The sequence below is a fragment of the Coptis chinensis genome, chromosome 2, assembly GCF_015680905.1.
Source record: "Coptis chinensis isolate HL-2020 chromosome 2, ASM1568090v1, whole genome shotgun sequence".
In the NCBI taxonomy this organism is placed as follows: domain Eukaryota; kingdom Viridiplantae; phylum Streptophyta; class Magnoliopsida; order Ranunculales; family Ranunculaceae; genus Coptis; species Coptis chinensis.
The window spans coordinates 50,750,155-50,822,243 of record NC_141457.1 but is presented as its reverse complement, the minus strand read 5'-3'; the positions used below and the strand labels follow the sequence as shown (position 1 = coordinate 50,822,243).

General features: G+C 37.6%; 3 protein-coding genes and 2 long non-coding RNA genes across 12 annotated transcripts; 4 read left to right on the top strand and 1 right to left on the bottom strand.

The window, feature by feature from the left end:
- The first annotated feature begins 33,940 nt into the window (after positions 1-33,940).
- On the top strand, positions 33,941-36,772 carry SEC15B (exocyst complex component sec15B). The gene has a single exon (XM_086589044.1). The coding sequence runs from the start codon at positions 34,139-34,141 to the stop codon at positions 36,551-36,553; it is 2,415 nt and encodes an 804-aa protein (XP_086445170.1). The 5' UTR covers positions 33,941-34,138; the 3' UTR covers positions 36,554-36,772.
- A 759-nt stretch (positions 36,773-37,531) lies between these two features.
- LOC147516437 (uncharacterized) lies at positions 37,532-46,483 on the top strand. 2 transcript variants are annotated; one of them, XR_015211037.1, is made up of 4 exons: positions 37,532-39,588; positions 39,690-39,805; positions 40,423-41,140; positions 45,992-46,483. It is a non-coding gene; the product is annotated as an uncharacterized LOC147516437 (long non-coding RNA). The 2 variants fall into 2 exon arrangements; XR_015211036.1 differs by having other exon boundaries at positions 37,532-39,805.
- Positions 46,484-47,291: 808 nt separating this feature from the next.
- On the top strand, positions 47,292-47,980 carry LOC147516436 (uncharacterized protein At5g01610-like). The gene has a single exon (XM_086589043.1). It carries the CDS (start codon positions 47,384-47,386, stop codon positions 47,897-47,899), a length of 516 nt encoding a protein of 171 aa, XP_086445169.1. The 5' UTR covers positions 47,292-47,383; the 3' UTR covers positions 47,900-47,980.
- A 3,006-nt stretch (positions 47,981-50,986) lies between these two features.
- U1A (spliceosomal protein U1A) lies at positions 50,987-59,482 on the top strand. Its single transcript, XM_086589042.1, has 5 exons — positions 50,987-51,170; positions 51,252-51,424; positions 51,545-51,638; positions 53,973-54,064; positions 58,973-59,482. The coding sequence occupies exons 1-5, from the start codon at positions 51,092-51,094 to the stop codon at positions 59,249-59,251; spliced, it is 717 nt and encodes a 238-aa protein (XP_086445168.1). The 5' UTR covers positions 50,987-51,091; the 3' UTR covers positions 59,252-59,482.
- Positions 59,483-60,921: 1,439 nt separating this feature from the next.
- LOC147516434 (uncharacterized) lies at positions 60,922-64,624 on the bottom strand. 7 transcript variants are annotated; one of them, XR_015211035.1, is made up of 3 exons: positions 62,576-63,012; positions 62,464-62,497; positions 60,922-62,346 (listed from the first exon to the last, which is right to left on the bottom strand). It is a non-coding gene; the product is annotated as an uncharacterized LOC147516434 (long non-coding RNA). The 7 variants fall into 7 exon arrangements; XR_015211032.1 differs by having other exon boundaries at positions 60,922-62,497; positions 62,576-62,613; positions 62,746-63,012; XR_015211033.1 differs by having other exon boundaries at positions 60,922-62,497; positions 62,591-62,613; positions 62,746-63,012.
- Between the last annotated feature and the right edge of the window lie 7,465 nt (positions 64,625-72,089).

Genomic DNA, 72,089 nt, shown 5'->3' with positions numbered 1-72,089 from the left:
GTTCCCTGATAGTCATATGCCCAAAATTCTTTCCTTTGGAAAGTCAGACTCCAACATTTTCATCCCTACACTAGTCGATACACATATTATTGATGAGGGCCGGGATAGATGACTTTCTCAAAGATGTAGAGGACTACCATAGTAATGTGGATATGACCAATCTAGATGAGGAATTTGATGAGTTTCTTCGAGTAGGTGACAATTCACCCTATAAAGAACTAACTTGCACAACATCTACCTCGACACCCCTCCTTCCACCCTTTCAAAGGAATCTCGAGTTTGCACTCGATCCTTTTGTTTCTCCTGTGCTTCATAATTTTTAAATCCTCCTAGAAAATGAGATACTTGAGGAAGGACAAACTATTTGACACCTTCATCTTCAGAATTGAGACAGTCCTACACACACACACAATGAATGAAGTTCGGTACTAAAACCACATCCTCATTGGTATGCAGCCGCGTCTTTCTACAACTTATCCATATCCACCATATTCTCCACAACCATTCACTTTTCCACACTTAATTACTAAAACACCCACTCATTCAAAAAATTAAAAAGAAGGTGCATGATAGGTTACACAATAGGGTAATCCGACTTCGTTTGGATTCCACTAGGTTGCGTCGTAGAAAATCTTGGTGCTTGATTGTGTTTGGATATGTTTTTGTGATATTTATTTATGGGATGATCCACAACTATTTCGGGTTGTTGATATATGATCAACCGCATGTTCATAAATATGTTTTAGATAAAGTCTCGAGTATCTGACTATAAACGACTCAAATTCTGTATTTGGTGCACTTCCTTTCACTTTAATATATTGGTGAGTGCACCATTAAGGTAACCGGGCCCTCCCTATGGAGTGTGTGGCTGTAAGTACCGGATCCTAAGTCCACGGTTCACATAGTTCACGTTTTCCACTCTTGCATGTTTTTCTCGCATTTTTTAGTCATGTTTTTCTATGGTGTGAATTATGTCTTTATTGCTTATTGTTTTTCCTTTATAAAAAAAAAATAAAAATAATAAAATAAAATAAAATAAATAAATAAATAAATAAATAAATAAATAAATAAATAATAAATAAATAAATAAAAAATAAAAATAAACATAGTAATCTAGAAAGTCTCGGGAATTTGACTGTAAAAGACCCACTACTAAAAACAAATTTTCTAAGCTTCGTTGTAAAAAATTTGTTTGGGGGTGGGGTGTTCGTGTTTCCGTACTAAAATGTTTTATGTCCCATTAGAGTTGCTTAGGCCGTTTAATTGTATTACGATTTGGATTGAAATAATCTATTAATTTAGAGTTCATTCGATTCGCGATAACTTACGCCATGCACGCATTCTTCGAGGCGTTTTCCACTATCTCGTATGTCACCTGAAGTCGGAATAGAGTGTTTTATGGATCATTGGATAGGAAATTCTCTCCTGATCATTTTTCCATATCTCATTCGCAAAAAATCGGATTTTGAATTGAAGCGAAAAAATTTTGAAAAAAAAAAAAAAAAAAAAAAAAAAAAAAAAATCAAAATTTCGATTTTGGGCTTGGGCCCAACCCGCGCTCGCGCCCTTACATTCTCAGCAACAGTTCATCGTTTTTTTCATCTTCCACCGCCATTGACAAAGCTTCAAAACCCTAACAAAAATAAAAATTAAAAAGAAAACCAAAATAACTCACGCCAACCATCAAAGATCCAATTCAAATCTCCTCTAAAACTAAAACCAAACCACCTCCACCAATTTAACCCAACAAAAACCACCGAAAAAATCAAAAATTGGTGCTGCCACGCCACCACATCACCACCACCATCGTTTTTTATCACTAAGGTCTTTCCTCATTATTCCTACACCCTCTACAAACCCCAAACCGTATTCAAACTTCAAATGGCTCAACAACGCCGAATTATACCGGAGCAAGTTTTCACTGCCGACCACTTCGCGCCGTTTTACGGTGACGAAATGGCTAGTAGAGACTGGAATAGTCTTCGGTACTTTCGACCAAGCCTTCTACCACGAAGACTTGGTCCGACGGTTCTACAACACCGGGGAGTTGGAGGGGAGTAGGATTTTTGTGTTGGAAGGAAGAAGAGGAGGAGTTGACTCATCGGATCGTTGGTCGAGATTCTAGGCATTCCGCCTAGAATCCATCCGAGGCCACTTTACAGAGCCCCAGCTTTGACGGGTAGAGCCATTGATGGGCGGATCATCATCAATGGGAGCTACAATGCAAACTCCCATTGTGTTCGCCAGCATCCCTCGGGACCAACCAACCGCTCTGACCAGGTGGATTGGTCGGAATGTCCTAGGGAAGCGACAAGGTCGATGACATCGGTCCGACCTGCCTCCACGTCTTATGGGTACTCCAGAGCGAAGCACGATTTCAGTATCCCGGAGTTTTTGCCGAAAGCATGATCGGGGGTCGGAAAGTCTTTGGCACCTCTTCCCGTGGTTAATCACCAAGATCATCCGAAGATGAAAGCAGACTCCGGTGGCCCGAGAGGATTTACATTACCCCGCACCGTAACACGCGGCGATCTATATAGGAGTGTGTCCAACAAGTTTGGAGGAGGGCTGAGGATAGAGAGAAGAAGAAGAAGAGGATGGTGGAGCTGGGAATGAAGAGGAGGTCGGGGACATCGGGATGCCTCCGGGATGAGGAAGACTTGACCGCTTTTGACGCAGATGCCTTCCGAGAGGTGTTGGTTCGATGCGTAACGCATGGCTATGCTTCATAGGGCATCGCGCTCACTAAACACTATCTGTCTGACCTCCGAGGACGACAGGCGACTATTCATCACAACTTCGAGATCCGCACCCGCAGAGAGGATGAGAGATGGGAACAAAGCAGGGTGAGATGGAGGCCCGCCAGCTTTTAGAGTGGACATGCTTGCACGCTTCCCACCTCATACAGATCGCTTCGAGGACACAGCCTACGAGGCATGAGCGCCGCCGACGAAGGACGACTGCTGGCTGGACCTTCGAAGCCCAGGAGCCACCACTAGAGAGTGTGCCCCCGCCACCCATCGGGCGTTGTTTAGAGAGTGTGAGGATTGATAGTGGTTGTTGTTTTATTTACTTTTTGTTGTTTTATTGTAATGTAACTTTTATTTCCGTAATTTGAATTTTGTAGTGGTAATTCTCGAATGAAATTTTAATATAAGGGCTTATTTTCATTATGCATGGTTGTTTCATATTGACCCCACCTTCCCAACTTGTTTGGGGGTGGTTTTATCAATTCAAGCACTATTTTTTTTGTATAACCCTCGTGATTAGAATTAATTGTGGAGTCAAGGTGAAAATATGGATGTTTAGGCAGAAATATGATTAAGTATCATTGTAGGATGAAATCTAGATTAAATAGGTACATTCTATCATAAAATCAACCTAAAAGATCTTGGGTTTGAATTAGAATCCGGATATGAGTTGTTTCCGTTTTGAAGTTTGGAAATTTTAGGATTTCCGGAACCGCCAGAATTAGTTTTGGCAACTTTCCGATCCATTTTAGCAACTTTAAACCTATATAAACTTGATACAAACTATCCTCACAACTCACACTACACCTAAACTCCATCACTCACCCTTCACACCCGCGATTCCCACGCTTCGACTTCATTTTGCAAAACTACAACTCGGCCTTCAAGCCACGACGCGTCGCTCAAACACCGGAATTCCAAAATACAAAGAGCGCCACTCGGCCTAGTTAGTGGCGCTTCGGCGCCTGACTTCCGTGGACCAGAAATTTTCCAGTTTTTCGTGGCGTAGTATCCGGATCATTCGCGCAGCTATTCCAAAGCGTAATTTTGAGATGACATCTCCAACATTGATACCGGAACAGTCTCTTTCGAAGATTTGTTCCAAAGCACTACTTACGGTGCTTGGTTTGTGAGGTGATCACATACGTTGGCTGGGAACCTCTTATGGTAAGACCGGTGAACTTTATTCTCCAAAGACTTGCATCTTATTTTTATAATAACCGCATTTTCTTTGAGAGACCGGATGGAGAACAAGTGTTCTCCATCAATATTGACGATGAACCAATGGAAATTACGTGTTCTTGCTAGCATTTGTTCTTAGACTTGCTATGCCCATTTGAGATACAAGACCCATGGTGCTATTGGGTCGATAATATGCATGTCTACACTTATGAGTTTTGCACGAGGCTTATGGGGCGGGCATTTTCCAGATTGAGGACCAAGGGGACTATAACGCGTTCCTTGGTAGCCCGGTCCATGAACATAGAAACTGTTATGTTTTGGATTATGCTAAACATTTTAGGGGGAATGGCTTTTTCTTCCGTGAATGACGCCACTTGCAGCGTTTTTCCTTGCTTTAGCCACGGACGCCGGGTTCTATGACCTTCCTTAACTTTGATGTCTAGTTTAGCACGAGCCCATACCATGAGGCATAAGTACCTTCTTATGCCTATTCTAATTTCCACGTATTATGCTATGTTTCTTTCCCTGTTTTTGTACACGTTTTCACAGATTGGATTACGGTAGACACGCGGTCGACCCACCAATAGTATTATTCGATCTTTCCGCGTAATGACTTGGCAAGGGTGGCGGATACAACCTCACCAGTTGCACCCTACACCCCATCGGACCAAGTGGCACTTAATAGGTTAGCAAACATAGATGATAAATGGCGTGAAGCCCGGCAAATTATCATAGCATGGCAGGGCGGCGAAGGAGCCTCACTTCTTTATAGAAGTAGAGGATGATGGCGAAGATGAATTAATAACAAATGGTGGATGTAAGTTTTAGTTTACGTTAGTGTCCGCTTATGTCCCAAGCAATTTAATTCGATAACCCCATAATGGGTAGAACTTCGTATAGAGTTGTGTCAGTTTTATTTCCTATATTAGTACGTTAACCTCCTTGTTTTACAGGATGTTCACGATTTTCACGCTTAAATTCAATGGTATTTTTCCTACCCTATTTATTTAAATGCTTTGAGGACAAAGCATGCTTCTTTGTTGGGGGCATAGAAACTTCGTGTAATTAAGACATCTGTTAGGATATAGATAGATATAATATGTATTTGTTTTCTAGTTAAAATTTCAAAATTTAAAAATATAAATAAATAAGTTATGCTTATACACTTAGGAATATTGGTATTGTTTCTTTCTCCATGCTCTTAACAATCTAGAAGTCTCAATGAGGCGATTGTGCGTTAGAATAATTGTTAGAAACTTAGGTTAATATATAGATAATAATCTTTACATCTATCTATAAATATATGACATGAGTATCTATGATTGTTAGCGAGAAGTTTTTCAAATCTAGGCTAGAGTACTTATTCTACAAATCCCGTGAGAATATAGCCTAAAGCCTTATATGAGCTTAAACATTTGAGAAATGACACAAGGGAGAAGTAAAATCGGATAGAGAAATCACACGTCCACTTGCTTGATCACTAAACCATATCCTAAGCGAGAATTTAGGCCCTCTTTGGATCGATATAGCCGTAAATTCAAACCTATGAATTATTTTCCGCTAGTAAGCCTAATCGAGCCTTTCATTAGCCCTTCCATAAACCACAATTCCTTTACCCCATTACAAAAACAAAAAAAAAAAATAAAATAAAAAAAAAAAAAAAAAAAAAAAATCAACCTACCCAATTTAGAATAAGTCTGAGAATAGAATGATGAAGAAAGAAGAAGAGAAAAACCTGTGTAAACAAAAATTAGTTAGTGCTTCAGAAAATAAAGAAAATAAGTTTCCATCCAAAGAAAAGAAAAATAAAAATAAAAATAAAATAAAAACTCCAAAAATAGAATAAAAGGGAGTCAAAAGCCAAAGAAAAGAAAAAAAAAATATGGCTAAGGATGGAAACAAAGTGTAAAAGCAAAAGTAAATAACAAGGTTTTCTCTAGTTACATAATATGAAGACTCTATTATCTCAGACTTGTCCTTTTGAATATCCATTTCCTTCCTTCTTAAAACCATCTCCTAATCCCCGTAACACCTAATAAAGACCTCTAGCTCAATTAGGAATAGGTTAGTGTGATAGTAAGTGGCAGATGTGTTTGATCGACTCCGGCTTCACGTGTGTCATTGAGATTGTAAGGTAAAGTGTGCCCACCGTATTAATCGGAGTAGCTTAAACTTGAGTGGAAAAATCGAGTGTTGTTTCTTGACTATTATCGTTGAGAACCTACTTTAAGGACGCTTATTCCGAAGTTCTCGAAAACAAACCCGCTAAACATTTTATAGTACTACTCATTGTGTATATGTTTATTGTAGATGATGGATTATTATGCATATATTAACTTAGGTTTCTGACTTGGTTATTCTTATTCAATTGCTAGAAAGATGTATAGATAGTTGAGCATGAATAAAGGGAACAATAGTTTTATTTTCTTAGTCGTTGTAGTATAGATGAAGTTTGTGAGTACCTTCATCGAAAACTCTCACGAGGCTATAACTCGTCCACTAGGGAATTCCTAGTGGTTTAAGGCCTTGTTGCATATGGTCAATGCAATCGCGACTCAGTAAACGAGAGTAGTTAGAACTCCATTTTGGTCACTTATTCTAATTTTCATCTTTGCTTGAGGACAAGCAAAATGTTGTTTGGGGTGGTTTGATAAGAGCCCAAAACTGTAGTTTTAACCCCTTAATAATCATACTTGTTAGACCAATTATGTGAATAATAAGTAAGAGTTAATACTGATTACGTGTTTTTATGCATTTCAGGCTTCAAAGTCCATTATGTGCAGAAATGTGCCACTTTAGCGAGATAAATGAGCAAAAGTCAGCAGAACTTCCGAATGCCATATCTTTGGACTCAGACCTCGGATTAAGGCCTACCTTATGTCAAAACGACCGGCTCGGAAAGAGCTTCGCAATGGTCCAAGCCTTGACCCAATCAGAAGAGCAAAAGTGGACGAAAGGTCTGTGGAAGCCAACTATAGCTGAAGAGGCCTTTTTGGACTGAAAGAATTAGGTTTTGGGCCTGATTCTCTGGCCCAAAAGATGGCTCCAAGCCCATGCACGATTTTTGGATCTGGATGTATAAAAACAAAAGCTTGACTCAGTGTTAATGGCAGTCAGGGGCAGTTAGGTTAGGTAGATAGTTAGACCTAGAGTAGTTAGCCTCCATTAATTAGTTTTAGAACTTAGTTTAATTAGTTTCAATTCATTGTAGTAGATTAAACCTTTGAATCTTGTTCTTCATTTGATTAGATCAATAAAGTAGTATTTTTTATCAATTTCGATTTTGTCATTTCCATTTCTAGATCTAATTTCAATTCTTGTTCTTATTTCATTTTAGTCATTAATTTAGATTTCATTATTGTTTAAATTAGTAAATTTCAATGCTTTATATTATGTTTAGATTTAATTTAAATGGAAATGATCATGAATGATTCAAGGCTAAACCTCCATTAGAGGGGGTTGAGAAACCTTGATGAAAGCTTGATTCCAATTATCGGAGATTGTCGTAATTTCCTTTCCACTCTCTAAACGCGTTAGTTCACCATGAGAATGGGTTTAATCGTTCACATGCTAATTATTAATTGGTAGAAATGCCATGTGTAATTAGGGATTAGGGAAGAACCGATTGTTCTGCATAGCAGTTCAATTCGATTACGACGACTCGTTCGCTAGTGGATTAAGTTGAAGTTAAGGTGGAATCAATCCCCTCTAACTCCTTATCATCGAATCAACGTAGCATTCCCTTAGTTGTCTGATAATCGACTAGTTGCATTTCGTGGGTAGTTGCATCGTAGTCTAGTTTGTAATTCGTAAATCTCTCATTGACTTAAGAACGATTTCTTAGACTTAGAAAACAATCCATGCTAGGGAACTAGGAGTGGAACGAACTTCCTACTCCACTTAGTGCAATTCGCATTGAGAGTAGAAGCTTTGATAATTAAGAGTAAAAGTCTAGTTTTAGTTTACTTACGGATTGAATTCATCGTTCATTTCGTAGGTAGACTATTCATTTTACAGTTATCAGGTTGCATAGTGCGAGATGCATGGTACTCATGTAATGTAAAAGATGACATTTGTACTCGAAATGTTGATGAAATTTTATTCATATTGACTGATACATCTGGAGAAAAACTTATTGATAAAATCGCTTGAGGATAGTTGTATTCCAAGGTCAGGGAAGCATATCACCGAGCTGAGTTTTGATCCAGTATGCTCCATTTCCAACGGTTTTGTCAACGATGTAGGGGCCTTCCCATATTGGGTCGAGCTTGGCTGGAGCTAGAGTCTTTTTGAGGACTAGGTCGCCAGCTTGGAAAGATCTTGGGACGACCTTCTTGTTGTAAGATCATTGGATTGTTTGGTGGTACCAAGCTAGGGATATTGTAGCTGTTTCCCTTCGCTCTTCTAGGAGATCGACTTCTTTTGCCAAGATGGTGTCATTTTCTCCTGATTCGACGATGTCAGAACGTGTGGTTGTGATTGTGAATTCTGATGGTATGACTGCCTCTGTTCCAAAGCAAAGTGTGAAAGGAGATTCATTGGTACTTGCTCTGGCTGTTGTTCTGTATGCCCATAGAATGTTCTCGAGTTGCTCCGGCCATTAGCTTTTCTTCCTCTCCAACTTCTTTTAGAGATTTACCCTGATTGCTTTGTTAGTAGCCTCTGCTTGACCATTGTTTTGTGCATATCTAGGTGTAGAAAATACTTGAATGATGCGCCATTTTTGCAGAAATGCCTTGACTTGTGAGCCAGCAAATTGAGTTCCGTTGTCTATGACAAGGGTGTGGGGGAGACCAAATCTTGTGATGATATTGGTCCATATAAAGTTGATGATGTGGATTTCTTTGACTTAGACTAGTGGGATTGCTTCCACCCATTTGGTGAAGTAATCTATGGCTGCTAGGACGTATTTGAGTCATGTTTTCTTTTGTGGGATGAATGGTCCCATGATGTCTAGCCCCCACATATGAAAGGGCCATGGGCTAGCTATGTTGATCAACTCTTATGCTGGACTCAGATGGTTGTGTCTAAATATTTGACATTGGTGGCATTTGATAACATATGTCTTTGCCTCAATGTGCATGCTTGGCCAATAATACCCTTGGGCGATTGCTTTGTGAGCCAGAGATCTTGCTCCTGCATGGTTTCCACATTCGCCTTTGTGAATCTCGTCAAAGATGAGTTGGCCTTCGCGTGGAGTTATGCACCTTAGGTGAGGTCCTCCTACGAATTTGCGGAACAATCGTCCATTGATTACGGTGTATCTGAGAGCTCAAAACTTTATGGCATGACCATTTTTTGCTTCTGCTGGGAGCTCCTCATGTAGGATGAATTGCAAAAATGGGCCCATCCAAGATTGAGTGATCTCTTCTTCAGATGATGGCTGAAAGTCTATGAGGCTATTGACACTTTTTTGATGGTATGCGGGCCTCTCCAGGATGTCAATGTAGACTGTGGTTGGACATGTTTCTTGTGTCTTCGAGGCTAAGAAAGGCAGGCTGCCTGCATGTCTGTTGTCCTCTCGAGGAATATGTTCCAAGGAGAATGTTTTGAACGAGTTGATGATGTCATTAATGACCTGAGCGTATTTGGCCAGGTTTGCTCCGTTTGTTACATACTCTTTGGTGATCTACTTGACGATTAGCTGTGAGCTTTGAGCTTCTGAACTTGTAGCTGTTATGCCATACAGAGGCCTATGATTAATGCTTCACACTCCGCTTCATTGTTGGATGTTGCGAAGTCGATCTTAATTGACTTTTGTAGCTGTGTTCCTTCTGGTGAAGTTAACACAGCCCCTAGTCCACTACCGCTGTTGTTGCATGCTCCATCTATGTAGAAGTGTCATGTGTCTGGGGTGGTTGGTTAATGAAATAAATTGATTGGCTCGAGTTCCCAGTTGACATCTTCGATGGGGAAGTCTACCAAGAAATTAGCAACGACCTGTCCTTTGTGAGACGTTTTGGGAACGAAGTTAATGTGGTCCTCTCTGAGTTCTTCAGCCCATTTGGCCATGCAGACTGTTTTGTTGCTAGAACTTAAGGCCTGTTTGATTGGTACATCTGTGATGACTTTGATGCTGTGAGCTTGGAAGTAAGGTCAGAACTTTCGAGCTGAGTATAGCAAAGACAATATCGTTTTCTCTATTGGAGAGTAATGCTTTTCTGAATCTGCTAACGTCTTGCTGGTGAAGTAGACTGGCTTTTTGATTCCTTCTTGTTCGCAAAAGAGAACCAAGCTGATAGCGAAGTCGGTAGTTGCAAGGTAAAGCCCCAGTGTCTCTCCTTCAGTTGGTTTGGACAGGATGGGCGGAGTTGACAGGTAAGCTTTCAGGTCGTTAAAAGCTTTGTGGCATTCGTCTGTCCATGTGAATATTGCGCCCTTCTTTAGTATTTGCAGGAATGGTCTATAATTGTCAGATGCACGTGAGATGAATCTGTTCTGGGTTTGCTTCGATGTGTCTTTGTGAAACGAGGTATCCTAGGAATTTCCCTGAAGCTACTCCAAATACATATTTTGCTGGGTTGAGCTTCATTTTGTTTTGGCGCAGTCATTCAAAGGCTTCCTATAGGTGAGAAATGTGATCTTTAGCCTTCGCTTTTGACTTCCATATCGCCTATGTAGACTTCCATAGTGTCGTCCAGCAAGTCTTTGAACATCTTTGTGACTAGTCTTTGGTAAGTCGCGCCTGCGTTCTTCAAGCGGTATGGTAGGACATTGTAGCAGAACGTTCCCTGTTTGGTTATAAAGGACGTCTTTTCCTGGTCTTCCTCTACAAGTGGTATTTGATTGTATCCACTGTATGCGTCAATGAACAATAGGAGTTTGTGACCGCAAATTTGATCTACTAGTATATCAATTCTTGGCAGGGGGAAGCTGTCTTTGGGGTAGTGATTGTTGACGTTGGTAAAGTCTATGCAGAGTCATACCTAGTCGTTCTTCTTGGGAACGGCTACGATGTTAGCTAGCCAGGTCGGGTATTCGCTTCTCTGATGAATCTAACAGTTTTGAGCTTTTCTATCTCTTCATTGATGGCTTTTTAAAATTTGAGTGCTAGCTTCCTTGGTCATTATTTGATGGGCTTTACATTTGGATTGACATTCAATTTGTGGCAAGCGACCTGAGGGTCGATTCCTGGCATATCGAAATACGACCAAGCAAAAACATCTTTATTGAGAGATAAAACTTTGACAAGTTGCTCCTTGAGCTTGGGGTCTAAATCAGCCCCGACATAGACAAACTTTGGGTCATCATCCATTGCCTTGATTGACTTTTTCTCCTGGTTCTATTTGTGCTTGTTTCCCTTTGAGCTTGTCTGCTGCTGCTGATGGAGGGCTGGAAGCTTGAGGATCTTGCTTCTTTGGGACATCCTTACCTTCGACTACCTAAGGCTTGGGTGTGGTTATTATGCTGGCATGATTGCATCGGTGAGCTTCTAGTTGGTTGCTTCTGAGCTCCATGATGCCTCGGGGTCTGGGGAATCGCAGGACCTGGTGTAGGGTTGATGGAATTGCTTGGATCTTGTGAATCCATCGGTATCCTAGAATGGCAGTGTAGGACGACTTGACATCGATCACACTGAAGCGTGTTGAAGTTTTGACCATGTCCTCTTTTTCTCCAATAGAGACTAGTAGGATGACGTCTCTAATGGCATCTGTGCGATCTCCGTTGAACCCGTAGAGCGGTGCATTTGATTCTATCATCACCGAGTCTGGCAGGTACATGTCCTTCTATGTTTGATAGAAGAGTATGTCGTAAGAGCTGCCTGGATCGATGAGGACTCTTTTGACTGTCCACCCATTGATTTGACGTGCACTACCAGGGCATCATTGTGGGGTAGGCACACCTTGTCTAGATCGTCCTCCGTGAATACTATGGAGTCGATTGATCGAGTAGAGTCGGTAGAGTGATAACTTCGACTTTGTGGGAGAGGTGGTAGATTTCTTGTAAGCGCCTACCCGCTTCACGCTTTTCCGACCGAGGTTTCATCATTGGAAGTTATGCATGCGTAATCATGTTGATTACCTTTTCCTCGCCGTGGTCGGCGGGGGTGCCGTCTCTGCCAGGCCTCTACCGACCTGGAGATTTAGATCGTCGGACTGTTTTGCTTCTACTTCTGTTATTGGTAGGTCGTTCATGGCTACGGCTCCTACTTCTGTGGCGTTTGGCATCCAGCTTATGCCTGAGGTCACTTTCTGGCAGGAACTCTTTCAATTTGCCCTCCTCGACTAAGTCTTGGAGGTAGTGCTTAAGGCTCTAACATTCATTAGTGTCATGGTGGTGGAGCTTGTGAAAATGGCAGTATGGACATTCTGGTATGGCGATCACTTTGTTAATGTTGGGTTTGAAGTATGGTGTTGTATATATCTTTTTCAGGATCTTGCTTGGCGTCCTGGAGAAGTTGGAGAATTCCCTTTATGTGTAGGAGGACTTGTGGGAGCTGGAGCCCTTGTTGTTGTTGTTGTTACTGCTGCTGCCCGAGTAGTGATTGTTTTCTTTGGGTTCTCGCTTGCCGCTTACTGCGATAACTTCTTTGCCCTTGCACTAGGCCAGCCACTCTTCGTACTTGATGTACTGGTCAATTCTTTGATACATGTCATCTAAGCATTCTGGCTTGTTGCGCATCAGAGATCCTGCTAGGTCGGAGTTATCTAGGAGAGTGTTGGTGAATGCAGAAGTTACAAAGCTGTCCTTTAAGCCTGACTCCATTGAGAGGAGCTCTTTTTTGAAACATCCTAGGAAAACGTGGATCGTCTCGCCATGTGCTTACTTTAGTTGAAATAAGGAGTCCAGGTCGGCTTGTTTCTTCTTGTTTTGGACGAACTCTGTTGCGAACATCTCAGCTAGCTTGTCAAGTTGCTGATTGAGTCAGGAGTGAGCGTGTAGAACCATTGTAAAGCTCCATCCTTCAGGCTGGCTGGAAAGAGCTTGCACTTCAGGTAGTCATACTCTAGAGCACTGTAAAGTGTGAGAGTCTGGCTAAAACAAGCTACGTGCTGGCCTGGACACGAGTTACCATCATACATCAGGAACTTTGGTTGAATGAACTTTGAAGGAGGTTGCTTGTCCCTGATTTCAGTTGTGAATGGCAGCGCCTTGTACGCCTGGAGTATTTTCTGAGAGATCTGGATCGTGCTTGTCTTGTCATTCGACTTCTCCAGCCTTTGTGTGAAGTCTTCTAACCTTTGATTGGTGGTGGTGGTGAAGGCTGTGATGGTGTTGTTCTCCACTGCGTCTGGAGTGTCGTTGTTGGCGTTGGAGGTGGCCTGCTCGCGCATCATTTGGTTTTCTTGTTGTAACGTGATGAAGGCCTCCTGGAGTGTCTTCATCTAATCTGCTAACATTTGAAGTGAGGGGTCCATGGTGGTTTTTTTGACTAGTTTCGTGGGCTTGAGAAAAGAGTGTGTGTTCTTTTCTTAAGGAAACGAACCAGCAGATGGCGCCAATGTAGAAGTTTGGTGTTTAGGGGACAACGACCTGATGATTTGTTTGATAGGGAATGGATGCACTCTTCTTGGGATAAAAGTTGCCTACATATCAAGTTTCTTGGGGTAAACTTGAATCAAGCCTTACGTAGTTCATCTCTCTCTACTTATAGATGTTTGAGCTGACCTTCCTTATTTGCTCCAGGCCATTATGAAGTGTAGATCCACATTGTGTGCTATCTTGATGATTCGCCATTACTCTGATGTTACAAAGTTAATGTCTCCTTGATTAGTGTGTTGACTGAGCTCTAGGATTGCGCTAGTTGATTCACTTCCATATATGGCTGTAACTGCTGCTTGGAACGACCTGGGTGTTGGGTCATTGGTACACTCTAATGGATTGGTACGAGCTGATGGAGTACGACCTGGTGTGTGGACATGTGTACTGTAGTGCAGAACGGAGGGTACTTACACCTATGTTAGTATTTATTCTCAACTCCTCAAGCTTAATAGCTACTCTAACGCTTAATTATATACACCCAAAAAAATATATATACACAATAAAGGTTTAGTTCATGGCACAAATGTTAAAATTGCAAGCGGCATGCAGTGATGACCTATACAAAAGGGCACCTTCATTCTTCACTTGTTCCCTAATATCAGTTGAGAATCTCAACTACTATATTCATCCAGTAGTCGACATCCAGAGCGTATTATTATATTATATCATGAACCAATAGAATGCAACAATACTATATCATGAACCAATAGAATGCAGCAATACAGAAAAACCATCTCTTTAGCTATGAGCCCTAAATCATCCAAGATAAGAAATAAAACAATTGCACTTCTAACATACCCAAATTGAGTGACCTTCTGTGACCAAGAGAGATCATTATAACCCCATGCAATAACACAAGTATCTATCGAACAACAAAAAGCTTCACTAAATTTGGGGGGTCAATCCTTGATGTTCATGTAGCAAAATGTCTCGACTAGCTAGTCAAAGTTTCAAACATTTTTTATACACTTAGAAACTTGAATGAAATAAAACAACTACCTACATGATTAATCCCAATGCAACACAACTCAGGAACATGGTAAGTGATATTCAGTATTTTAGGGTTTTGTTCTTTTGAGTCCAAAGTCCGTAAAATATCTGATTAGTCAAGTTACCTTACTTGTGTGGGTTGGTAGCATATGTCGAGTAAGGGATCGTCTAAACCTTAGGACTAGGCAAGGTTCACAACTGGATTTACAGCTTTAAGGGATTAGTGAGTAGGATTTTAGTTTATTTCTTATGTTGCTCAATTAAAACTTAGAATGCAAGTTAACGTAAAATTATAAATATTGCTTTCTAAGTAAACTAAATAGAGAGAGAGATATAGGAAGAGGGTTAATCATAATCATGCAAGGTCAGTTACAAAAGTTTAGAGTACCTTATCACTACAACTCTAATCCATCTCGAGTTCATAGACAAACCCGAAACGGTGTCGAGTATCGATCCCTAGTGAGATGTACTCATCTCTGAGTTCATCTCACTAGCATGAGGAGTTGAATTAACATTCCATCTCTGGAATATCACTTCAACTCTTGGTTTGATTTTACATCAACTGGACAAACCAGAGGGCTATTGGCCACCATAGGGTCTCGCACAAGACTTGACTTAATGTTAACTGGGTCTCTCGCAAGACTGGCCGGTCTGGAGTATCAACACTCCAAACTTGGTCAAACTCAGTCATTTTGGGACCGGATGTATAATCTAAACCTATTTCCTAAGTAATGATTCTAGAATACTAAATTGCAGCCTAATCCTCATATGAGCATCATTAACCCTCCTCTTGGGAGGGTTTTAGCTCATGGTCCTTGGATGGATTGATTAACTTACATGTATGAAATGAAAAGTGAAAATAAGTAAAGGAAGAACTGAAATTTGACTTGAAGAAAATAAATTTTATTTGAAGTTCAAGACTTCCTGTACCAACCTAATACGAGCTTCAAAGAAAGGAAATACTAAGCATGAAAATGTAAAAACCAAAATGAAATGCAAGAATGACCCCCTCCTTTCTCCAACATTCAAATATATATCCCATGTGAATCTCACGTGAAGCCTTCCCATATTTATGAGTTTGTATTTTCCTTTTATAAAATTCCAAACTTTGTTTCACAAAGTTTGTCTTTTTTTCTTTTCAAACATCAAATCATGCATTTAATTTATTGTTTTGTCTTTTCTTGCAAGGTCTCACAAAAGTGTCCATCGCTTGCCACTTGTCTATGCATGATGACTCATCATTTCTTATAGGCCCACAGAGTGGGTCAACGTGTTGTGTCCAGTGGCGGCCCGGATTTTGGCATTTTTACAACTTTCTGTCTTTGCGTAGAGCTCGTCGCCCTGGTCATTTTGGCAGTTCACTTGCCAAAATTGGCGTCCAGGTTTGAAAGATGTGAGCTTTAGAAGTTTGCTGCTTCTTTACACATGGTCCCGTTCTGCACTGGTTTTGTCCCTTTGGAATCTTCGGCTCTAGTCAGGTTTTGTTGGGCTTCACTGAGATGAGTGGGAAGACTTCGAGTATGCACAGTATTCCTATACTTTGATGCAGATTTTATCATCATATTCACGTTAACTGCGAAAATCTACAAAAGTACGAAAATATAATTATTTCATGATTATTAAACACATAATTAACCAAAATGTTATGTCTCTCGGGGTTTAGTATTACAGTTTTGGGTGCTTATCACACCACCCCCAAACAACACTTTGCTTGTCCTCAAGCAAAAAAGAGACATTAAAATGAGGGTTAACGAATATTACACCCCCCCCCCCCCCACTAGATGAGCCAATTAGGATTCCCCCTCCCCCACTAGATGGGAAATTAGGGTCTCCCCCCTAAAATACACACAAATAAAACATTGTCAACTCAAGTTGACTTTTTTTTTTGTGTGTACTTAGGGGGGAGACCCTAATTTCCCCATCTAGTCAGTGGTTAATACTAGTTAACCCTTAAAACAATAAGTGGCAAAAAATGTGTTGTTCTAAACTAAGTCTCATTTCGCAGAGTGCGGTTGCATTGACCGTATACAACAAGGCCTTAAACCACTAGGAATTCCCTAGTGGACGAGTTATAGCCTTGTGAGAGTTTTTCAGAGAAGATACTCACAAACTTCATCTAGACTACAACGACTTAGTAACAAAGGCTTGTTCCTTTAATTAATCTCAAATATCTATACATCTCACTAGCGAGGGAAACAAGGATTAATTCTTTTGAAATTCAAGTTAATATACTTACAATAATCAAAACATCTACATATGAACATGCATGCAATAATCTTTACAATGAAATGTACGAGCAGGGCCATTTCTGGATCCTTTGGATAACGTCCTTAAGTAGGTTCTCACAGGTATGTGTCGAAACACAAATTCTCTCATATTTTTCCACTCAAGTTTTGCTAACTTCAGTATGCAGTCGGCACACGTTTCCTCACATACTCAATGACAGTCAGAGGAGCCGAGGTCGAGAATTCACATCTACTACTTATTATCACACCATCCTACTCCTAATTTAGCTAGATGTCTTTATTAATTAGGTGTTATGGGGCTTAGGTGGTAGTGTAGAAGAAAATAGAATGGAAAATTCAAAAATGATAAGTATGAGAGAATAAGGTCTTCGAGATATTTACACTAGAGAAATCCTTATTTTCTTTTCTGCTTCTAACATGAGTTTCCATACTTAGCTTTTTTAAGCTTTTGTATTCCCTTTTGATTTGATTTTGGGGGAAAGTCTAACTTTGATTTTTAGAAACATATTTCTATTTTTCTTTTCTTCTGAAGCAGGTAACTGATTTTGATTTGTGACAAGTTTTTCTCTTCATTTTTCCACACTTCATCCTATTTCTCATACTCATCATCTAGGTGGGCTTATTTATTTGTGGTTAATAGATGGGTAAGGATTTTTTTTTTTGGGTGAAAATGAAAGGGTTAATGAAAGGTTCTGTGGGGCGACTAGCGGTAAAAATTTTATAGGTATGAATTTTTGGCTATATCAATCCAAAGAAGGCCTAAATTCTCGCCTAGGATTCGGGTAGTGATCAAGTAAGTAGACGCGTGATTTTCTCTATTCGAAAAAGCTACTTCTCTATGTCATTACTCATATATCACACATGTTGAGGCTTTTTGGTTAGATTCTCATAGGATATGAAAATTAAGTTGTCTAACTGTGAGTCCCATAAACTTACTGCTATGTACATTCAATGACAGTCAGTGCATGAATGCTCATGAAAAGATGTAAAAACTATTGCATATGTATTAACTTAAGTTTCTAAGAACAAATCCTGATTCTAATGCTAGGGTGAGATTTCTAGATATTTTTCATCACTGAAAAGGAAACGAGACTTTGTCACTAAATACACTTATTTAGACAGAAAATAAAACTATATACAACATATTAATGCTTAATTTTTGCGAGAGGTTCTAACCACCCCCCAAACAGTAAGATGTTGTGCCCTCAAAGTGTCAAGAGGAAGAAAGAATATACCTGATAGGCTTGAGCAAAAATATAGCTGATATTTGCAAAAGAAGATTATGCGAACGCCACATATAATATACACAACAAAAGGGAAAGGCACATCAAAAAGTAAAACAACAAATATGTACATCAACTTACACTACCCTAATTACGAATTAGGGGTATGTCCATTCTAGCTTCATCTCTATCAAAGTGCCATTCTTTGGCGTCACGCCAGTTTATCATGGTCTGCCAAACTTCGCTCCACTTTCTATTTTTAGAAGTGTCCAAATGAGCCTATCATGTCTTTGTGTTTGGGGAAACAACGAACGAACTTCAGGTACCTTGAAGAGTGCCAATGCTAGACCCGAAATCTCAAAGAACGAATTATCCTGTTGGCCGAACACATAGAATCTACTCATACCCAGTCATGAAAAGTGGCTGAAAACTGTGGGAAGATGAATGCTTTCATTATCCGGCATGCGGTAACGGGCAAGGTGATATACTGGTGCCGAAAATGACGAACCCTTTTCAGGTTCTCAATTACAAGGTTTGTGATGTCGAAGAAGGTATGTTGCTGAGCGAAAGCATGGAAAGTCTTGCAAGCTGATGCGGTGGTAGTGAAACAATGCCAATCTCCCATGATGTTTAGAAGGATAAATAACATGGCAGTCCCGACATTCATTGTCATACTTGCTAGGGGAATTGTTTTGTCCGGCCATCGGCCAACTTCCTCACGTTCAACGACTTAGGTGAGGTTATCGCCATAGAGGCTAGCGAAATCTTCCCAAAAGTAGTGATTAAAGGAGTTTTGTATGATGTATTGAATGGTGGGGGTTGGCTGGTGATATGGAAGGTCCAAAGTCATAGCAACTGTTGGCTCGTAAAACATATGTCTGGTGTTACCCATATGGATTGTGAATCCGTTCAAAAAGAAACCACGAGCACCATTAAATATTGTTTTATCCTCCATATTATCATAAAAGTAAGCCGCTAAACGTGGAGAGTATGTCTGCTCAGGTTGCAGAACGAGGGAGGACCAACCGGCTTGGGCGATAAGGTCTCTGAAATGTAGTCCATACGAAGGAGAATCCAACATAGCCTATAACGATTGTTCAGGGATGATCTTTGGAGGTTCCATTATTGGAGATGCCGAAGACGTGTGATGAAAGACACCACCTGTTGACAAAGATAAACCAATTTTTAGATATGATGGAAATGACTGAGTAAAAACAAATGACATTGATTACAACAGGAAAATTGCACTACACTTAATTAGGGTTATTAAAGAAAAAACTAAAAACAAAAAACGACAAAGAACTGAAATTGTAACGGAAATTTGCAAAATTTAATTTGTGTCATGGCCCGGGTAACGGTGAGGATCCTTAGGTGGGAGAAATCTATTTATAAGATTCTCAATGAAGTCAATCCGTGCAACAGGGCACTCTATGTCTGGTAAATCTCGGATTGGTTCTCCATTATGAGATTGTGATTTCCCAAGAACTGGTTGTGGTTGTGCCAAAATTGTGTTTGTTCCTCGTCGTGCATTGTCTAAAGGTCGTGAAATTCAAGAAGACTAGTGATGATGATGTTCTGACATGTATATAATGTCATTAATCCTTGGTGAATTAAACGAAGGCCTTCCATAGGATTAAATACGTTGTGTATTGCATTGTCAGCGAAAATGTTGACAGAGGAAAAAGCTTCGCAGGTTTCTGCCCCGGCACGGTTCTTTGCAACGTCAGGAGTCCAAAAACCGTTCATACAGATGGAGTGAATGGTGAGAATGTTAGCTGTTCTGAGATAGGTAGTAGGAGCAATAATAGGAAATCCCCAACGCACCATGATAAGTGTCACAATGGTTGGCAAATTAAGGAGCTGACTTTTTTCTAGCACGTGCGATCGCGTTCCAGAGAAATTGAATTATGCAAAAATCATTGCTTTTGGTCTACAGGACCCAGAGTAGATGGAGGAGGGGTTTTGTTATTTCGGAAGTCTTAGATGTGCCGAGCACATTATGGGCTAGCCATTGAATCACAGATCATTGGTTCTTTTGCAAGGATTGCTGATAAACAATGTGGGTTTTCCGGTTGTATTCGCCGTAAAGGATAGTTGCAAACATTAGATGCCTTATATTATCGTATGGTGAATCCTGAAGGTGTACCCCAGGATTTGTTATGGGAATTTGAAGGACTTCGGAGATGATTTCCGGAGTCAATTCGCGCTCATATCCGTTTGCACGGACAAAGAATTGCCCGTTTTGGAAATAACCGTGTGTATAGAAATGCATAACCAATTCTCTGGACTAAAGTGCCTCTTTATGATGTAATAGAGGGAACCATCCTCGACGTAAAATTCCGGTGTCAAAATCTGGTTGAAATAGACCGCTCTAAAATTTTTTCATAAAGTTTTACTCGGGCACGAAAATTCGAGTGAGGGCCATTGAAGATGGAAGGAATGGAGTGGTGAAGATAATTCAATGAAAAAAGGAAGACTGGATTTTAGAAGTGTCTAGCCTAGCTATAAATAGGCACCAATCCGAAGTTGCAGAAAATACGGATCGAGGTGTCACAGGGTAGTTAGATCATGTGTATCTTCTAAAATAATTCTATCAAGGTGCTTGCCCAAAAGATTGTTTAAAGTCAGATCCCTGAGACTGTGAATTAGGCATGGGAAGAGAGAGAATATACGAGAGAAGGTTTCACAGGGTAGTTTGACCAACTTGTATATTCATAAATCAATTAAACAAGGTTCAAAAGTGGATATAGTGTGGAGGGTAAAGAATAGGACATGTGACTACAAGGAGTGGTGCACTCTTCCTATTTTATTTTATTTTAAGATATTGGAGATATATAAGATCTAATATAATATTTGACAAAGCAAAATTTTTTGGAAAATGTAGAAAATATAAGACATACTTAGGTAGAAAATTAAAATGGAAACACGTAAATAAAATATCCGACATAAATAAAATACAAGGCCAGGAAAATAAAATGTCTATTGGGAATCTTCAGGGGCTGCTGAATAAGAACCAGGAGTCCTACGACAGTGTGCATGACAAGCTCCCATGGAAGCTAACTGCTCTTTGATATCGCCTATAGTATGCATCACCTGGGCTTGAAACTGGTGCTGGTTTGCCATGAGCATTCATTGGAACTAGTTCTGGCAAGTACTTAGCTGATCCTGAAATGCATTCATGGAAGTGTGCATTTCTTGCTAAAATTTGCCCATGGTGTCGGTCAGTGACTCGTGGCAAGTGCTCATATCGTCCCTAAATTCTCCCATGTAACGTTCCATCGATACTTGGCGAGTATACATGTCTCACATGCCACTGTTCATAGTGCGTAGGGCATCTATAGGACGACTCATCTGGCTCATAGCAGCCTCATCAAAGAAAGGTGGAGGGGGAGTCACGTTACTCGAGCCACATAGCAACCATTGGGAAGTCATTCCCCAATGTAGATAAATTGGACGTTCCTTGATTCTTGAAGCCCTAGAAAAAAAAAAAAAAAAAAAAAATCAACTAGGGCCCAAAGTAGTCACGCTCCTCCAAAAAATGACAAAAATATAGCTACGAGGATTTAGAGTAATCAGTTACCAGATTCCGGTGGACCAACTACCTTCCTCACTCCCCTCCCCCATATTCATCTTGAGTGAGATTCTTGGTAGCATACCACTTGGTGAAGTGACTACCTACTCTTCTGAGCCGTGTAATAGAGCCATCCTAGTATCGCGCCCAATTGTTCCCTTGAACAAGGCATAGTAAATTATAGACCAAGTAAAGTTTTCAAAACTCCAAACTTGCAAAAACAAATTTCGATTGCTTGAGCATACTTTGCATCGTTTGCGCATGTTAGGATAGTTTTGTTTTTTTGTTAAAAGTGTATGATATTGCGTTCAAGCACTACAAGTATTAGCGAGAATAAAACTTACTCACGTAGGAGAGTACGTTGATCAGCTCCCAAATGTGCATTTTATTACCCTTATATTACTGCAGTATAGCCCTTCTTACGTTTAATAAAAAAACAACTCATAGCTTTTATTGTCTTTTTTAGGTTATAGAGAAATTCAGACCACTTATCATAAAAGCTGTGTCTTAGCACCAAAAGGAGCCTTAATCACGCTTATTATGAAGACCAGAAGCTGCTATGAAAAAGTGCTGAAAAAGTCAAAGTCAACGGTCAAAGTCAAAGGTCAAAGCCCTCAACTCAATAGACCAGAGATGGAGGTCCTTATCTCAAAATATGGCATTCTCCAAAACCTATCTTGGTCAAGAAGAAATCAAAAAGCAAAAGGAAAAGGAAAAGCATAAAGTGAAGTGTGAGGTGTCTCAAATGTAATGGAGAATGGCAAATCAGTAAAAGACATAAAGTAAGGGTATATAATCTAAAAGATAGGGAGAGAGAATGCACCTAGACTTAATCTAGTGTCATGTAGGATTTATTTTCTTGTCTAGTTTTTTCAATTAAGTCATTTACTTTCTTGTTTTTCAATTCAATCTTGTTCTTGTTTTTATATTTTCAATCAATCAACCAATCTTATTTCTTTGTGTTATTTCCTCAATCAATCATTTCCTTTTATTTGCTTTCAAGTTTATGTCTTTTCAATCTTCAAAACAACTTTAGTTTTCAATGTTCTTCATAACTTAGAACCAAAAACTTGTCCTAACTAAGATCCTATCTTCCTTTCTCCAACTCCCAACCATTCAAACTCTAAACAATCTATGGTGAACCTCACTTCTTACAATCTTTTAAAGTTACTACCACTAACTACAGCTTTAGTGTGCTACCAAGAAACTCACTCACGGTGAATCTGGGGAAGGGGAGTGAGGAAGGTAGTTGGGTCCACCGGAATCTGGTAATTATCTACTCTAAATTCTCGTGGCTATATTTTTGTCATTTTCTGGAAAAGTGTGACTACTTTAGGCTTTAGTTGATTGATTTTAATTTTTGTTTGTCTAGGCCTTAAGTAACAAGCAACGTCCGATTACTACATTGGGTCATGACCACCTCAATGGTTGTTATTTGGCTTTGGTTTAGCCTTATGTGCAAAATTTAAAAGACATTGCGAAATTTAACTCAAACAATCAGGTAAGCATGTTTTGTAACACTCAAGATATCCTCTTACAGGGGCTTCAAGGAGGTTAAAATATTACCTCTCAAGCCGTGCTTACACGCTGCTTGAGGTGGAGTCGACGTTGGTTGACGCGTGATCTAAGAATCAGGCCTAACCATTCGAGCATTTCTATTTTTGGTTACAAAAACTTACTTAAAAACCCACAGACCGGACCTAAATAATTATACAAGCTTGTCTTCAAGGGCCCAAATACAGAAATGTAAATCTACTACTAATATAACTAATTATATTAACTAAAGAAAATCATAATTAGAGTGTTGATTACTAAGTTGATTCGTAGTGTGCGAGCGTATGATTCACAATTTGCCTCGCGCACTCAAACGACCCAAGGTAATTAAAACTTTAATTCTTGGTAAGTTACACAACTTCAACCAAGTGATATCTCTATCCTAATATATAAATATACGTACTATTTTTATTTTCTTTATTATTTATTTTCTTTTTAATTTTTTTTTTTTATGACTTGAAATTACACTACTGATTTATACTACTATATTACAAAATAGGAGTCCTTAGTTGGATTCACCAATTAGAGTCAACCTAACCGACCGAAAACCTTGGTTTTGTTGCTGATGTGGCAGGGGCGGGCGCGACTTTGGTGAGGCGTGGTTGTGGCTTTCATTTTGGTGAAAAAGCTCCAGCTTTCGTTGACAGCTCCAACTCTTCTCCAACTCCTCAACTATGTCCCTGGATTTGCAATACAATTCATCAGTAGGGAATAACACTAAATTATAATGACAAAATTTTGAAAAAGGAAAAAGAAATGAAGGTAGGGGAAAGATGCTTCCCTCCTTAGAGCTTAGCCATTAATCCAATCTTTTCCAATCCATGATGGCGACGCCATTTTAATTCCCCGGTAGCGGCGCTATTTTAATCTATAAGTTTTGAGTGGTGTATTTGAGGTTCACCATGGAATTTTTAAGGAGAATGAATGGAGAGTTTTTAGAGAAGGAAGAAAGGTAGTTTTAATGAGTTTGATCTTTCTAAGTTCCTACTTTGGTTTGGTTTTGCAAGAAGAAGATGACTTAACTTTAAATGAAGAATTGAATGACAACAATGAAATGAAATGTTGAGAGAAGAGTCGGAATGGAAACAAACATAAGGACTTGAGATTAAAACTTGGAATGAAGAACTTGATAAACAAATTTGGAATTAAAAACTTGATAAACAACAAATAAAAGACTTGAAAATAAAAGAATTGAATTAAAATTCTACACTACTCTTATTGACACTAGACTAGCTCTAGGTGCCTCTCTCTTCTCATTTTTTGGTTTATATACTCCACCTTTTACAAGTTACAGATTTGCCCTCCTCCTTTGGATTCAAGCCACCTCATGAGTTTGCTTTTTTTCCTTTATGTTTTATGCTTTTGGTTTTCTTCTTGAGCAAGCTTTGGTTAAGCAAGGATACTTTTGAGACAAGGCCATAATATTCAGTCTTTTAAGCTGAGGACATAATCTTCAGTCTTTTGGGTTTGAGTCCTTGACCGTTGACTTTGATTTTGACTTTTCCGCACTTTCTCATATAAGCTCGAGTCTTCCTCAGCAGCGTTAATAGAGCTTCTTTGGCGCTAAAGTGTATCTTTTACGACAAGTAGTCTGTAAAGGCCTGTAACCTGCAAATGGTAGCAAAAGCTATGAGTTGTCTGTTTATTAAGCATAAGGTCATATTTGAAGCATTGTAAAGGTAATAAAATGTACATTTATTTAGGGTTTGATCACTAGCACAACATGTTTTGACAGAAGCTTCCTATAAAAAAATTATTACAGGGCTTGAGAGGGGATTTGAGTTGTTGGCTCGTAAGAAAGCTGTTATTGTTTGCCTACAATTTTAACACGCCAAAGATTGCATCATAGCTATTCCTCTGGAAGCTCATGGGCAGTGTATGTCACTAGTTCATCAGTACCGTGTCATTTTCCATTACCGTCTCATAATCCCGTTATATACAGGTGGTGTCCTCAGTCCAGTATGCAAGAAGTTTCGGCTTGACTCCTTTGGGGACTATGCATCAAATTGCAAGCACTTCTCAGGCTTAAAATACAGGCATGACTACATGCGAGATAGTTTTATATAGTGTGGTTGGTGGGCATGTCTATAGGTAAAGAAAGAGGTTTTAGCTAATTTCCTTACAGACCCTAGAGAAGGTAGATGAACACTTCGAATAATGGATATCTGGATCCATAATTGGTATGAAAGTAAGCACACAGGCACGACCATTATTGAAGTATCTCCGATGGTCATGGTTTGGTAATGGCGTCTTTGAGGTGGGACAAACATCCATTAGCGTAGAAGCAGTAACAAAGGTCGAGAAACACGAGAGGGAATGTGAAGCTTACCAACACAACTTTATATTGCTTTTAATACATTCGGGTTTTTAGCACCAGAAGCAGTTGAACTCTTAAAGAGACTGTAGAAGGTAATGGACAACAATGTAACGTCAACTGGCCGGGTCCAATGAGTATGTATTTAGGAGAATATGAATTGTTGTTAAGAAAGGGATAACTATGCAATTTGTCGTGCACACGCTTGTCCCCTAATACCTCTGTGTGATTTTATTTTTTGTATATTCAATAAAAATATTTTTCTAAAAAATAAAAATCAAAGACATGACACATTATCGATTGCACAACACATTCTTTGTTGTGCCGCATCCCAAACTTGGTAGCAAATTTGTAACCAAGTTTGTTACTAGGATGTGGATGCTACCTAGTTGGTTTTCACCTAAAGACGTTATTTATTTATTTTCATTCCCCACAATTTAGTGGTTTGCTACCAAGTTGATATTCCCCTAGAGAGCTCTGATATACATTTCATTTGAAGGTGTCGATTTGTGACGGATATCTACTAGTACACTCTAATCATCCCTTTCTGTACTTAGAGCATGACCAATGGGATGTGTAAAACACCTTTAGTGTAAATTTACACAGTTCTCACTAAAAACCCTCTATTAATGAGATTTTGTAAAATAACTTTTAACTTTAAAGCGTTTAAATGATTGTTTAAAAATGAAAATATTTTTACACATTTTTAAACTCAATTAGTTCTAACTACCCACTACTTAAAAAATGGGACTCTATAAGTTCAAGAGTTCAAAGTTTGAAGGGAAGAATTTTGTCGTACGCAAGCAGACTTCAGCTTATCAAGTCCATGCTTAACAAAATTAGCATATATTGGCATGGATGTCTTGTTTCATTTTGCCTTAGAAGATTATTCACGATATTTCTTCATTGTTGAGAAACTTTCTTTGGAAAGGACCTGACTGTGGAAACTCCCACTCATTGATTTCTTGGCAGATGTATGCTATCCAAGTGGTAAAGGAGGGATTAGAATTAGAAGTGTTACTTCTATGAATCATGCTTCCAATCTTAAGCATATTTGGCATATTGTGAGTGAGACAAAAACACTTTGGGTCACTTGGGTGCATAAAAGTCTTATTAAAGGGAGAAATTTCTTACAGCTAAAAATTCCGTCTAAGTGCTCTTAGAGTTGGAGGAATATTCTCAAATATGGGAACAATGCATCTTTCATTGCAAGGCACCTAATAGGCAATGGTCGGAAGACTAGCATATGGAAGGATCCTTGGCATCCTACTGGTATACTTAATTGATCTGAGTATTTTCCAAAGTATTTACTTCATAATTATAGATGTAATATGAATGCAAAAATCTCAAACCTTATTAGAGTAGGGAAGTGGGCAATTCCAGGCTATATAAAAAATCAATTACTTGATATTGTTGCTGATATATACGAGGAGGTTCAAATAGGAACTGAGGAAGATAATTAAGGTCATCTGGTTTGCAACAGTGAAAGGAGATTTCAGTTTGAAGGAGACTTATAATTGTATTAAACAGACTAAAGTACCTGTTAACTGGTCCAAGTTAGTGTGGTTTACTAACAAAATTCTGAGACATGCTTTTATTGCTTGGATGGTGCTCAAAGGAGGTCTGGAGATTAGAAACAAGATGAGGCAATGGAACATTGTTGCTGATGATACTTGTGTTATGTGTGGGATACATGATGAAATTGAGGAACATTTGTTTTTTAGTTGTACTTATGCTAAGACAATATGGAACGTGTTACTCATATGGGCATGATACAATAGACAAAATGCTCAAACATGGTAGGATGAAATTCAATGGGTGATTGACCATGGTTCGGGCAAAGGAGCAAAAAAGGATGTGCCGAGACTCCTATTTAATGGCTACGCTTAGGGGTTTGGAAAGAGAGGAATGAAAGAATATTCAATAGCAAGCAATGCACATAACTGCATGTAGCTAAACTTATATTTCATGATGCTAAACTCAAGCTACATTTAGTGAATTACAAAATGCAGATTGGACCCGAGAGAGATGATCTTATGAGCAGATGCAATATTCATATATCCATTCAAGAACAGACAAAAAAAATTGGTTATTAGGAGAGGCTTGAACAATGTGTTCGAAAAATCTAAGTGTGAATAGAAAGTGCATATATAAAAGATGATGTATTAGAACAACTTCAAAAAATTGGTCTGCTAGCCATACACATTTTGGAATCCAAGTTGTATATGTATATGGAGGGTTCAAACCCAATCCCTAACAAAATAGGCATAGGAATACAATGAATATTCTATGGTCTATGATTGGGCCTTAGGGGTATTGGGGTTGAACTTGTATGATTGAGACTTAGTTTTTATTTTTGGATTTCATAAACAGTTATCAAGAAGTTACTGACGTTTACTTTTTAGATAACTAACTACCATTCTCTTTTCTTACAATTATATATAAAACTCTTTAAACATGGTCTTGGAGAAACATATATTTGAAGAGATCAAATGACTCTTTGAACAGACATGATGATTGTTTGAAGAGACTTTGTTTTATTTAAACCCTTGTCTTGTTCATTCAAAATATATCTCTTGATCTGATGACTTGAAATCACTTGAAGAGTCTCGAAAACCATCCTCCTATTTTCTACATTTTTTATTTTCATTATGAAGTTTTCATTGAGAGTACAAAAATCAATTCAAAGGTGCTACACTTTGGAGATATTGATTGTTGTATCTTGGCAAGACGACACTCGAAGAACTGTGAGCACTCGGACATGGGTGAAATTCATCTTTAGGACAGTGCTTTGCAATCCTCAATCATCAAGTGTAAATTTCTTTTACTTTATTTGTTTTTGTCCTATAAAACAGTACACATCTTCTTAATTCATACTATTATCAATAAAGTTTTATTACTTTATCCAATTTTCCATATTGTTGAAGTGTGGTTCCAAAAATCTAAAGACGAATTCCATTTTGTATAATATAATGGAACCAAATACTAGAAAAATTGAATGTTGTCTCTAAGAATTGAAGCCAGAGAAATTCAATGCAAACGACTTCAATGAAAAATTGATTGTTCATCTTCGAATTAAAGAGGATAACATAAAGAATGAGAAGAAAAATGGTGGCATATATGATGCTAACGCCAACTTTGTTGAGGGAGAATCCTCTAAACCAAAGTCCAATTCCCAAAAGAGAAACAAGAAGAAGAAATGGAAGAATTCTGACTTGGGTCCTAAGACCAAGACTTTCAAAAATATCAAAGGCAATTGCTGGGTGTATGGGAAACCAGGACACAAAGCGAAGGATTGTTGTTTCAGAAAGCAAGATCAGAGTTCAGACCCTGGGAACAAGCCAAATGAAGCGAATCTCGCTGACAGTTTTGGCCTTGTTGCTATTGTTTCTGAAACAAACATTGTCTGTGACACTAAGGATTGGTGGATTGATACTGGTGCTAAGGCATATCTGTGGTGACAAAAATATGTTCTCAACATATCAGCAAGTCTACACTGGTGAACAACTCTACATGGGAAATGCATCAACATCTAATGTTGAAGGAAAATGAAGAGTTACTCTAAAGTTCCCTTTTGGAAAGGAATTCACCCTCCTTGATGTACTCCATGTTCTTGAAATTCGAAAGAATTTGGTGTCGGACTCACTATTAGCAAGAAAATATTCAAGCTTTGCTTTGAATCTGATAAGTTTGTACTCACTAAGGGAGGAATGTTTGTAGGAAAGGGATATTGGTGTGATGGGTTGTTCAAACTCAATGTTGTTGTTGACTCTATTATTATTAATAAATATGTTTCTGCTTATATTGTTGAGTTATCTAATGTTTGGCACTAGTTAATGCCCATGCCTTCGGCACGGATTCCATAAAGAAACATCATAGATAATGTGATTTAAAATTTCACATGCATTTACTATTTATTATGATGGGAAAAAAAATTGATAAGTGAGCAACTTGATGAAAATAGGAGTGTCGAAGAATAGGAAATTTCTCTATAGAGCCGAAAAATAAAAATTGATAAGTAGGCAGCTCGATGAAAATAGGAGTGTTGAAGAATAGGAAATTCCCCTATAGTGTCGAAAAATAGGAGTGTCGAAGAAATCTCAAGAAAAAAAAGACGTAAAATTAAAAATAAAAATAATAAACAATACATTTTGCAAATAACTATGTTGGAAATTTACAAATGAAAAACATCTGAATTGACCATCAATAATAATATTCCTAAAGTTTCACCATGCATTCACTTTCTTTGGTAACTAATATTACTACAGGGTTGCTTCACCAAACAAATATTCAACAAAAATGAACTACAACGTTTAACGTATGAACTTACTGTCCAAGTTAGAAATTGTCTAAAGTCTTTGTCAGATATAATATACTCAAGTTATGACCTGCAACCCTAAATATTCAAAACTAACAATACCATAGTCACTCAACCAACACCAATGTAAAAATCCTATCAAATCGATCACCTAGAATTGGAGTAGAGGTCTTGGTTGGTACATCCTCTTCGTTGCAAGAGTGAATGGAAGAAATGAAACTTTTTCACCCCAAAAAAGGAGGCACCATGAGAAGAAGTCTGAGAGCAAATTGTACGTAGTGACCTGAAAACACAATCCAACGTACACTTACCCTTTGCTTTCAAAGTGTTATTTTCAATAGTACAATAGGAATTCCAATGAGGACTTTGACCACCAAGTCCATACAGTTTTTCACAACACTCTATGCAAGTATGACTTGCACCTTGAATCTGGAACATCGTATCATTAGTGATCAGTGTTTGGCATGTTTGGTTGTATATGTATAAATAAAAAGGCCTACAACTAAATAAGAACAAAGAAAAACCAATTGAATGCACATAAACTCAGGAGGCTGAGGGGTTTAGATCACCAACGTCATATTCACTAAAGCAGTCGATATTGTATATATATGCCACAAAAGCTATCCACCAAGTGCATATTTCATTTCCAAAGATATACGGATTGGCATCAGTACTACCTTTAGTGAACTTGAAGCACCAAAAATCTTAACTTATACCATCTTGCAACCTGAAATAAGACTCTGCAAAGTTTCTATCAAACATAAAAGGTGTATAACACTTTTTTTAAAACACAAACTCAAAAGTCAAAATAATGACCAATACAATATCAGTAAATACAATTTTAATTCAATGCAACAAAAAAATTACATTTAGTTCAGGTAATGCTAGCTTTGGGAAGTATTGAATATCCTATTGGAAAGTCATGTATACGTAACAAAGTCTAATAATGCTGCTATTATGAATATGGATTAAGGGAACATCGATCAAGATAAAGATGTAACTATAGAATGTACCTAGACATTTTATTTACACCTTTAGAAACTTTAAAATATATACTTAACGAGGATGCTTAAGTTTGAAAAGCAGAAGGGTCACTTTCCAGTGACTCAAATGCACATATATAGGCCGTGAGAATAAACTGATTCTAAATCATTGTTTTATGTACTACTAAGTCAGTAATTGTGTGTGTGTGTGTGTATTCAAGTGAGTATTTTTCACTCTAGGATTGAAGAAACGCATTCGTCTCCCTATTAAAATAGAACTAATGCATTCATATCCTCATTAAAACAGAGCACTTGATTAACTTAAAAGGCTCCCTTGGAGCATCTATGGAGCTCTTAGAATATGGAAAAACTTTGACATACTGAATGTAAATAATATTCATCTTTTTCCGTTTAAAAGCAAAGCCAAAAAATTTATCCGGCTTGACAAAAAGAAAATTTGAGGTGTGGAACCGACAGACAATCGCAAGTAACTATCTATAATCTATTTCCTAAAGATGTTGCGGAACCAAGACATCCTAAACCATTAGGTACTGTGGAAATCTAAACGTCTTGAGTACAACATTTCATCAAGTTCTATTCCACAGTAAGAAACTTGGTGGAACCAAAATAACAAAAAAAATATTTAGAGATGAATTGTAAAAATCTAAATATGAATAATCCCCATGAAAATATTTATCTGATGAGTATTATTAATTATATAATATCAATTATCTATTTAGTCCGATGAACTTTTCAACTGAGAAATTAATAAAATTGAGGAATAAAACCAATAAATATTTTCTTGAAAGCAAAAAATACACATTTTACAATGAATCAATAGTAATACATTTTTCTTATTCAAGATTAAAGAACCTTCAACGAAATGTAGCACACTTAAGGGATCGGAATTAGCGCAACAATGCTACTCTTAAGAATCGATTGATCAAAAAGCAGCACTTACATGGTCTTACAATTTTCTTTTTACAACATTCACTTAAAAGTGATTTTTAGAATGTATAGTTTTTATTAAAGATACTAAAGAACAAATTTTTGCTTCACCTCTTCTATTGACTATGATAACTTGTTGACCCAATCACCAAAGCTAACGCCTCCAATGTAATTAGGAAATTGCATTCAAAATAAATACAGATGAGTGTGTGTGTATATTTGATAGAATCATCCTTGAATAGTTGAATGATTTAGACGAAATTGAATTCCATCCGTGATGAATGTCGGGTTCGCTGTCTTTGTCATGACGTCCATTGCTCCCATCAGTTCCCCAACAACTTTGTAACCATTCCAATATGGAAGTCAAGAAAATTCCAGAAATCAGTAGTTTGAAGAGATACAAAAATAGTCAAAATAAAAAGAAGACTAATAATTAATTTGCTAAGAAAAATACTTGCATGAGTTTGGGGAAAATCTTTGATGGTCAAAAACAGTAGAAATGAGGCCTCTGAGTTTAAAAACTCATCGTCTGTTTTATGAGAGAGAGAAAAAAATGGTTGCACCTGTTCATGTTTTCATGAGTCTTGGGCAAATAAGAACTGATGAAGACCTTCTCTTAATTGCAAAAAGAGAGTACTAAATTACAAATGAAGAGGGGGTTAACGTAAGCGCATGCCCTGGTCCTTCAATAAGATTTTATCAGTCTAGCGTTTGGACGTATAAAAGAAATTTAAATCGGCACACGTAAAAATTTAATTGTGTTTAAAGTTTGCAATTAGTCATTTCTAGAGAAAACAAAGGGTTTTTTTTGTTTGTTTAATTTCACAATTAAAAATCCAATTAATTTTTAGTCCAACTCATGGGCTGTCATAGTGGTTAAATCGGTACACGTAAAAATTTAATTGTGTTTAAAGTTTGCAATTAATCATTTCTAGAGAAAACAAAGGGTTTTTTTTAATTTAATTTCACATTTAAGAATCTAATTAATTTCTAATCTAACTCATAGGCTGTCATCGTGGCACTCGTCTCGACCTTTGATTTATACCCCTTAAATTGAATCTCAGCCGTTTTTGTTAAGTAGATGTTAGATTAGGACACGTTAATTACGCATAACCCTTTGGTAATGTTCTTAGTCTCTACGACTTATACTTCGTTGTTCTCATATATATATATATATATATATATATATATATATATATATATATAAGAGTAGTAACTACTAAGGGCATCTCCAATGGGGGGTGTAAACCGTATAGAGTGGAAATTTTACACCTCAAATATCAAAAAACTCTCTCCAATGGGGGTGCTAAACCGTAGGTAATAGTGTATTAGCTAATAGAGAGAGTGGAGAATTCCCCCTCTCGCTATTAGTTAATAAAAAGCCCGGACGTCACTTAAAATAACGTCTGTTTAACTTAAAAACTCGGACGTCACTTCAACACACGTTTAAAGCTTTTATTTTTTAACTTTCGGGACGTCACTCCAAGTGACGCCCCGGTTTTAAATTAAAGAGGGACGTCACTTGGAGTGACGTCCGAGTTTAAAATCTATTTTTTTTACACTCTTCCATTGGAGAGTATAAAGTGTGGATATTTATGAGTTAGGGCATCTCCAATGGGGGGTGTAAAATTACACCTCCACCTAGACTCCACATAGGTGCCATTAGGATTTTACACCTCTAATTGTATAGTATTGTATAACTCATAAATATCCACACTCTATACTCTCCAATGGAAGAGTGTAAAAAAAGATTTTAAACTCGGACGCCACTCCAAGTGACGCCCCTCTTTAATTTAAACGGGGACGCCACTTGGAGTGACGTCCGAAAGTTAAAAAAAATAAAGCTTCAAACCCGTGTTGAAGTGGACGTCCGAAGTTTTTAAGTTAAACGTGACGCTATTTTAAGTGACGCCCGGCTTTTTATTAACTAATAGCGAGAGGGGAATTCCCCACTCTCTCTATTAGCTAATACACTATTACCTACGGTTTAGCACCCCCATTGGAGAGAGTTTTTTTATATTTGAGGTGTAAAATTTCCACTCTATACGGTTTACACCCCCCATTGGAGATGCCCTTATACAATACTATACAATTAGATGTGTAAAATCCTAATGGCACCTACGTGGAGCCTAGGTGGAGGTGTAATTTTACACTCCCCATTGGAGATGCCCTAACTAGTAAACATCCTCTACAACCAAAGCTAGTTGGCCTACGCTTGCACCAATTGTGCCACTTTGTTTAAGAAGAAGGCACTACCAATACTTCCAGCGGGCAGCATAGTAAGCATACAGATGAGATGCCGGGTATGCAGCACATGGGCAGCTAACCTATTAATTTAGTTTAAACTCTAAACGAAACCAAAACTTTACTCTTAACCATCTAAATTCTCAAAATCATTACACTAACCAAAGTATCTAACAACTCTCTAGTCTCCACCAGTCCAGTTGTCCCAACTCTCTTAACAATGGCATTTTAGTCAACTAAATTCAGCTGTCGTCTCAACTCCACATCTGAAAATCCCATACCAAATTTTCGCCGCCTTCTTCTCCACCCTGAACTACCCCCAACTTCCAAACATGCAAACCCCAAAACCAAAACGAAAACCAAACGACACCACATCCAACAACGATGACTCATCAGAAAAACTAGACTACCTCTTACTATCATCCACTATATCAAACTCCGAAGACTTATCCCCATTCATTAAAAAATCATTCACATCTTCAAAACCCGAAAAACTCCTCCACCAATTAAAAGACTTCACTAAATCAAAAGAATCCGAAATCGAAGAAGTATGTAAAGCTCATTACCAAGATTTCATCCTAGCCGTTGATGACTTACGATCTTTATTATCCGACGTGGACTCATTAAAAACATCACTATCAAAATCCAACACCACTCTTCAAACCGTTGCGAATCCGTTATTAACCGTTCTTGACTCATTTGTCGAGACTAAGATTGTTAGTGAGAATATCAACTGTGGGTTGGATTCAGTACAGATCTGCATTCAACTTCTTGAGTTGTGTTCACGTGCGAATTTCCATTTGGAGCGGAATAATTTTTACATGGCTTTGAAATGTATTGATCAACTTGAAGTAATTTATCTTGATAGTGTCCCGTCCAAAACTATTAGGAATATGTTGGAGGATCGTATTCCGGCTATACGTGGGTATATTGAGAGGAAGATTAGTAAGGAGTTTGGTGATTGGTTGGTTGATATTAGAATTGTTAGTAGGAATTTAGGGCAATTAGCGATTGGGCGAGCTAGTGCTTCGCGGCAGAGGGAGGAAGAGCTTAGAGTTAAGCAGAGAGAAGCTGAGGAACAGAGTAGGTTGAGTTCGAGAGATTGCGTATATGTTTTGCAAGAGGAGGAGGAGGATGAGGAGGATTTGAGAAATGGGGGTGAGGAAAAGTATAGTGATGGTGGAGTTGGTATGTTGGGGTTTGATTTAAGGCCTCTTTATAGGGCGTATCATATACATCAGACATTGGGGTTTGAGGAGAGGTTTAAGAAGTATTATTTTGAGAATAGGAAGCTTCAGTTGACTTCGGATTTTCAGGTATCTTCAATGACTCCTTTTCTTGAATCACATCAGACATTTTTTGCGCAAATTGCTGGGTTTTTTATTATTGAAGATAGGGTTTTAAGAACTGGGGGTGGGTTGATATCGAAATTTGAGGTTGAGAATTTGTGGGAAACTGCTGTTAGTAAAATGTGTTCTGTTTTAGAGGATCAGTTTTCTAGAATGCAAACGGCTAATCATCTTTTGTTTATTAAAGATTATGTTAGTTTGCTTGGTGTGACTTTGCGGAGATATGGATATCATATTGATGCCTTGCTTGATGTTTTGAGTAAGCATAGAGATAAGTATCATGAACTGTTGTTATCTGATTGTCGTAAGTTGATTGGGGATGCTCTTTCCGCGGATACATTTGAGCAAATGATGATGAAGAAAGAATATGAATATTCTATGAATGTATTGTCGTTTCATTTACAAACTTCTGAAATAACACCGGCATTTCCATACATTGCATCCTTTTCTTCCACGGTCCCAGATTGTTGTCGCATTGTGAGGTCCTTTATTGAGGACTCTGTGAGCTATATGTCGTATGGTGGCCAGTTAGATTTCTTTGATGTTGTTAAGAAGTATTTGGACCGGCTTCTGACTGATGTCTTGGATGAGGCATTGTTGAGAATTATCAATTCTTCAGTTCACGGGGTTTCCCAAGCAATGCAGATGGCAGCCAACATGGCAGTGATGGAGCGAGCTTGTGATTATTTCTTCCGTCATGCGGCACAGCTTTCGGGCATTCCATTGAGGATGGTTGAGAGGGGTAAAAGACAGTTTCCTTTGAAAAATTCTCGTGATGCTGCGGAAGAGATGCTTTCAGGGATGCTCAAAACCAAGGTTGATGGATTCTTGTCATTGATGGAGAACATTAATTGGATGACAGATGAGCCTCCACCGAGTGGGAATGAATATGTCAATGAGGTGATTATATATTTGGAAACACTGGTTTCTACTGCTCAGCAGATACTCCCAGGTCAAGTGCTTAAAAGGGTTTTGCAAGATGTTCTTTCTCATATATCAGAGAAAATTGTTGGTGTTTTATATGGGGATACAGTTAGAAGATTCAATGTCAATGCGATGATGGGTATTGAAGTGGATGTTCGGTTGTTGGAATCATTTGCAGAAAACCAAGCTCAAATCTGTTCTGAGGCAGATGTTAGTCAGTTGAAGTCAGCTTTGGCTGAGTCAAGGCAATTGGTTAATTTGCTTTTGAGCAGTCATCCAGAGAATTTTTTGAATCCAGTCATCAGGGAGAGGAGTTACAACAGTTTGGACTATAGGAAAGTGGTTTCAATCTCTGAGAAATTAAGGGATCCCTCTGATCGCCTGTTTGGTACATTTTCAGGGAGGGGAGTCAAGCAAAATCCAAAAAAGAAGTCCTTGGATACATTGATCAAGAGACTCAAGGATGTGAGCTAAATTGGTATGAAGCCATCCAAAACATCTGTTCTTTCTTTATGCTCTGTTTTATCTTTTGTCGGAACTGCTATAACTTGCCAATTGCTTGTACCATATTGTAATGTCAGTGTGTGCATATTGCATAGTGTATGTGCCTTTCTCATATTTTTTTGTATGTTTTTGCATTGAGCTCTTTTGCCATCTTTGTGGCTCTTCAATAATATCAATTTAGCTTTTCTTTGGGGTGGAAGTAATTAATTTTGAGTCATCCTAGACATGATACTTGCTGTTAATTCGGTAATATTATTAAAATTTGTATTCTAAACTGATCTTGTATTTATATCTATGTTAATCAATCATCTGATAGAAATGGTATTTCTTTAAGGGAAAACCAGCCTCCTGGAGGAAAAGAGAGAGTTAATCAATGCAACATCTGTATTAGGGCACATGAACTAACCACACACTACTGTACCGCTCTTTAGTCTTTAGGACATTAGTTATGACTTCTGACAAACACATTCTGACACAAACAAATAAGGTTTTAACTGTACATGAAATTGGCGTGGTGCGCTCACACCTAAGCAGCATGTGGGAATATAGGATTATCATTTTATACTAATGATTCCCTGCCTTATTCATATTACGGGGTTGTTTTAATCAAACTTTCTCCTGCGTTTCTTCATTCATAAAATTTATGTTATCTGTGGCATACTTGTGTAGGTAAGTTCAGCTATATTAGGGTGTTTTAACTTTTAACCTATTACTCATGCTAGCTATGGTTCAGCATTTCTTGGTCATTGTTGCTACTGTTATAGTTATTTACCAGCATCGAAGGCCATTCTGTGGGAAGTATTGCAGATATTGTCTAATCTAAGGATCAGCCTTTTTGTAAGTCTGTGTTTTTTAGGGATAAAATGGGATTTGATTCAGACACAAGGTTTTTTTTTTTTTTTTTTTTTTTTGGGGGGGGGTGGGGGTGGGGAGTGGGGTGGGGGGGAGCTAGAGTTTTCTGCATTCATTTGGATGGAATAGAGGCATTAATCATCTCTACTTACATGTATGTTGGAAAAATAAAAATTGGATTTCAAAGTTGCTGTTCAGTTTCTTTTTATTTGATAAGCCTTAATATGTAGGCCTTTGCACAGGTAAAGCTAATTGTGCACGCTTATGTTTATGGTTTATGTCATTCATCCAAGATAAGTGTCATGATGCCAGTCTATTTTGACTGAATAGACGATGCATTTCTTGAAGGGTATATATAGTTTAAGGAGATAACCAAAGTGGTGGTTGGTGGGACATTCTACACCATTGAACAGTTGACTATTAAGGAGGTATAATAGTGTCAAGTGTCAACTGTTGCTTGGTGCTGAGGCATCGAGTCTATTTATATTTGTTTTTTTCCTCAAGTTTGAGAAACAGAAGAGCAAAAAAGTGATTTTTTACCTTTGTAAATAGCGAATGGATAGTGCAATTGCATTTTGGTTTCTGCAACAGCAACTGTCCTGGGAAACAACTATTGAGGGAATAGTTGGATGTGCCAATGACAAGCATTGGAGGTCTTAGGTCAGTAAGTATCCGAATTCATTCCATATGTACTCTTGATGATAGAGGAGCATGGCTGATTCCTACAATTTTGGATGGGTGATCTTTGCTTTAGTGAGGGGGTCAACCAAAATCCAAAGGAAGTCCTTCGGTACACTGATAAAGAGACTCATGTCAATTAAACTGGTAAGAAGCCAATAAAGCCATCCAAAATCTTATGTTGTTTTGTGATGCTCTGTTTTATCCTTTGTGGGATCTATCTATTGTGTGTCTGTGTGCATTAGTGCATATTAAATTGTTTCTGTCAGAGTGTGTATGTCTCATTTTTTTCCTGTACGTTTGTAGTGTTATATTCTTTTACCATCTTCATGGTGATTCAGTAATTTCAAATCATTTACTGTTGGTGTTGGATGTAGTTGTACTTTTACAGTGAATGTTGAAAATGTTGTATTCTCAAAACTTTACTTTTATGTCGAACATTTTTCACTCTCTTATGGTGATTCAGTAATTTCAAATCATTTTTTATCTTAATCTTTTTCGGTGTTACTGACTTACAGAGTTACAGCATATGTGCTGATGTTGTCTGCCGAGGGCATTTAGAAGTTAAATTGTAGGGGCTATTAATTCTACTCAGCTTGATAGCCAAGTTGCAGCACTTTTTGGTCCTTTTCAGTACTAGTTTATGTATAAATGATTGGCCATCCCAGGGTTCGATTCGTAGAGATTGTCTGGTCCAAGGCCCAGCCTTGGCATATTGCTTGTTTCTGGTTTTTGGGGGATAGTAGATCTGTAGATGGCTACATCTTGAGGTCCTTTCCTCCAATTATGAGGTAGGTTGGTCGTATCACCAATGGGTCTACAACTAGCTGTCAGACAGCGAACTAGAGGCCCAGGCATCCACTAGCGTATCTGGAATTCTTGATCCACTCTGTTTAAGCGACGTATGCAATTCAGACAATGTTTTGCCCAATTGCCCGCTAGCAAACCAAGCTGTATATTTAATTGATCAGCTTTTAAGATATGACATCATACTCAACAATAACCATGAACCCATGACTCTGCATATACTTTCGGTAAATCATTACGGAAAATTAAAAGCAAGCAAGCAAAACTTGAAATGCATCAAACGACAAACATTTCGTTGTTGGTTAATCGAAAATGTACACAGCATCCGTGATCCGTCTTGCACCATGTATCAAATTATTGGGTGAATTCACTGGGCTTCATTTTAGACAATGTTACTGGACCTACAGAAGCTCACCATTACGTCTACCTAGTCCACCAGTGACCAGTATCTTCTGAGAATTTGAGATTTTTCCTGTACTCAAACCCAACCTTGTTGAGCACATGCTACACAATTATTCAGTACGTGATCTATAAAGTATAAACAATCGCCGGTGCGCCAATGAAGCTCGACAACAACCACCATGTGAAACTTAGTCAACTATGTGAGATTTCAAAGCAATGCAATGGGGTGCAACACTAGAAAACGAAGTTACGGAAGGGTACTTTTGGTATGACATTTTTTTGTCAGTGGCAAGCACAATTTTCCCACTAGAATTATTTTCCCGCGTTTGGCTGCTAATAAGAGTACTGGCAAAAATTTTCTCACTAGGTAAATTTTGCCACCCTATCTCTCGCTCTTTTCTCACTCTCATTTCAGTAGCCGCCTCTCTCTCTCTCTCACAGATTTGGATTCTCGCTGGTTATCTCTCTCGCTCTCGCGATCAGGTACGAAATGTTAGAACCCCAAGTTCTTTAGTATCAACTCTTATTTCATGTACGTTTAGAGAGTCAGGTATTATTGCTATTCGTTGTTCGATACGTTTATTAGGGAGTGTTGGTTGGTAATGTTATGGTTTCGAGGGAGTATGTGAAGTATTTAGTTGGTATTACCGTTTTCCTTGTGAAAACTGTAAAATAAATTGATCCCATGAGTCCACGAGGGTGAAAACAAAATAGTTTGGGTATTCTTGATTATTCAGGCTTGGAAGCTTATTTCACGTTCATGCATATGTTCAAAGTAAAACAGATAGGATTTTAGTATTACCAACTTGGGATTTTTAGTTTTAATCAATAATATTTTTTGCTATAGCCTTAGCTGTTCCTTCAACTCGACAAAAAACTATAGAGGAGCAAATGAACCCCTCAATCAGAAACTATATGCATTTTTATTGTTATAAGTCCATGAAATACTGATTTGTATTTTGCTTATCAATTGTTATAATATGATATGCTCACATGTTGGGAAATGACTTAATCTCGTAGTCCATGTTGTGTTTATCCTCTGGTTATCATGTATGGTTGTACAATTGTCTCATTAATTTTTTCTTTTTGACGTTTTGTAGAATGACGACCGAATGTGAGCGCAAGTTAGTTGCGGTTCTAGTTATAATTATGGCTGGCCATGTAATGATGACGTGGTGGTATAGGAGAAGGTATATGGGGAGATATAGGCCTAGGCGTAAGACTCCCTCTGCTCTTACTAGAGGTCCTTGTTTAGATGATGGGGAGCAAACCCAGATTGATAGGGGTGATGGTTTTGAAGCTGGTGAGAGCTCCGCTGGTGGGGGTGGTGTTTCTGAAACCAATAGTGAGAGCTCCGCTGGTGGGGGTGGTGTTTCTGAAACCAATAGTGAGAGCTCCACTGGTGGGGGTGGTGTTTCTGAAACCAATAGTGCAAACAAAAGCAGTACACCTACTACCAAGAAGAGGAAGTCTCGGTTCTCTGAGGATAAACCCGAACCCAAGAAGAGGAAGTCTCGGTTCTTTGAGCCCCTTCGTTTAAGGTGTTTGCTGAAGCGGTGGTTGAATTAGTCAAGTCCTTCAAAGCACCAGTAGAGCCAGTAGATTTGTTGAAGGATGCTTTGGATGCTTTGAATTCTCTTCCTGAAATGGAGCCTGAACTTTTTCTAAGGTCACTAGACTTGCTGGGCGGGAATGATAGGCTAATGAAGATCTTCTTGGGACTTGGCGAGGATATGAAGGCTGCTTGGTTGTTTAGGAAGCTACACCAAGCAGGGCTTTGAGGCTTAACTGATATTGTGGTAGTGGTGGTGGTGTCAGGTGTGTACTTGTTACTTGTTTATGTTTTGGGTATTACTATGCACTTTCTTAACTTCACTGCTATTTTTATGTTTTGGGTATTACTATGCACTTTCTTTACTTCATTGCTATTTTTATGCTTCATTGAGTTTGAAAACGGAAAGAAATATTATTTCCTAAAAGTTGGAATATTATTTCCTACGGGAAAAACCTATGCTATCAAACACTAGTGAAACTGGCGCTAGTTGATAAACTTTTTGCAAACAAACACTGCCAAACTGAAATTTTCCTACTCGGAGTCTAGAAGTGTTTTGTGGGAAGACACCGGCAAATCTCATATTTTACCACTAAACAAACGCACCATTAGTGGGTGAACGTTGCAAACCAGGTGCCCTTGCACTTGATGAGGCTTTGGGTATCTTCAATCATTTAATTCGTGTGCGACCCTTGCCTTCTATTTTTCCTTTCAGTCAACTTTTAGGCGCCCTCGTAAAAATGAAACATTATTCCACCGTATTGTCATGTCCAAAATGGACTGTGCAGGAATCCAACCAGTTACTGGTATACTCAACGTCGTGATCAATTGTCACAGCTCTATGGGTTAGCCGGAGCTGTATTTTACTGTTTTCGCTAGCATTCTGAAACAAGAGTTGGAACCAGAAGTATTTACTTTTACCACTCTTTTTAAGGGACTCTCTTTGCAGGGTAAACTAGTAGAAACTCTGGATTTACTCGATAAAATCGTGGAGAATGGGTATCCGTTCACTGAGTTTATTTATGGGGTTGTGGTTATCACACTTTGCAAAGCTGTGAATGTCAATGCTGCCTTAGAGCTGGTGAAGGCAATGGAAAAGGAAAAAGTAAAGCCTAATGTAAATATGTATAACATGATAATCAATGGCCTTTGTAATGTAAACCGGGTATTTTACGCTCTTGGTCACTTTCAGGACATGACTTGCAAAGGGATTGTAGCAGATGTAGTTACATACAGTTCTTTGATTCATGGACTGCGCAATTTGGTCAATGGAAAGGAGCTATGAATTTGTTTAATGACATGTTGGAAAAGAGAATCTCACCTGATGTAGTACCCTATGGCATTCTCATTGATGCTCTTTGCAAAGAGGGGAGGACTAATGAAATACTGAAGTTATTAGAGTTGATGCTTCAAAGAGGTAAAAAGCCTAATGTCATCACAGATACTTCTCTGATTCATGTCCTATGCATTTCGAATCAATGGAATGAAGCATCTGAGTTGTTAAATGATATGGCCTGTTGTGGAATCTCACCAAATGTGCAAATGTATACTATTTTGGTTGATACTTATTGCAAAGAAGGGAGGGTCAACGAAACACACGAACTACTGAAGCTGCTGATTTAAAGAAATGTGGCACCTAACATAATCACATATAGCGCGTTGATAGATGGATACTGTTTGCAAGGTAAAATCAAAGAGGCAGTACAAGTTTTTTCTTCACTGATGGAAAACGGTGTGGAACCCAATGTTGTTAGTTATAACATTTTGATCGACGGCTATTGCAAGGTTCAGTGGTTAGATGAGGCAGTGCAACTCTTGGAATATATATTTGCAAGGGATTAACACCTAACAACATCACATATATCACCATTGTTTCTGGTCTATGCAATGTTGGGAGAGTTGCGGTTGCACGTAAAGTTTTCACTGATATGCAAGGGTGAGTGTAAATGTTGTCACATATGGTGCATTGATAGATGGATTTTTTGCTAATGGCTGTGTTTCAGAAGCAGTATAACTATTCTATATGATGGAAAAGAATGAGTAAAAGTCAATATTGTGATTTATAATATGATCGAAGCAGGGGAACTTAATAAGGCAAAGCAGATCTTATGTAACTTATTTACCAAAAATTTGCAGCCCGACACCGTAACCTTTAACACATTGATCAATGGCTTTTGCAAGAAAGGGATGCAAAATGAAGCTCAAATTTTGTTGGTCGAGATGGAAGAAAAAGGTATTGCTCCAAATGATGTGACATTCAATATGCTTACAGAATGGTTGGTAGGGGTTTTGCAGTGTCTGCAGAAACTATGTCTATATTGGTAGATTTGCTAGTGCTTGCAATGGTGAACCAAATTATGAAGGTGTGGAGTTGCTTTGTGATTTTTTGCTAATAGACTAAGGCAAAGGTAATGTGGTCTAGTAGAGATTCCATGTTTGGCCGTGTGATATATATTAGTCGTTGACAGGGGTATGTAACTAGTTGAATGTGTTTACTTCTACTAGAATTCCTTTGTCTTGTAATCTCATAGAGATTTGGTAATTTGAATGTTATTATGAGAAGGTTTTGAAAATCCTAAGTTACTTTGACACGGATACACATGCCGGTGTCCGACATGGGACCTATATGAAGTGGGACACGGGGACCACAGCTAACTAAAATATAAAATTTCTACTATTCTTTAGTTACATGACTAAATATTCTTGGGTTCAAGACCTTATAAAGCGGCTCACAAATCAATAAATATGAAAGTGGGTTCACTACTTTTTCATTTGGACATATGTTCTTTGGCTCCTTGTCAGATATCTAGTGCAGTCCACATTGCTATATGGTTAAGAATGCTACACTACTTGGTTGGTACTCTCTTATATTAGTTCAAGGAGATGACAAAATTGGTGGAATTGGTGGTTAGTGGGACGTCCTGAATATTGAACATTTGACTATTAAGGCGGTACTTAGCTCAACTGTTGCTGAGTGCTGAGGCGTATAGGAGTTAAGGGTAATATCAACACATCTTAGTTTTTGCAATAGCAACCTACCTGGGCAACAACAGGTGAGGGATTTGTTGCCTTTTGTCACTGCTAACCATTGGAGGTCTTAGGTCAATAGAAATTTGAATTAACTTCTATACTAGATGCTAGAAGAGCATGGCTGATTTCTACGATTTCAGATGGGTGATCAAAGATGTCTTTTAAACTGGTATGAAGCCATGCAAGAAGTTGTGAGAAGTTGTGCCCTTTTATTACGTTCGGTTATATCTTTTGTGGGAACTGGCACCTTTACTTATCTATTAATGTTACAGCCTTTGCAGTTGTTTCCAATTTCTACTATATATGTATGTCAGAGTGTGTCAGTCTCCATGTTTCTGTATTTTATTGCATTGAATTCTTGTACCATCTTCATGGTAATTCAACAATTTCAAATACTTTTCTGGTGTGGTTGGATGTAGTCACATTTTTACTGTGAATATGGTCAGGAAACATTTCAAATACCTGTCTTGTTCTTTTAATGGGTTCTTTAGTAAGTTTGTCAGTTTTAATCTTTTAGTCTTGCATCACACCTGCACATGTCCAGGGTATTACATTTAGAAGCGGATTCTGCTGGTATATTGTAGGGTTCTATCCTTAAAGATCATGTGGTCATTTGGTCGTTTCTCTGTGGGGATAAACTAGGAACGAAATTAGAAGCTATCCCTTCCTTGTTTACTGTTTGAGATAAACTTGGGAATATCAACAAGAAGCAAAAACTTGGAGAGATGTTGCATTCATTTACATGCTGTATTAATTTTCAGAAGTGGAGATGCAAGAGAATGGATTAGGATGTATTTGCTTACTTGTGATTTACTGTAAAATCGTTTTTGGTTTTCCCTTTTGTTTATTAGTTTGAAATACATACGAAATACTCCTACTTAGACAAAGTACCGAAAAGCTTTCGAGGTTACTTCTTGAACGAGCCTCAGTCCAGACTACTCAGATTATTGCGATCTAATGAACATGAATAAATCTAGAATTAGATCATTCTCTTCCTTAATTACTACTTCACAAATCTAGACCAGACAAACTTCTACTCTGAGAAGACTTGGTGACGAACCACAGGTAAATTAGGCTTGGTTATATTCTTCCAGTTGGAATTCCTAAAACTTCATTTTGCAGGGTTTTGTATAGCAAGCCGAATGTAACTTTTGGATGTCTGAATTTCGCATTTCAAGCAGATTCTCAGTTTAAACTTTAAAGTTCTAGCCGTAGTTTGGTGCAAACCTAGAGATCCACATGGGATCACTCTCTCCTTAGAGAGCACCACCTAGAAGAGGGACCGTTCAGTGTCGACGTAAGAAGGTTTCTCTGCATTAATATAGAAAGTGAAGGATTTTTTGGAGGGATAGAAGGTTTAGGTTGCATGGGTTTCATTCATTCAAACAAAGAAAATACACTCTCCTCAAATCAACGTAGGGTACTTTGGGCCTTACCTGGCTCTCCAGCCCCGTCCATGGTCCAGGAAGTAGAAACTTGCTAACGAAACCCAATAAAATGATGCTGATTTGCTGAATGATTGAATTAGATGGCAAGCCAACATTGCAGCTAGAGGTCAACACTTCCTGTGGAAGACTTACATGGGAAGGACTACCTACTGGTAATGTCCTTTTGAGCAGAGGTTTGGAGGGAGATCATGCATGCCCTTTCTGCCAAGAATGCACTAAATCCTCTGAACATCTTTTCTTTCAGTGTACTTGGACAAAGGGAGTCTGGTTTATTGCTCTAACCAGTATAAGAGTGGATAGATATCCCAACAGAAGCACGAGGGGTTGGATGGATGAGATCATGGGATGGACTGTAAATAAGGAAGAACATATAAGAAACTTGGGTTTGTACGCAGTGCTACTTGTGCTGAACATTTGGGAGCATAGGAATTGTATTCTTTTTGATGCAGGCCAGAAGAGCAGGACAACAATACATAAGAAGACTGATGCCCTATGGAGGAGAACACTAAAAGCCTGTGAAGAACAGGATATACAGACCTCCCTGAACTCTCCTATCACTATGACTGCAATGAATAATAGCATAAATAATGGTTTAGTTGGTAATAGTATGAAGATTTATTATGATGCATCCTTTGGCAGGTTTAGTAGCAAAGCAGCAGCTGGAGCAATTGCAAAGTCTGAGGAAGGTGAATTCATGAAAGCTGCAGTTAGGGAATTCAGTGCAACTACCTCGGAGGAAGCAGAGCTTGTAGCTGCTGAAGTGCATCTTTGCTGGCTAAGAATCTAGGATGCAGGCGAGTGGAGTTCTTCGGAGACAATAGTGTCATTAAACATTTAAATGACCTTCCTGAGGAGTTCTGTTAGCAGTTCAGAAGTGTAGTTTACCATGCCTTAGCTGTTTTAGACTGTTAAGATAGCTTTAGTTTCAGTTGGTTAAGTAGATCTTTTGTTGGGGAGGCTCATGAACTGGCTGCCTGGACTTTTAAGGCATCAGATCAAAGTACTCTTCCAGTGTGTATTAGAGAGTCAGGTACTCAGGTGTCCAAACCATTTATTTATAATTAATGCGATATCCATTATCGAAAACAAAAAATGATTGAATGAGTAATGAACATGGTGGGTTTATGATTACCCAGTGCTGTCTTACGAGTTATGAGGGTGTGGCACGTTACCCACTTCGTTACTTTCTTTCCCCAGCACCTTAAAATATCTAATCTGTCGACCATGATTTTCAACCCCTTGGTCCCCGTGGTTGGTAGATTCAACGGCAATGCAGAGGATTCAAATGATGCTGATTGTATACGTAAAACAAGCGAAAGAGATTCACTTCCACAATTCCACTAGAATGGGCATTTTTTGGCTTCTATCATTTTATGTGATTTGTGGAGTCACCTAGTTTTTGGTCCGATGGCAAAAAACAAATTATTGTAGGATTGACTAACTGTGTCGCTGGTTGGCCCATCTACAATGGATGATGCGTGTTTCATAGGACCAACCAAAAACTAAAGATATTATAACCAACTTTTTTGACTTGGTCACTTCTCGACAAATATCATACAACGTGTTTAACATTGGTTCATGATTTTAAACCTCTTTTTAACCACAAGTTCACTATCCCCAAATTCCAAATCATTCTCCTTGGAGATTTATCTGTTCATTCTGTTGGTCCAGTTAAAAAAACGAGGATTAGCTCCATTTCACACACTTGCTGAATAATAATATTTGAAGAAATAAATTATTAACAAAAAGAAGAGGCACGAAGCAGTTAACGTTCCATTTTTAGTAAGATTCAAGACTACATTAGGACTTACGAGACGTCCTAATTGGACAACCTTGTCCTTAAAATCAATTACAAAATTTGCAATACATACTGCTATACTAGAATGGCAAAAATATATACTTAACATATTATCTTGTAGATCCAGCTGAACCCACCTCAGAACTGACAGCAACATATACACCAAGTCAACATACTTAAAGCCAGACTAGTAGCCTTAAAGTAGCATTTGTTGGAGAAAAGACGGAAGAGAAATGAACCCAATCCAACCCATGAAGAATCTACTGTTTTATTTCTGTGTCCTTTTCATTTCCATATCCTTTTTACCAACACAATCATCAGCATCCAAATTATCAGCATATGAAGTACTGAGAAGCTATGATTTCCCAGTGGGTCTATTACCACAAGGTGTAACTGGATATGAGCTAGAGCCAAAAACTGGGAAATTTGCAGCATATTTAAATGGGAGTTGTAGTTTTAGTATTCAAGGTTATCAGTTGAAATACAAGTCTAAAATTACTGGGTACATCTCAAAAGACAAGTTGACTCAATTAAAGGGAGTAACTGTTAAGATTCTTTTTATCTGGGTTAATATTATTGAAGTTACTAGTAGTGGTAACGAGCTAGGTTTCTCTGTTGGGATTATTTCTGCTAATTTTCCTATTGATAATTTTGACGAGTCACCACAGTGTGGGTGTGGGTTTGAGTGCAATAAGAAGAAGAAGAAGGTATGGAGTATTAGGACTAATCCATTTGTTTCTTCTTCTTAGATGATAATTTTAATGTTTTAGTTTATGATGTTAATGAACATGGGGTTTATTTATTTTATCAATAGATAGTTTATTTCATGAGTTTTGTTTTATTTTATTTTTGTTATATTTATGAGAAAATAAGATATTTTAGGGCCTAATTTCTTTGTTTCTTCTTCTTGGAGAAGAAGATGATCTGTAGAATCTTTTGTTTTATGAAAATGGGCAATGTTTATTTTGTTGAATTATATTTATGTGACGTGGGGCTGTTGTTTTTCTTCTTACTTAGATATGAATGCTTGCTAATTAATGTGGTGGACTGGTTGATGGAGGGTAGATAGATATGTGAATACTGTACTACGTGGTGGGTAAGACGGTAGATAGTTTAAGTTATTATTATTAGGTATGACAATATTGCACTCAGGAGGCAGTATTTGTATTGATGGAAGGCACATTTTATAGTTAGATGCATCATTAAAACTAATATGGCATTGGACATAATCAGGCCATTTCAAATTCAAATATTTAATAGTTATGTCTCGCTTTTGGGCTGATCGATGTGGTATTTGTTTCAACCTAGTTAACGGACAGGATTGATTGATTATTATTGAACCACCATATTCGCTCTGCTTTGTCCACTTTGAAGGTTGCAGGCTGAAAATGAGTAATAGCTTCTAAGAAAGAAGAAACTTGTGCATTATCTTGATAGTAGGTAAATGCAAGATACTCTTTAAATTTTCGGATGTACAGACCAAGTAGTTTTCAAGTCTGCTCTTTATTACTTTAGATTTGTAGTTACTTATTATGCATCATATTTAGTTATGTTACTTTCACAACAGAGGTTCTCTTATTTCTACAACATGATATTTTCAGTGTCTTTCCATAATTAATCCGTAGATAATATTCTTAATTTATTTCATTTTTTATATTTATGCAATTTTACATCCACCATCAACAAATACTCTGTAGTCAGGCACTTCAGCTAGAGCTGTGCACTCTGCTTCGAAGCATTTGGGTACACTAGTCCTCTGTCCTCCAATAATAACTTCCATAACCTGCTGCTCATGTTATTTATCCCCTTCCCTGCCATTCTGCGTTTACCTCGTGAAACACCATCGATAATCTTCAGAATACTTCTAGAAGGGCATCCAGTATTATTTAGAGTAGTTGAGTCTTGAGGTGCCTTTTTTGGGCTTGAAGGAACGTTCCAGTTGCGGAGTGGCATGAAGTTCTTGGTAGTCCATTCCCTGTTTGCTTTGACTGGATGACCTTGCCTTTATCGAACTTTTCTTGTTTCCAATTCTATATCCCTACCAAAGCTGTTTTCTGCAATCCATAACCTGAAATCAGAGTGCTCATAGAGGATATCACATATTCTGTAGAGGCTACTTATTGTTTCATCTCAAACCCACTTTTCAACTGTGACTACATTTGTTTACTCATACCTGAATACCAAGGATGTTATATATGACACTGATAGAATTGAGGAGACAACAGATGGATGCCGTTTTTAATGCTTCTCCTGGCAAGTTTGTCATTTGTTGCTGCAACAACACGCAGTACGTAGTGTCTGTACAATGAAAGCATCTCTAAGCTCCCCATCGGCAATATACTGCCAGACCCTTTTCGTCTTCTTTTCTAGACTAGTGCCTCTAGTGGACTGTAACAGATGTTAAGCAATCAATTCCAACCAGCTCAGAAGTCAGAATCTGGCAAGTGTTGCCCTAAATGTCAACTCAGCTTAGATTTGGTTTACAATCCTTCTCGCTGGACTCTCGTGGTAGCTTCTGGACTCTCGTGGTAGCTTATCCACTACCCATCCAGCTACTGTATTTTTATAATGACTGATCTTTCACGGAGGTAAAGCATGGTGACTAAATGTTGATATAGTGCTTTCTTGAGGGGTTCTATATTTTCTTCCTCCATTTGTCAAATGCGAGACTGAAATATGGAATATATCTGCTTCGTGCTTTTTCTTTTTATACAGAATGCTTTAGCAAACGTAATGATGGTGGAAGCCGTTTTCCTCATTTTACTCCATGTCTGTTCTTGAATACGCATTATGTTCCTATGCTAGAAGTTGGACTAGGGATGGTGTCATAGTGTTGAATGTTGGAAATCAACCCTGTCGATAAGAGGGTTAGGGTTAGACAAGATTCTATGACCAACACCCAGATAATGCGTTCACTTGAATTTGAACACACGGCAAATATTACTTAAAAGAAAACATTGTAGACTGTGTGCTCTAAGCTATTCCTTGTACAGGATGCGAGGTTGTTAAAAGGTGACACAAATTTATCATCTGCATTATAAGCGTACAATGCTGAAAGACGGTGAATTTTCCGTCCTTTGAGCGTCTATAGACCACTCGGCTCAAATTTGTGTCTCCAGACGATGATTTCCTGTCTTCGAAGCTTCCACCAGACCAATATGCAGGCTTGACACACTATACAGCTAACATATAGCCAAAACTTTCACTGGAAATAGAAGCGGCGGATGAAAACAAAATGAACACAAACATCTCTACACTATATGATGGCCGAGGAACCACACTTCTCAACGGAAAAAGGCTATTTCTAATCTATCATGTTTTACCATTTAGAAACACCTCCCTCAATTATTCTAATAAGTTCTATCTGTTTTAAGTAATTTATAAAAAACTCTCTCACCTCACTGATATATTAGAATTAATTTTTATATTATTTAAAATAATTTAGAAAACTTCATTCACGTCATATTATAATTAATTCCTCCTAATATTTTTATATTGTTTTATAAAAATGTTAGAACTAATAATAATGCAAACTAACTAGCGATGGATACTGCACTCGTAAGTTTTAGATTAGATGATGATTAATAACTTTTTTTCTAGACAAAGTAACTACAAATTATATGGCCTTCTAAGTTCTAACTATTTTAAATACAAAGTAACTACAAATTTGAAACTTCTGCTCTCTATAAAATTAGTTAACAAAATTCAAATACTGCGGACCATCAACTTTCACAATGGTAGTGGTTTGTTTGAATTGCATACAATGGATGCACCAGATGGGCTTGGGCTTGGGCGATGTTATCGTAGGTCCAATTAGAGTCGGTTTTAAGCAAACCCGTCACAACGAACTTTGCCCTTCCATCTGAATACTGTCACCGCGCACACTTAAATTTGAAGTCACATCTCGAAAACCAAAAAAAAAACAGAAATAAGCTACAACAATGAGCAGCAACACAGACGATGTCCCACCAAATCAAACCATCTACATCAACAACCTCAACGAGAAAGTCAAACTCGATGGTAATTCTTTTCCTTTCTTAAACCCTAGAATGTTTTTATTTAATGCAATGCAATGCAATTAAACTGTTTGATTAAATGCAGGACTGAAGAAGTCACTAATAGCTGTGTTCTCACAATTTGGGAAAATAGTCGACGTCTTAGCATTCAAGACTTTGAAACATCATGGACAAGCTTGGGTTGTTTTTGATGATGTCACGTCAGCTACTAATGCTCTTAAACAAATGCAAGGCTTCCCTTTTTATGACAAACCAATGGTATGTTATCTTATATATCATTTTTTTTTTTTGTGGTTTGTGTTGATTTGGTTATGCATTATAATAATAATAATAATAATAATAATAATAATGATAATATGTTGTGTTTTGTTGGTGTAGAGGATTCAATATGCCAAGACGAAGTCGGATGTAGTAGCAAAAGCTGATAATACTTTTGTTCCAAGAGAAAGACGGAAGCGTCATGAGGAGAGAGGTATATCATGGTTATGTATTATAACTTGTACATTGATCGCAATGAATGTTAATTTTTGTTAGGACTAGTTAGAAATATGAATTTAGAGTTAAAAGGAATGGAATAATATACTTTAGAGACGAGGTTGTTATGGAGCTAAGGCATACAACATACTTGTTTTGAGAGTGCTTCTTTCCTTGTCGTAAGAGTAAAATTGTTGTTCTTGAAAGATTTTGATGATGAACTATTATACATGTATTTAGCAAAACTTATGTTCTCATGGCAACAAAGTAATAAACCATTGTTGTTAAGATCATCTGCTGGAAGTGCTTCTAGTATCATTGACTCATTATTATGTGGCCGATACTGATAACCAAATCTTCACATATCATATTACTACCTTGCTTCAAGGACATGTTCTAAAATAGGACAGTCATTTTAATACCAAAACACTACTTTTCCTTTTAATTATCCTTAAAGTTCATAATGTGAGAGTCCAAATGTTTTTTTTTTTTCTCTTTTTTGGACAGTGACTACTTATTTTGAGAATAATCTTCTTGCAATCCTGCATGAGGCCTGGGCAGAGAAAGATGGAATATTTTGTGATATATATAGTTTGATTATAATGGCCTGTTGCATTTGGAAACATTTTGAATGGTAACTACAAAAACAATATTATTGCCATTGGGTTTTTCACTTCTCTTTTGCTTATGAATTCTTTCGCTGTGTCTCCAATTTGTGAATGATGTGGCTTCAATTGCACGTGGGCAATATGTGAACAATAAAAAAAATTAGTTTAAGAATGTTTCCCAGACAATCTTAATTTATGTGTGGTTTATAGTTGTGTGTTTTGGATTGTCCACTACATGGGGTTGGTTATTTAATTATGCTGTTGATAGCATGGATTGTTTGGTCCTTCAAGACGAATAAGTTACCGTTTACAAAATTTTGGTTCCTTCTAATTGCTTTATTTATTTTAGGTCTATGGCTCTGTGCTGATGAAATAATCTAAAGTGTAATCAGCAAAGCATATATGCAATGGGTGAAAACCAATTTTATGATTTTACTCCTTTGGTTGTTCATAAAACAACATTTTCCTATGTTGGATAGTTGGACTAGGGATAGGGTTGAATATATATTGTCAATCAATCTTGACAATAATAAGAGGTACAAAATAGGTTGGACCAAGATTCTATAACAAACATTGTTTTGTACTAGAAAGTAGGCCCATACATACGCACCGGCTCTTTTGAAAACTTGCTCAATAATATATACAAATTTTGTGATAAATTATACATTTTAATTGAGAAAAAAAAATCATATTTTAGTTGAAACAAATCATTTTAATTGAGTTTTAAAAACCCGTTTTTTAGTTAGGGGAGAGATCTCATGATAAAAGCTGACTTAATTTAGAAGTATGATTCCCGTTTTAATAGGAGAAAGATTCCCGTTTTTATTAGAAGTGCTAGAATAATATAGCCATTTTAAAACCAAAACATTACTTTCCCTTTTAATTATCCTTAAAGTTCATGGAGTGAGAGGCCAAATCTTTTTTTAGGGATAGTGACTACAGATTTTGAGCTGCATGAGGCCTGGGCAGTGGAATTAGATGTGTTAGAGTAGTAGGGCTCTTGGTTTGGCATATGTTCTTGACTGCCTTGTCACTTGAGTCTTGTTCGTTGTTAATTTAGGTCTTTTGAATTTTTAGTTTGTAACGCCATTTTGCTTTACAGTTTCAGTAAGTACTCCCCGTCCCCTATTTATTTTTGGAAAACATGACCTTTAGTTATGTTGTTGCATGGGTCTAAAGTCGATATTTCAATGCTGTAGTATGTCTCTTATCAGGCTGAATTATTTTACGGGAAGCATAATATTGTCTTCTTGTAAGCTAGTATGGTTAGGCGTGGGGGTTCTGTGGAGGAAATCCTTTTCCACGTAACTCACTTAAAATTAACTAGGTTTATTTATATTGGGTCTGTCATGAATGAATACATTGCTCAATGATAAACAATGAAGTGAAGTACTTTTGGTGTGGAAACGAAGGGAAGGCTCAATTTTAAAATTGACTTTAAACTTTAAAGTGGTAAGACATTAGTGGGTGTGCGTATTGTCTCCATTTACCAACTCTAGTTTCGATCCTTGGATGTCAACCGTAAACACATTACCTCTTTGTCCAGGCTTCCCTTGAATTGTGAAAAGCCTATAGAAGAGTATATTTCTAATGAAAGTATCAACATCTAATTTAGTTTTGTATGATTTGTCATTTTATGTTTATTTTTTCCTTTCTATTTTGTAGTGCATAATTTCTTTAGTATATAGATTTTTGAAATTATATTATATGTCGAATAATTGCAGCTGAGAAGAAGAGAAGGGAACAACAGCATGATGCTAATCAAGCTGGGATGGGTTTGAATCCTTATGCTGGTGCTTATGGTGCAACTCCTATGGTAAGGATGTTCTTTTGCGTTTTCTTTAAGATTGGTTCTTTCAACTTATTTCTAAAACTGATCCTAGTATTTGATATTATTATATTTTCAATTGTTTCAAATGAGTTTGGAAAGGGGCCTGGTATTATAATTTCATCTGACAAGGGTGATGATAAGGATGAGTATATTTTCATTCCAATTTAGCAATTTTGTAGTCCCAAATCTTCCGACTTCTCTATATTGGAGAGTGAGTTCTTTATTACAAACCTTTGATTCATGACCATTTCCGGAGTCCAATTGAGGTTGGTTTTGTACCTTTTCGATAGATTTACAGAGATGGTGAAGTCGAATGGAAGTGTCTTTTTGCTGGTGTAAGAACTATGTCAAGTTTAGCTAAATTCTTTCAAGCAACTGTGAATGCCCTCATGACCAAACATCCATAGGTCCTGTCTCCTGGGAAGCTTTCCAAGCCATCCCATCTAACCTCAATGAAGTTGCTGATAAATCTCCTCCCTAGTCAGGAAGGTTCTTCCCGGACTTCCGCAACCATATACCCATCAAAGCTTGAGTTATCCTGCACAAAGTTGCTGATTACCATCTACTTTCCAAATCTGGACACGGATGTTCACTTTATCAGATAATATTTTAGGCGATTTGCTGTCCCAAAGAGAGTTCTTGATCTTAGTCCCCAACTTAAGAAATAAAAAAGATGGGTATGAATGGGAAACTTGAAGATGGAAATACTTGATAAAATATTCTTTATCAGTCTAATGACCCCTTTTCAGTCCTAATTTGAAAGAAGACGGTTTTTCCATCCTGATTGTCCTACTGATTATTAAATAACCTATACAACATTGATGTTTGACACTGGCCGTGCTGGTGTCATTTTGAGGCGTTAGCAAAATCTTGTTATCTGTTCCAAAAGCTAAGTGTTAGCACCCCGGGACGGGAGTGGGAGCCAACCCTTCTTGCAGACACACAGACAGAGTGCATACATGTGTTTCAGAAATCTTATTGAAGTATCTCGGCATGCGTCTGAATTGACGGGTATGACATGACATTTGACAGAAAACAGTTCTAGAAAAGAAAAATGTACTCTTATACTCAGTGTCGTGCTTGTTGAGGATAATATGGTAACCACGTGGCAGAGTATTATAAGAAACTTTATCAAGAACCTAATAGGTGGAGGCTTATGAAGGGGTACAACTTGATTGAGATTGAGAATGGTTATGGGGGCATCATCTCCAATTTCCGAATTGCCTTCATAGAAAAAGACAAATTCTTGATTGTTGTTTAATAGCAAATGAACTTTTGGATGCTAATTTGGATTGGGTATGGTGTTCAAGGCAGACTTCATGAATGCATATGACCATGTGTCGAGGAGGGTATTCTTGATGGATTCAAGGCTTTTAATTGAGGGAGCAATCTCTATTTCATATTTGCAATCTACTGTTGAAACAATGTTCTTTGCTAGTGCTATGGTTGAAAAGGCTCATATTATCGAGAACCTTCTTGTATGGTTTGAAGGGTTGAAACTTAACTTCTCAATGTCAATGATATATGGAGTGGGAGTGGTAAACGACATGGAGGAAATTGTTTTCATATTGGGTCACGAGATGGAGGTATTGACAAAAACTTATTTGGAGTTGCGTTAGGGTGCTAAGAGTAAGTCGAAGGCAATCTAGGAAAAATATTAAGAGGTTACATCAAGGCTTGCAGGGTGGAAATCTAAATGCTTATCAATTGGGTGGAAGGCTTACTTTGTCCAAGTCTACTCTTTGCAAATATTCCTAATTACTATCTCTCTTTATTTCCGTGGCAAATCATCATGAGAAGTTATTTTGAAGATTCATTTGGGGAGATGAGGGTAATGAAGAACGAGATAGAATTTTGGAAGAAAGAGGTGATGAAATCTCGATTAGAGAAGAAAAGAAAAAAAATAGAATAAGATATTAGATGAAGTATTGAAATATTACGTTAAGGGAAGATGAATATTATGAAGAAGAAGAAAAAAGAGATAATCTATAAATAAACTTGAAAGAGCAATTCTTCAACTGATCATAATAGTTGTTTCTACAAATCAATAGAGAATCCATATTTATTGATATGGTTCATGAACTCCAAGTAATTGATTGTAGAAGCTAATTCTAAATCTCATAGGACACTAACTTTAAAATAATTTCATTCTTAATGAACTCTTCTAGAAACATATACTAAAACAAACATACTTCTATTTCTTGTGCAACTCTAGTATAAGTTTCTTGTCCTATATTAGTCGGGATAAACCAAAAGTTCGTTTGGTTAAATGGGAAAGGCTTTTTCTCTAAATAGAAGAGGGAGGGTTGTGGTGTAAAAATGTTTTGCTAATAAATAAAGCATTGATGGAAAAAAGGGAGGAAGTGGAGAGCTTGTGGTGGAAGGTTGTGGTAGCAAAGCATGGAGAGGAAGGAACTTAGAAACCCATATGGGACTATACTTTGGAGGGGCATGTTAGTGGGTGGGATGACTTGGCCAAAGGTGTAAAATTTAAACCCAACAATGGCCAATCTTTAGGAGGACATGAGGGTGGGAGATATGCCACTTAAGGTGAATATTAATGATATGTATAATTTGCTTCTAACTGACAAAGCAAAGATTTTGGATAATATCTAGAGAGGGAGTCAAAGGGTAGTATGGAATGTAGTATTATTGAGGGGGTTAAATGATTGGGAGATTGAAAGCTATGGATCTCTTGTGTTGACTATCCATTAAGATGGAGAGTCTTTTGTGGTGGTCGGAGGAGATGTAGTTAAGAGAATTCTCTAGTCTCAAGTCTTTACAAAAAAATAAAGAAATAAATAGAGGAGTAATTAGTTGTGTAGGGATGGTCATCAAGCCGGATAACTCGCAGGCAACTTGCACTCACTCGTTCAATAATATGAGTCTAGTTTGAGCACATTTTAAAACTCGAGACGCTTGCGTAGCTCGGGTTTTACATAATTTTGTTAACACTTAATTAGAATAATTGTTTATATTGGTGTATTGGATTATAGTAACCATTGTCACCAAGTATGGTACAGGTTTAAAACGGTGTAGTTGAAAAAAAATTTAGTTCGTGTTTTAAACGGAATGTCTTGGCGGAAAAAAAAAAAACGTAGGGCATAAAAAACGGGTTTAAAACGGTAAAACGGGTTTAAAACGTATAATACGTAATACGTAAAAGAAAACGAAACGGTAAAAACTGATGATAAAGAAAATGATAGATAAGAAGTTTGATTTTTTATAAGAGTAGAAAAAAGAATAAGCACAAAAAATAAAAATAATAATAATACAAATGAAAGAAAATTCAAATACATGAAAGTATCAAATTATCAATTACTCATTCAAATACTAGAAGTTTTAGATTAAGTACCAAAACATGACCCTAAATAAGATACTACTAATTACCAACCATAATGGCATAATCAAATACTACAAATAAGTGAATAACTTTAAAATCTCCAAGTATTAATAGTCCAAAGCAAAATAGAACTGTCTCAATAAGGCAATCTAACGCCCACTCTTCAAAAAGGTAAACTCCAAAATCCCTTTTTAAAAAACTGATACAAGACGTCTTACCAATTTAACGGGTTTTAAATGCGTTTTTTTAAAAAAACGCCGAATTTGGTGATAATGATAGTAACACATTGATTGTAATCATATTGTGTACACCTTGTAATAGTTGTTAGTTAGTTGTTTATTGTGGTATTAGTGTATTGTAGTTGCATTTTAGTATTTCATTAGAAGGGTTTAGCAAGTTATTTTGGTCTCGATGTAAAATTCTGCATCTACCTGTTAAATGGATTGTAGTTGTATTTTAGTCTTTCGTTAGATGGGTTTAGCAAGATATTGTGGTCGAAGTTGAGCCTATACGCAAAACAAGTCGAATCAAACTTTGGAACCTATTGAACCTATGATCGAATTTAAATTTATAGTCCAAAAAATAGGAATCTAGACTCATTGAGCTACTCGACGAGTTGAGCTTGAGCACGAAATAAAGCTCGAACAAATTTTGAGCTCGAGAAACACACAGGCTGAGCTGAGCACCCTAAAACTCGACTCGATTAGCTCCACAACCAGACCTATTAAGCTGTGACACGTTCATTAGAAAAAAATCCTTTTGCATCAAATCATTAATTGGGAAAATTGCGAAGCTGAACATGAGGGCAGAAAAAGATAAAATTGTAACTTGGTCCTGGGCATCTGCCATTATACCTGCAATGATTGGCCATTCTACTATAGCCAAGCTATGTAACTTGGACACTTCATATTTACAAAAAACATTAGTGTCAGATACGTATTGGAGTGCCCATATGTTCTAATCTTGTTTAAGTGGTAAAGAGACATTGAGAACTCAGTACTTGGTCAGTCATTTACCTTTTATTTCATTTATTTATTACATTTTATTCCTTATTCCCTTAAGTTCCCTTTTTCCCCGGGGAAGGTGGGAATCGAAGCCGATACCGTATGCCCAACCTCCCAAGTCTGGGCCAGTAGGCCACTGGACCCCAGCAGTCATTAGTAAATCTGCTAACATTTTTGGAAGTGATTGCAGAATGTTGTTTTCTTGATCAGTTTGAGACCTATGAAGAGCAAAACTTTTGCATTTATTTATCTGGACACCCTAAATGTGCGTTGAATCTTGATTATTGACCTGCTGCTATTATCCAAGGCTTTTGGGCTGTTGTTCAAGAGGCCACTAAAAAAAAAAAAAAAAAAAATCTTTGATTTTAGTTCATGCCTCCATTTCCGTGTCACTGAATTTTACATAGCATCTTACATAGTTTGATGTTTGGTTTGTTTATCTCAATTTTCCATCTTATCTTCTCATACATTGTTTGATGTTTGGATTGTTTGTCTCAATTTTTCATTTTCTTATCTTCTCATTAACATATACTTTACTTGTCTCAGTTACCATATCCTGGAGTAGCCAAATCTGTTCAAGAGGCTCCAGCACTACCAAATAACATTTTGTTCGTTCAAAATCTTCCCCATGAGACAAATCCGATGATGCTGCAAATGCGCTTCACTCAGTATGAAGGGTTCAAGGAAGTTAGAATGGTGGAAGCAAAGCCTGGGATTGCTTTTGTGGAATACGGGAATGAGATGCAATCAACGCAGGCAATGCACGGACTCCAGGGATACATGATAAACGCACAGCCGATGCAGATTACTTATGCAAAGAAATAGATAGGGAGCTTGTGAGTGAGTTGGTGTGCCTCTTTTAAGAGCTGGTCTGACTTGTTGGCCACTAGAGTACTGAATGCGTCCATAAGTCACTGATCATTAATATATATGTTAGTCATATCAAAACTTACATTTGTGACTTGATTTAACCCTTAGTACTTTCTGGATTTTGAGGGAAATGACAAGTTCTTGTATATTCCATTTTCAGCAAATTCTCAATTGCATTTCCATGTACACCCTGTGTTTCTAGTGCCACTATGAAAACTTCACTTGCTCGAGTTATTTGAAGTTCTTGGCACAAAAATTGTCTGTCATTTATTTTAAGTGGTTAAAACTTAAAAAAGCACGTTATGCATTCACGACCCAGATCGCTGAATTTTCGTAGGTTGTATAGATGGTGCCCAAGAAACAGATAGAAGGTGCCCCAAGGCATCGTTGTCAGCAATTGCATTGGTGCTCATACTGATGTGCAGGAAGATAATAGCATGTTTCAGGATTGCAAGTGCTACTGGAACTAGTAAGGTAGTACGCTGCACCATTAGATTCTCTGTGTAGCATTGAGTGATTTGAGTCACACTCACACAGCACGAGTTTCCCAGAAGAAGTGTTTAGACAATACCAAGGGGGTTTGTTGTACCATTTACAATCTGAACTGTATTCAAGGAGTCTCAATTATGCACCACTCTGGAAATCGTAGCTTATGCAATCTTCTATCCCAGCTCCATTAGCCTTTAATTCTTGGAGTGGCACTGATCTATACCTGCTGCAGCTGTTTTAGGACCTGGGTATTGCGATCTCTTCCCATGCCACCAAACCCACATCCATTTATGTTTCCTTGTATAAGCTTATTCCAACTGCGTAGTACAATTTTGATGCTTATTCTATACACCTTGAGAAGTCGGCACAGTGACTTTTGTTCTCGCACCGCAGTTCTCAAATGCTTCATCTTAAGATGGACTAAAATGTCTGTCGCGAAGAAATGTGAGAGTAATACACGATAGAATGACATCTGTGAAGAACTAAATGAAAACTAACTACAAGATCTTAAGATCTTTTTTAACCGTTTAAAGATTGTAGATTCAGTAACTACGAGAGGTACGCAAACATATGATTTGGCTGATGCAAGCATAAAGTCGATTTTCCAAACGATTCACAGATTGGGCACTCTAACTAACGTGCTTTTCTCTATCTTCATAGATTAAACTCCATATACAGCTACTATTACTATACAGTGTTAACCATTGGTCCTTTAAGACCGCCTTTCAGGCATTGTTGTCATCCTAACGTAATAGAGTAATTCCTACGCATTATCGACGAAAAAAAAACAGAACAACTGAACTACATTCGATTCGGAAGTTAATGTCCATAAACTGCACCTCACAAAAATCAACGGAAGAAATTCCATAAAACTAAAACCGGGGGAATATGCGAAATCAGTTGTTACTGCAGCAGCACTGAGCCAAATGTAAACTAATTTGCCGCATTAACAATTGCTACTATCACACGAAGGTGTCCCATTACGTTACATAAGAAAGAATACCTGATAACGCTTCTGACAAAACAATGACTTTGGCGATGATGGAATAGTAATTTACGTCCCCATGCCCATTGAATTTGTTGACAGCATGTACAATATATATATATATATATATATATATATATATATATATATATATTTGGTAATCATCTTCGATTTTATTTATATCAACAGTGGGTTACATTGCATCTTCCTGCTCCAGGCTTTGTTGCGGCCATATTGGAGCTATATTAGAGGGTAATACATAAGGAAAGTCCACCTCCAGAGCTTGAGACAGCCAATAGTTCAATCATTGAACTGCGCCAAGAAAAGTACAGTCAATGTCAACAACCTCAATCATCTTGTTGTTACCAAAAGAAAAAAAGACAGAATTTTTTTTAATCATCTTAGGAACACCTATTTATCAATCTAAAAGCCACCATGCAGCACCATGCCTTAAATCTTCCATCTGAATCTCTCAATAAAAGCAAGCAGAACTTGTTATAAGAGCTCAATATAGGCTCATATGTTCCAATTTCTAGTTCGGAGTACTTCCGCAAAAGCTTGAGAATTGAGAAGACTCCAGTCCAAGTAGCTAAGGATCCTCCTATACAGTGACTTCCCAAGTTATGTGACCCACACAAGGCCTATCAGGAACATATATTTTAGTTCGCCATCTTCCTTGATAAGGACATTCGTACAAAGGAGTCTTCAAAATTCATCAAAATCCATGTCCAGATTTCTAGCATCAGCCACGACTTGAACTTTAGCACCATGCACGTCTAACTGAAACAGTTGCAAGTCTTGTGGAGAGGAACTTTGGCTATCCATTATTGATCCATCTGAAGTGACAAGTTCATCCTTAAGCTTACACTCTGCACAGGCCACTGTATTGTGAAACAAAACCAGGATTGGACATTACATTAGGCAGAATAAACTCTTTTGGAAAAAAGATCTGGGATACCAACTTGGAAAACGCTCCTTAAACAAAATATTATCAAGCCATCGGTTTGGGGCTTCTGAACTTGTGAGAAAGAGTACTCCATGGCAGCTTCCTTTCCCTTATTCAGTTCTTTCTTCTGCCTGAGATGACGCAGCTAAACTAGGGAACCGTTCTAGTTAAGGAACCTCATATAAACAGTAAAATGTTGGACGACCCCCACAGGCCCATCATTCTAAAGCAATGTCAGAATAACCAAGAAATACAACCACGAAGAATTTACTTTACACAAAGATTCCTCAAAAACCTCATTTGGCTCATCGTATTCCCAAAGAGAAAAGACCTTGCATTACCACCCACTGTTAATTCAAAACACAAAAACTGAACTGCATTTGGAAGTTTAGGTACATCAACTAAATTGCAGAGCTCAAATATCAACTGAACAAATTCCATTCTGAAAACACATTAAAACTAAAATTCATTCTTCAGCAGTAGCACCCGTAGAGGAATGTGCATAATCAGTTGGGACTGCAGCGAAAAAGTAAAACCGAGTCTTCATTTCTACAACCACATAAAAGCAAGAGTTCGCAGAGCAAATCTTGTTTGATATTGAGACATGAAGAAGTTATAGCGTACTCATTCCTGGTAAGTTTTACTTCGAATTGTCAATTTACATCACATTTTATATTTTATTTCGTAATACCACTACCACCTACTAAAAGCAAACATAGTAAAACAACAGCTTAGTTTTACTTCTACCTTGACAAGCAAATTCTTCCAAGTAGTTCAGTACCTGAAAAACATAGGGTTTCAAAATAAATTACAACTAAAATGAAACTTAAAATGAGAAAACAAGAAATCAATGTTTGACCTTCACTTTTGGCACCTGACAACATGGGTGGCTCACTCCTGAAAATATTATATGTATGGTCCAAATAATTTCATCCACACATAGTACTATGTGATTCGCTTAACTGAATTAAAGGCATTAAAAGTTCAAACAAACTAGTAACCACAGCATAATACACTAAAATAACAAACCTTGAGATGCTAATCCCTGAAAAAGCTACAAGAAAACCTAAAAATCTTGTACAAGGAAAAAGGGTGACAAAGTAGACGGACATCGGTTTCTTGTGTGAAGAAGTTACATTGACACGGATACGAAGTGTTTCACATAGCGAAATAGAAAAAAATGAGGTGTATTACAAACAATATGTGTCCGACACGAACACGTGGATACGTATTTGACACAGATTATTTTCAAAATATGGCGTATCCATGTAACATAGGAAGAAACTATATCCTAGCAACAAGCAAGGTTCAAAATATTGACGATATATCCGATATATCGCCGATATATATCGGTATTTTAGTACACCGATATCGATATTTTCGACATATATCTACCGAATATAGTACCCTCTTTTTTCCGATATATATCGGAATTTCCGATATAAAAGTTTATATCGCCGATATAATCGATATATCCGATATTTACGATATATATCGTTTGACTTTTTGACCATTTTTTAATATAAATCCGATATTTCCAATATATTTCCGATATTTCTGATATTATATTTCCGATATATCCGATATTTTAAATAGTTTGGACTGATCACCAAAAAAATGGATATATCCGATATATCTGATATATATCGGTTTTTGGGTACACCGATATATTCATCGATATCGATATTTTGAACCTTGGCAACAAGTACAACTTGACCTTTTATGGGCTTTCTGAATTCAACACAAAAAATACAAAACAAATAACGTGTATCCAAAATAGTAATAAAAAAAAAAAAAAAAAGTAAAATCAAACAGAGAGCAGCTTCTCCTAAATGTTTCTAACCTAAACAGACAATATGCCAATTTGTCAAAGAAAATAGCAAACACAGACCAAAATGCAAATTAGGAGATTGCAAAAAAAAAAAAACACTTTTGATAATGCAGGAAACTACCAAAAGAACTATTTGGTCATCATAGCAGAAGTATTCAGAAGTATATTGAACCATAATCAGATTACACAGTAACATCAAAATTTTCAATGTTTTTTTTATTTTGCATGTGTGTCAGCATGGGGGCATGCTGAGAGTGGGTGGGCGGGGTAAAGGCACTGGATTACAAGACTTCCTATCACAATTTCCAAAATACAAAAAAACTAGAACAACATTCTTTTTTTACACTGACCTACAAATGGATGAAGCAAGAGAGGGCGTATTTGGATCATTTATACATGTTCTAGAGTGTTCCCCATCGTTTGCAGTTATTGCAACTTAGAGCATGGAACCTTAGATCAGGACTCAGTTCTCCTCTTTCTGGGACGACCCACTGATCTAATAGGAAGCAAGGGCGCAGATTGGCCGTCAAGTATCTGTTTCACATTGTAAGCCTTTTTATATGATATCTTGATGCCATACTCGGTCTCAATACTTTTCACAATTGACGCTGGCGTCCAATCTTGATTGCTTCCTATGTTCACTCTGAACTTGGAACATACCCATTTGACTGTAGCTTGTGAATGAGGGGTCCCACATCTCAATCTTTTAGTAGAACAAATATGCTTACCAAAATACACGACTACCCTATATGTCTCTAAATCATTCTCCTTTCTTGCACGGATGCGCCATGTGCAATTATGATCCCTGCATTTCCAATACACCGCAATATTGTCTGATTTCATAGCCTGTAGATCATATCTTGTTCTGATGGCATGCTCACAAAGAGCAAGCTTAAATGTGTCTTTATCAGTAAATACTTGCCCCTCGTAAAACTCGATATCCACCACTGTAGTCTTAAAGTTGGCACTGGTATGAACGCCTTCTTGAATGCCTTCTACATCCTCCATATTGGGATTGCTGTTAGTAACAGGTTCCTTCGTCCTACTGCTAAACATAGCATTGAGTACAGGGGAATCCTGATCAGAGTTATGATGATGAACGACATTCAGGTGATTTGTCTTCAACGCTTTATCCATATTCCTCAAGACAGGTTGATGATTAGGCACAGCATCATCAACAATAGATCCTAGTGTATTCAGATCATTGCTAACATCTTCAACCTCAGTCCTGCAGGGGACACAAGTAAGATCGAATTAGAAACGAGACAAGACTTATATAAAAACTAAGAACGGTAACTCATATAGAAGGTGTCAATGGTCATGCAACATATAGTACTATACCCATAAAATAGCATGAAGATAGCCAGTGATGAATGAGACAAAAAGAAGTGGGAAAGGAAAAATTAGAAGTGAGTAAGACGAAAAGATGAAAATGCTGGAAATAAGAGGTGAAAAGTGTTGGGCTGTGGAACCGTCGAGCGTATGAAGCTCCGGTATCTCACCAGCAAGCTTTAGAGTTCTGAAATTTTTTGGAATTTCGACGATTTGTCGATATTTCGGCCTCAAACTTTTTCTCCCCTTTTTTTTTTTATGTACACCTATACTAATATACTGCATTGCAGTGGGGCGTGAGCGTAGTAGCATATTATTTATTTGACTATTTTTTTATTATTATTTTTTTATATATTTTTTTTATTTTCACGACTTGATTAATTTTTTGATAATTAGACAGATAAACTAAGGAAAATAGACTATATTGTAATAAGGTGGTTACATCTCAAAATTATTAGGCCACGAAAAGCCATAGCAAGATATAGAATGTATACAGCCAGAAGGTTTGTATCTCTATATTTCAAACTCGGACAAGTTGGATTGCATCTTTACCAAAATCACCAATTCATCTCAGATTGCTATACAAACATGCTAACATCAGTTTTAAGAAAACACGATATTAGACCATGATTAAATGGACGGAGTTGTAAACTTCAAATATAATTATTCTAAAGTGGTATGCGTTAAGGTCCCAAGATAGGTGTTGAATAAGCCAACAAGCATTCTCATCAACAACTTGCAAGTTGTAGTGCTACCGGAGGAGAAAAAGCGATCATCCTAAAGACCTACACCGAAAGTTATACATCATTGAGGAAGAGTTAGTCGATAATATTTCTCTGAATAAGCCCACGATGAGATACTTCAAGAGGTTCATTAATTCATTAAACCAAGAACAATTTCAAACAGTGTGGGGTTAATAGGTTTAGAAGTTAGCAACTCTTCTCTTATTCTTCATCATCTCTCGAACCTATAAGAAATTATGTTTTTGAAGTGGAGCTCAAGAGCCAAAAATGACCATCCCCCAGATACCATTTATATACATGTATCATCTACCACGTGGCTCAAGAGATGTCTTCAGACTGTAAATTATACTAACACTGCCAAATGTCTAATGGTAAAGAATTTTTTGTACTCCAAAGTGATTTATCTATAGGTAGAGTGATACAGAACAACACTAATAAATTTCCCGCCCTTCATACGTTATTGAGGCTGCTCGCAGTGCGCTACTCGATGAGTTGCGTAAGGTTCTATCCTTTGATGGATCTTATGTCAATTATAGGCATCTTGCTGTCCTGTGCGACACTATGACTTATCGAGGTCACTTAATGGCTATTACTCGCTATGGTATCAACCGGAATGATGAGATGTTCATTTGAGGAAACTGTGGACATTCTTTTGGGTGCGTCTGTCTATGCTGAAACTGATCATCTCAGGGGTGTTACTGAAAATATCATGCTGGGTCAGCTGACTCCCATTGGCACTGGAGATTGTTCCCTGTATTTGAATGATCAAATGTTGCTAAAATCTGTTGATCGCCAACTGCCTGGTTATTTTGAAGGCGGTGGATTTGATTTTTCTGTGACCCCTTTTTCGCCTGTCACAATAACTCCATACACTCTTTCTCCATCTGCCAAATCTTCACTCTTTCTCCATCTGCCATTCTAGACAGTCGTCACTTCCCCAAGGTTTCAACCAACTCACTGCAATTCAATCATTGAGATTTTGGTATTGCGAATTCCTTGACTTCACGCCAGAGGATTTGAAGCATCTCCCCATGCTTCAACTGTTGGAATCTCTTGTGTATTTCTAAATACTAGTGTGTGTGTGCAAAGTGGAGGAGATGAACAAATGGTATTCTCGCCACTTTAGTGCATAGTAGATAGTCCCACATTGGTTATCCACCACATCGGGTAGGGTTCGGGCTTGGGCTTACTGTTGTGGGTAGTGGTTAGACCAATAGCCTAAACTTGTTTTGCCTTTTTCTTGAGCAGCAAGTTTCAGTGTTCTATTAGGAGTTGGTCTCTCTTTCTCCTAACCTCTATAAATAGGACTGTGAGTCCATAGAGAGAAGAGACTTGATCAGAAACTCAACTCAGAGAAACAGAAAACTCAAACCAGTCCTTTTTTTCTTCTCTTCTTCCTGTCAGCCGCCAGAGAGAGTTATATTGCTGTTATAGAGGGTAGTCCGTTCTAGTGCAAAGTCAGGTCTGCTGTTAACCATTGAATCTGTGAGGAAGACGCCATCGTTGCCTTCTCGCACCATTGGAAGGGGCGAAATCTTTCCTTAAGGATGACCTTAATCCGCCTTTGGTTATTCCCGCTTCACGTCGTCCTTGTTTCTTCATTGCTACTGTTCCTTCTGTTCTACTTTAGTTGCTGTGTTCATACAACAATTCTATCAATCTTAAGGAAAGAATTTCGTAGTAGAACAAAGGAGAGTGCTTTAATGCGGCAATCAAAAGATAAGTCTTTTACTTTGAATTATTGTTTGTGATATTGGGTTATGACTTTAGAAATTTTCTAATAATTTCGTTTTTGTTAGGGAAACCAATTAAAGATTGAATAGTTATTGATCTTTTGTGGTTTATCAAACCCTATATGGTTGTAGACCTTTCTCCTACGTTTGTGGGAGTCAAATATGAGATTTCTATCAATAAAAACGTCAAAGTTCGTCTTTTTGACTGCTGCGTCACTCGTTACGGAAACTGCTATAACTTTCAGCTCCGAACTTGGTTTTGCAATCCGCTTTTTGGGTTGGAAAGCTGATTCAAAGAGCTTTCCAGTGGTATAAGGCTTGATACCCAATTCGTCCTGAGCTGGTTCAGAGTTACAGTTCTTTTGAACTGTTTTTCTGGAAGGAAGAAAATATGGTAATCCGGTTTTTCAATCGGTTAGGTATCGTATTCTTTCACTATTTGCAATTCTTTTGGTTTGATTATATGGTGATATTTTTGCCTTGAGTTGCATGCTAGTTTTCTCTTATGAGGAAAATCCCTAAGCCTAAACTTCTTTAATAACCTAGTCAACAAATTATACGTGTTTATCACTAAGATATTAATTGGTTTGACTAGAAGTAGTTTGATATTAATTTTCTTTGTACATATGTAGATGGTCTAAGAGAGACCTTAAGATAGTTAATATCAACCACACTCAAATTTTGGATAGTAATTATAATGTATTCAATGCATAATTGCTTATCTCTATTGAGTGTACGAGTTGTTAGACGATGGTTATAATTGTACTGTTAGATAAAGTAACTTGTAGCTTATATCTAATATAGTATATGTTAAAGTTGTATAACATGCTAGTCTTGGATATTAATCATCGTGAATTTACTTTGAACTTTATCGATGATAGTTTATTGGTAAATGTTTTCTAGTTTAAAACATTAATGGATTGAGCCATTAGATGTTGTGGTAGTACTTGAGGTCTTGTTGATAGGGTATCCTATCTTGCTTGAGCTCATGTAAAAAGAGGAGGTGGAGTCCTCAGTTGTTTTGCATATTCAGTGGCTAGATTTGCTTAAATATCGTATAATTTTTGTTGTGAGGGGTACAGTTAAAGTTTACTTTTCCTGAACCTATGATATGATATTTACCATGTTTGGCATGAATGCATTATTTAACATTGGCATGAAGCTTAACCATGTCATATATTATTAAATAATGAGCATTGTTGTCTACGAGAGGAAACAATATGGGAAACAATTAATATCCTCCTAAACCTAATTTAGTCAAGGAGATGTAAGGTAATGGATTGTCTTCTTAGACAATATCCTCCAGTGACTATTTTAGACAAGGAGATGTAACACTTGTAGATTGTCTTATTAGGCATTATCCTCCTATGACTATGAATAAATAGCCATTGAACTGTGGGGGGGTGATGACCCATATGCATAACACTGTTTTACCATAGTTTATCTCACAAGATAATTAGAAAGACACTGAACTACAAAGTATGGAAAGGTCTTGGGCCTATCCAAAAATGCTTCAAAATGTGGGGGGTGTCTTGTCAAGGCTATTGTGAATGAATCTAAAAAAAGTCTTTTTGAGACCTGGTATTATCTAGTAGATGTTCATTGGTGAAACTCATAATAGTGATGTTTGTTTTCAGTTGTCATGAGTGATAACAATTTTGTAGATACCACACTATTATTGAATGTCTTATATGCTACTTTTATTTTGAGGATGTGCTTTATGTAAAATTGGCATAGAGTGGTTGGATGTTCATAATGAACTACGTAAGAGGATCCCATAATTTCTGAATAAGAAATTTGGAAGACTATCAGTGAGTATATCCACCATTTACGGTGATGATGTTTATATGTTTCTTGAGGAAGATTCATTAACCTATAAGGAAGTTGTCTGTCTATGAGAAGTGTCCTTTTTTGAAGGATACAACTTCTCTAAACTGGACTCTTGGTTTATTGGGGGATCTATAGGTTGGATTGGATCTTCAAGAGAAAACTAAAACGTGATAGTTATATTGCAAAATACAAGGCTAATAATAATAGCCAAGGGGTTTCAATCAGAGACAAGATTTATACTAATTTGAAACCTTGCTCATGTAACTAGAATTTCTTCTACAGAATTCTAAAGACTCTAGTTGAGTAGTTGTGCGTAACTATAATACCAGGTGATGAGCTTAAGGTATACAATTTAGTTAAATCTTTGTATGAGTTGATTCAAGCGCCTATAAATGGCATGAGCAATTCAACAACATATTGGTGTCTTATGGATGTCAAAGTACCGTTGTTGATAAAGGTGTGTCTTTTCTTTAGAGTAAAGCAAGACATATGTGTTAATCTCTCTTTGTTTAGATGATTTAATATCATGAGTGCTAGCATTGAGAATGTGTATGAGACAGAGAAATTTCTATTTTAAACACATAATAAACCGTCATTGAAAATGATAGTTTATTATGTTGTTAAACTCATTTTCAGAATCGCTATATATTAGGTTGTCAAGATGTTGACGTTTGAATATGGTTGTTTCCATGGCATACATCTTTAAACTAGACCGGCCGGATGGTATAGGGAATTTTGGGCACCTGTAATTGAATGACCGGTGAATATAGGAATTAAAACTCATGTTGGTCTCATTATGTTGTTATAGCACTTAGTAGAAATATTTTTCATTGAAAAGTATGGGTATTATGATAGTAAGCATGTGTTAACACCTTTTTGTGGCAAATATCCATCTTATGAAAAATAATCTCCTTGTGTTTTCTCATACTAAATATGTCAATATCATTGGTAGCCAATTGTACTTGATGGATAATGTATGTGAGACATGACATTGCCTACATTAATGGCATCTCGAAATGATAACCCATCAGGTCCTTATAAGGAACTTTGATGTATATTGTCGATTATCCAAGTACTATAGCAGAGCCATTGATTATGGATCGATATTTAGTAGATTTCCATCATTGTTAGAAGGGTAATATGTTATAAATTGGATCCAAAGAATGTTTATGTGTTTACCTTTGATGGAAATTGAGTGTCTTGGATATCATCCAAGCTAATCGCCTTTAGAAAAGGCATGTGATGATGCCGAGTGGGTTAGCAACCTCTTGGCAAATCTTCCCATTAGCTCTAAAATGACCTCGATGTGTATATGCTTTGTAACCTGTCTCATTGCAATAGCTAAGACATGTTATCTTATGTGCAATGGGAAAAGAATACATGTAAGTTTGAGATATAACTTAATCAAGCAGCTGCTAGAGATTATGTTAGGTTGGACTTAGTTTGGCCACATGTCTAACCGCACCACTTCTTTGGAGGCAAGTGGTTATACGTCGAGGGGATGGACTTTTTGCCTTAGATAGAGGGCTTATTAATCGACGGCAACCCCCACCTATGTGATTGGAGATCCCATGAAGTAGGTTCAAAGGGAAAAACAAGTCACCTCGTCGCTCTGGTATGCTATTGTCTTTCTTTGAGACGTTCCACCCTATGACTAGATAGCATTTTTGTATACTTTGTATAACTTGAATAGCAATGAGAAAAGGATGAGTTACTTTACTCTTAATGGAATCCATAGTCCATTTTTTTTATGAGATAGTGTATTCTAACTGCTATGTACACTTGATGGATATCCACCAACGTGAATGTAGAACTGGGTCGGTTCTTATGAGTATTCGTGCAAGTACTCTAGAGCATTCACATAACACAGCAAGTAGAAGGCCAAAAAAAAAGCAAAAACCGCTTGAAGTAACGCATATAATGAAAGAGCAATGTGGGTGCATGTCCTCTATTTTACTACAAGGGAATGTTGGTTCAAAGATTTTTTAATCCACCACTTTCACGTATTATAAGACATGTTACCCTATGACTGGTTCAAGCCCGTAAAGCACCAGTATCTTATGCATTGTTTTTTTCGATTTCTCTCGGCATTTCGTTAACCCATTTCTTTTTGTAATATCCTATTCCAAAATAGTGGGGGACTATTAGTATTTTGAAATAGTGGGGATTGTTGGAATCTCTTGTGTATTTCTAAATACTAGTGTGTGTGTGCAAAGTGGAGGAGATGAACAAATGGTATTCTCGCCACTTTAGTGCATAGTAGATAGTCCCACATTGGTTATCCACCACATCGGGTAGGGTTCGGGCTTGGGCTTGGGCTTTCTTGTTGTGGGTAGTGGTTAGACCAATAGCCTAAACTTGTTTTGCCTTTTTTCTTGAGCAAACAAGTTTCAGGTGTTCTATTAGGAGTTGGTCTCTCTTCCTCCTAACCTCTATAAATAGGACTGTGAGTCCATAGAGAGAAGAGACTTGATCGAACTCAACTCGAGAAACGTAAAAACTCAAACCCGGTCCTTTTCTTCTTCTCTTTTTTCGGCCGCCGAGAGAGTTATATTGTCGTTCTAGAGGGTAGTCCGTTCTAGTGCAAAGTCAGTCAGCTGTTAACCATTGAATCCTGTGGAGGAAGAAGGCATCTTTGTTGCCTTTCGCACCATTGGAAGGGGCTTAAATCTTTCTAAGGACGACCTTTAATCCGCGCCTTGGTTATTACCAGTTACTGCTGTCCTTGTTTCTTCATTGCTACTGTTCCTTCTGTTCTACTTTAGTTGCTGTGTTCATACAACAATTCTATCATCAACTACTGGAAATTTGTAATTGTCCAACGCTGCAGAAAAAGAGAAAGCTGGACCACCAATTCCCACATTCCAAAGATCGAATTTAATTGGGGGGTTGAATTGATCCCAG

Excerpts from the sequence above, each read along its gene's own strand:
- SEC15B (XM_086589044.1), top strand. The coding sequence starts at position 34,139 with ATGCAAACCCCAAAACCAAAACGAAAACCAAACGACACCACATCCAAC.
- LOC147516436 (XM_086589043.1), top strand. The coding sequence starts at position 47,384 with ATGAACCCAATCCAACCCATGAAGAATCTACTGTTTTATTTCTGTGTC.
- U1A (XM_086589042.1), top strand. The coding sequence starts at position 51,092 with ATGAGCAGCAACACAGACGATGTCCCACCAAATCAAACCATCTACATC. Across the intron at positions 51,171-51,251 it reads CGAGAAAGTCAAACTCGATG|GACTGAAGAAGTCACTAATA; the intron begins GTAATTCTTTTC and ends GATTAAATGCAG. Across the intron at positions 54,065-58,972 it reads CTTATGGTGCAACTCCTATG|TTACCATATCCTGGAGTAGC; the intron begins GTAAGGATGTTC and ends TACTTGTCTCAG.